Here is a 72089-nt window from a genome sequence, read left to right on the forward strand (position 1 = left end):
CTACGCTGGTTGTAAGTGGAGAAGAGACTAGAGCAAAGTGAAGCTACAGGTAGGAAGCCTGTGTCTGTCTGCTGCCTCAACCACCTCTGCCAACTGTGGGGAAGCTCATTCTAACAGGAGAGCTCAAATTGCAGAAGCCCAGGTATCCCAGGGAAGATTAACATTATAGGCCCAGTATGTGGGTGGAGCTAGAAAGCACTCCTCATCTAAGCACTCTGGCACAATGACACACCACCGAAAAATGATTTTGCTATAGTAGTTACTTAAATGTAATTCAAATATACCATCTGTATCTTGGCAGCCCAGGCCTGAGTGGCACTGAGGGAACTGAGGGAATGTTCATGACGGTGGCCCCCACAGAGCCTTAAGGAGCAGAGTGAGGATGAGCCAGGAGCACACGCACTGTAAGGGACAACAGGGTGGCCTGAGAGCAGAGGGTGGGTCTGTTTGCTCTTCAATATTTCATCACCTCCTAGAAAACTGAGGGATCCACAGCACACAGAATGGTTGTTTTGCAAATGCATAAGAAAAAACGCTTTTATCAGAAATAAAATGACTGTCCAGGAAAAGAAGAAAATGTCTTTATGCCATTACCCAGGATGGTAACTCTTCTCCTGTGCATACCTGAGAATGTCAGAAGTGCATTTCTACATTGGCATTTTAATAGATTGTATGACAAATGTTACAGGACAATTCTTGGAAAAGTCAAACAAACCACAAAATCTATAGTTTCTTCTTTTTTACCAAATTTTTACTTCCAAGAAAGTGGTAGGTTAGGAGGAGATTAGAAATCTGAATTCATATCAGATCCTAATGAAAACAAACCAATTTTAGCTAAGTTGACAAATAAGAGTTATTTATTATTTAATTAGCATGTAATTGGAAAGAGTTTATTAGCTTTACAAGAGGCACAATCCACACTTAGGTAAAGCACTTCATTGTTGCAAACTGTAGAATATTGGTCTGGCATGTTCTTGGCCTCCATGGCTGCTTTATTAAAACCTGAAAATCTTCCTTGCTTCTTCTAAAGATTTCTCATCCATGGGAGGCTTTCTCTGGCTGCCAGGCTGCAGAAACTTCTTCACCGTGGGCAGGTTGCTGATTCTGGTTTTCAGGGCCTGTAATCCACAAAGCACAGCCTCAGAGTGAAGCCAAGGCCTGCCACCATCATTAAGATGACCCAGGGAATCTGAGCCCCTCGTGCCAAAGACCAAGCGAGTCCCCTCCATGAGTACCAGCATGGAGGCAGAAACAGGCACCCAGTGCGAAATGAAGATAAGAGGAATAACATGTAGCTCACTTTATTTTCCCCAAAGATGTCTTGAAGTTTTAATCAGTTCAGTCATCCCTATCTTTCTCCTTACATATTAATCCTATAGATTTGTGGCTCTCGTATAAGACAAGAAAAATCAATGTGCCTGTGAGATATCAACACAGGTCAGTCTCTAAGCAGAAGTAAAACTATGGGGAAATGAGTTGGAAAGGAAAATGTTATAGAAAACATTAAACACAAACCATGGGACCACCTTTTCTCAGTGAGAGATACAGTGTGGGGGGCAGAGTGCTGGGAGAGCTGTGCAGAGAGGACCACAATGTTTGACAAAAGGAGCCGGAGCCCAGGGAGGAAACCAGATGGAAAGGGCTCTGCTCAGACCAACTCAATGTGGGAAGACAAGGGCACATGTGGGATAAAGGACATCACAGAGAACTCAGGAACAGAAACCACATTGAAATAGAGGGATGGAAAGAGCTGCTGGGCGCTGGGTCCTTTCCATGATAAAAGGCAAAATACTCTTCATGGGGTAGCATGCACCACAAATTTCCTTTCCAGAACAAAAGTGTTTTCATTCCTCAAAATTGGAGCCTGGAAGCTCATTTTGGAGACCTTGGGGGCACTGAAGGGCTGGAGAAGGGTGGGGTCAAAACATGGTCAGTCCCAGGGCCCAGATATGAGATCCCAATATAAGAGATGTGGGGCTGTCTCTCTGGGCTGTGAAATGGGTCACCTTCAGCAGAGGGAAGCTGGAGATAAGACTCGAGTCAAGCTCTTCCACGTAGTAGAGAAGTTCCACCAGGTGAATGTCAGCCCGGCTCAGCTTGTTGCCAACAAGGTAGTCTTGTCCCTGGCTCTTTAAGACCTGGAGAATGGGAGGAATCAGATCAGGAACACATGCTCACCCAGGCTGGGACCCCTGCTTCTTTCAGAGCCTCTCCACCCTGACTTTCCCCACCTCTGTTGCCTTATTGCATGGGTGCAGAAATCCCAAGCTTTCTCCACATTATCTGAATGAATGAGAGAGTAAGAACTGTAACTCTGCTCACTGCTTGGTTGGAGGCCAGGCTACCATTTTCTCTTCTCATCCACATCACTATGGTGTCTACACGACCCACCCAGCTTGCTTCTTCCACATGCGCCAAGGACTTAGCACGTGCCGCCACATGTTCTGTCTGCCCCAGGCCCTACAGCGTGGAGCCCTCACATTCAGGACATGGCTCTACATTCTGCTCCCTCCCTCTCCAATCTCCCTTGGGCAATGACTCCACCTTCATGACAACACTCTTCCCCCAGAAGGAGACTATTTCAGAGTCCTCATTTGTCCTTGTCTGCTCTCCTCATTCCCTGCTCTATCTCCCTGGGTTCTGAAGTAAACCTGGGTGAACCTGAATTCATCATGTTTCTTACAGCATCGACTCTGGTTCCTAACCGGCACTCTGTTATAATTTGCAAGCTGAAGTGTTTAGGGGTGGACTGCACTGATGTCTGCAACTTACTATAAAATGCATTTTAAAGAATCTTCCTCTGCATCCCACAGTCACTCTTCTTTTAAAAAATACTGATCCCTGAAACACTGCAATATTCTCTGGTTGGGCAATTGGTCTCCTGTCTTCCTACACAGGTTGCCAGAATATTTTCTGATGGATCACTTTCATCATGTTCTTCTTCCATCAAAGTCCGTGGGGTTCCATAGATTCAACAGCAACCTCCAGTGTGATCCAGAGCCTTCCACAGCCCACGTTCTACTTATGAATATGAAATTTTGTTGAACAGAGAATTTCATGTTGGGGTCTAGTAAATTAAAATTTTACTGGAAAATCATAGCTTGGGTATAAGTGGTACAATTGTTCCTCCAAGTCTATTTGCATAAGATGCCTTGAGAGTCAGAGTGCTGCCTTGGTGTTCATGAAGTCTCACTGAAAGTGAAGGTCAGTGGCCTCAGGAATGCCCAGCCACTATTTTTCTACTGGTGTCTAAACTCAGTTCCCCTAAACATTGAACAGCTTCACTTACTTTTTCAAAGGCAGGGAAGTAGCGATTTTTTATTTTCTCTTTGACCAAGGCAGTCTTGGCATCTCTTTCCTCTGGTTGACATACGAGCAGAAGAACGATCATTTCAGTCAAATCTACTATACCTTCTGTGTACATATCAATCCTGAAAGACAAAAACAACCAAACCATCACATGCCTTTTGCCTTAGATTTTATAGGTTTATAAAAACCTAAGAGAATAGAGGGTCAGATGGTGGCAAAGTAATTCACCTCCAGTTAGTGCCTTTTATAATCTAGTCATTATGCTCTGAGTTTTACAGGTATATAGTCATTAGGTTCTGATTTTTACAGGTATATTAACATTTATTTCCTAAAACAACCTATCAAGGTAGATAGATCTCAAAATTTTGTTACACACATGACCTAATACAGGAAAAAGAGCATCGGTGGTCACAGTCATGAGAGAAATTGGTGGAATCACTGCCAGTACCCACTGATGCTGTGCCAGGATTTATCATCTCCATTGTGGCTTGTTCTGTGCATGAACTTAGTGTGAGTCAAATGGCCAAAGACCTGCCCTCTAAGTAATCCTAAAAGAATCCCTGGCACAGCCATCTCAGCCATATTTCTTGTCCTCTCTCATCATTTTACAGCTCCCAGGGCTCCTGTGCCCCATATTAGCAGTTCTTCCAATTACACCCATGAAACACATTTCCACAGCCCTCTCCATGTGCTGTTGCCTAACTCTAGCCATGTGTGCCTTTCCTGAGACCCCACCTAAGAATCCCCTTCCCCGGTGAAATTCTCTATACAATTACAACCAGTGCAAACTTTTCTTCTTTTGTGTCAAACTAGAGTTTCACAATACTTTTTAAAACAAGACCTTTATTGACGTATGTTCACATACTGTAATTGCAACCTGTTAAATTACACTATTGAGTGGTTTTTGGTGGATTCACAGAATTCTGTAAAAATCATCACAGTCTAATTCCAGAATTATTCTTATCACCCTGATAAGGACATCTGTACCATTAGTGGTATTCTTCATTTATCTCCAAGCCCCACTCCTTTACCTCCAGGCAACCACTAATCTACTTGCCACCTCTATGGATTTGAATATCTGGACATTTCATACAAAAAGAATCCTATAATACTTGGCCTTCTGTGTCTTGTGTATTTTATGTAACATGTCTTTATTGTTTAACCATCTTGTAGCATGCATTGGTACTTCATTCCTTTTATGACCAAATATCTTTCCATTGCATGGCTAAGGCATTTTTTTCTCCTCCATTGATTGATTGATGGATATTTGGGTTGTTTCCACTTTTTGAATACTATGAATATTGTTATTTGCATTGTTCATTTATGTAAAAAATTTAGTGTGGATGTATTTTTGATTGTTTGGGGATATGCCTACTAGAGCAACTGCTGGGTCATTGGTAATACTATGTTGAAGTTTTTGTGGAGCTGCCAACAGTTCCATTCAGGATTTATTTGTAATTATGCAGTGTCATCACAACAGAGAGGAGACCCCTTGGCTTTGTTGGTATTGAATCAATCTGGCTGTTTCAGCCTTCTATCCACGTGTCAAGGTAACCCCAGCATCCTGGGCACCAGCCTCTACTAGCCCTGCTCAAGTGTTCTAGTCCATATAATTGGTTGGTAATTTAGGTTCCTGGTCATGATTCTTGGAATTACGGGGACCTGAGATTCAGCTTATTTGCAGCCTTCCCTCCCCAGGCCTTCATCTACAGACTCTCAGACATTCTATGCCTTGCCCTACGCTGTTGGCTGGAGTCTAGCCTCTGAAGTTCTGAGTACCCGAATCATGATTCCCCATCCTCCTCAGTTCATAGGGTTTATGAGTGTTTGGAAACCTCCGTCAGGTTGCAGGATCCATGGACTGCATCCTCCTCTAAAATCACCCTCGCCTGAACCCTCCCCATGTTCACTGTTCCCTCATCTCCATGGGACTCTGCAATACTGGACCTCAGTGTGCATCACCAAGACCCAGCCTGCTGCTGGTCATGATGCCCTGCCATGGTCCCACCCACTCAAAGAAGGACTTAAATCACTCTGTGTTCTCTGTGGATGGAAGAACAGAAAATATACCATACAGGGCTCTCTCCTTCATGTCTTTCCCATAAAGGTTGTATTTGCTGGCAATGTAGTTAAGAATGGCTCTGGTCTGCACCAGCTTCATCCCGTCAATCTCAACCATTGGTACTTGCTGGAACAGCAAACTCCCATCTTAGAAAGAAGAAAAAAAAAAGGAATATGAAGTGTCTATGAAACCCACCCTTTCGGGATGAAAAAAATGGTTATGGAAATGACTAAATTTGTGAAATGAAAAAGAAATTATTGCCTGGTAAGATTTCACTTGAAACAACTTTTTTCCTTGTTTTGTTTTTTGAGACAGAGTCTCACTCTGTCGCCCAGGCTGGAGTGCAGTGGGACGATCTCAGCTCACTGTAACCTCTGCCTCCTGGGTTCAAGCAATTCTCCTACCTCAGCCTCCTGAGTAGCTGGGATTACAGGCATGCGCCAACATACCCAGCTAATTTTTGTATTTTTAGTAGAGATGTGATCTCATCATGTTGGCCAAACTGGTCTCGAACTCCTGACCTCAAATGATCCACCCGCCTCAGCCTCTTAAAGAGCTGGGATTACAGGCGTGAGCCACCATACCCGGCCCAAACAACATTTTTAAAAAGTTTCCTGTAGTTCTTCTTTTTCTTAAGAAGCTTCCTTTTACTTTTTATCCTGTTACTTCATTTTTGTTTTTATTTCCCCTCCAGATACATAGTAGGACTCTTGTATTTTTTGTGTTGATTTATCTTCATGGATATTTTAGGAAGAGGTTGGGACAAATTACAGTAGGACTGGCAACAGGGTGCCATTTAAAATGGGAAGTTCGCAGGGTAAGTCTCATGGTGTTTGTGACATTTAAGGCAGGTTCTGAGAGGTTTTTAATGTAAGGGTCCCCTTTTCTGCTCTTCAAAGCCTGCAATAGTGCCACAGTGTTACTTTGTCATGCCCCCCCATGAAAGAAAAACCTCAAGGCAATGGCCACGTCGATTTCTCCTCCTTTCATCTAGCGCATGTTCTTGCGTGTGCTTGGATGGGGAGGGCTCTATGGGATCCTGTGCTGATAACCACAGCTCACTGACGGTCCCCCAAGCATGAAAACAGAAAAAGGGCTTTCCCCGGGGGCGGGATATCATTCCTCTAACAAATACTCTGAGAGGTCTGGTCCTTTTAGCTTGGAGAGAGTTGCCAGACCTGATCAAGGAGCCACATCCCTTCCATTTTAACCACTTTCTCCCTCTCCACCGTGACTAAATATCACCCCCCACACACATAGGCATTCCCGGCTGCTCAACGTTCCTCTGTACCTTCTACTAGAAACCCTCATCAGAGTTACTTAGAGATTGATCTTACCATTTCTTAACTTGTCCAAATCTTCTGCAGATTCTAGAAATTTCTCTTCAAACTGGAAGCAGAAACAGTAAATGTGTTCTTCTTAGTTAATTCTGTTATAGACTTGTGATGTTGAATGGCCCCTATCTCGTGTATGACTTGGAGAATATAAGATTTCTGAGTTTTGCAGGATACACAGAGGGGGCTGGTAATGGCCATTTGGGAATTTAGACCTAATTCATTGAGAAAAGTGCATGGGTCACAGCACGTAGCTGCTCAGTCTTTTAGTTCACAGCCACCCTGTTCTCATGAATGTCTATGATTAGGTCATGTTTTGAGAGGGGACATCACTGGAAAGAAGGCACTGAGCAGTTCTCCTAGTTATGGTGTTGTCATATCTTAGGAAAGCCTGTGTCTCCAGGTGAGATCAGACCACAACTTGTGTGTCCCCAGTGTAGGGTATGCCATGGGCTAATGGCCATCAAATATTCTGCCACCAAGGAGCCTCTGCTATAATTTATATCACCCCACTTTTCAGGAACGCTGCTAAGGGTGAAATAGGTTGCAGCTGTTGCACAGCTTTAACACTTGCAAATATAATTTTCTCTTCTGAAGTACATGGGACCCAATAGGGTAAAATTCTCAATTTAATAAAGGAATTAGAGTCCCACGCTAACATTATTTTTCATGAAAACCTCTGGTTTCTGATGTGGTTTTGTGGGTTCAATATCACCATTTTCATGTACTGGCTTCTTGACTTTGTACATGTTACTGAAACTCTCTGTGTCTGAGTATGCTAATCTATGAAATGGGTATACTTACGGCACCTATGGTATAGGCTGATATCAAGATTAAATTACAAGGTCATGCAAAGCACTTAGAAAAGTAGCAGGTGTATAGTAACTGCTCATTAAATATAAGTTATGTTTAGAATTTTGAAACTATACTTAGTTCTTGATCTACATCCAGTAACTTAAACGTTGGAGTAAATTCCACCTCGTCCTGAGACAAGTCACTTTGGTGGAAATGGCAGCCAGCAACAAGGCTGTCTCAATCTGACCAGAAGCTATGAGTGGTTGCAGGTATTTAATACAGATATGAAATTCAGTTATTACATAATGATGCAGTTGACTTAAATAGGCAGAATCTATCAAACCAAAAGTCTAAGCAAAAGTTATCAAGGTTTTCTGGATTTCAATGTTGTTATGATCTGGTTCCAATCTTGACTCTGCCTCAAAATAGCTGTGTGATCTAGGAATTATTGCTTAAAATCTTCAAGCCTTAGATTCTTAATCTGCAAAATGGGAATATAATATTTTCTTAAATGGAATTTTGTAATGTTTCAAAATGCATGATACAGGGCCTGACCCACATACATCAAGTAATAAATAGTAGCGGTGTTTCCAGTGGCTAATTATACTTTAATGGAGTTCTTTATGGTGAAAGATCAGGAATTTGGGGGTTTCTGGCTTGCTCCATGGAACAGAATTTGTTGTGGATCTATGATCACACAGGACCAGGATCTAGAGGTCATGGGGGTGTGTGCCAGCAATTAATAAGTCATCCAGTTCAGGACAAACCTAAGGAAAGGTGTGTGGTCCAGGAAGGAGGGTAGCCAAGGTGGGGTGGGGTTGGCAAGTGGGATGTGAGGACTGGGTTGTGATCATCAGCCTTAGGGCACTGAGACCCCAGAAGCCTGAGCAAGGTCTGCAGTCAACCCTGCCCCCGCCTTCAGTCAGGCTGGATGGAGACCTGGGAACCTGGGTTCCTCGCAGCCTTGCCCCTCCCTCCCTCCTGCTGAACTCTTCCTACCCGGGCTCTGAACACATCCCTGAGCAGCAGAGCTGATGTCTGGGTGACAGTGAAACAGGGTATTCATTTGTACAAAGGAAACAACCTAGAATGATAGTGTTTGGATTTCTTATGTGCTTATTTCTTCATAGAACTGAGAAAGGGTGAGGCTAAAGTCCCAAGCCTTCGTGAAGCAACGCACAAAGTACCGTTCCGAGGCTCAGGTCCACACGGCGCTGTGAGGCTGAAGGTGCGCGCTAGAAGTTCCCTTCACAGGACGCCACCTCACCTGAAACCCCCCTTTTCTGCTGCCACCCGAGGGACAAGATCTCCTAAGTTTGTCCATGACTCACTTCCCAGGAAAACCCTCAGGCAGTCGCTGAAGGACTCTGTTCTGGACTGGGAAGTGTTTTTCTCAGTGACACCTCTAGAGGGCAGCACTCAGCGGAGTCCCACAGACACCTCCCAGCATTTCCTCCTCAAACACTGGGAGGATGACCTGGTAACACTGGGGAATGCTTGGGTGTTCTAGAAGCCTCCACGCCTCATTTTAACCACGTGTTTACTTGTCTGCATCCTCATAGACATGTAGGCCGCCCCAGGGCAGGGACTGTGTCTGTCTTGTTCACTGTCTATCTCCATGACCTAGTACAGAACCTGGAATTAATAAGTGCTCAACAAATAATTGCTGTGAATGTAGTCAGTCTTTAATAGGTAGTTTGTTACAATCCACTCCCTTACACCTCTCATTTATAGTTTGCATTTTATCTCTAACTACTGACATTTTTTAATATTACGTATTTTTATTTTTTTGTTGTGGAAATTATGAACATGAATAAAAATAAACAGAAAAGCATAAAAATTCTCCTTATATTTCTACATAGAATCAATAATTATCAACCAAAACCAATATGAAGTTATATTTATGCCCACCTACTTCTCCTTTTGTAATAATTACAAAGAAATCCCAGATCCATATGATTAATCCTTAAATACTTCAATGTGTTTTCCTAAAACACATAAACTATTCTAAAGATAACCATAGTACATTATCACACATGAAATATTAACAATAATTATTTCATGTCATCAAATATTCAGTCAATATTCATGTTTCTAATGCCATAAATTATTTTTTACAGTTTGTTTAAATTCTAATCCACTTAAGTTCTACACTTTTTGATTAGTTTCTTAATTGTATTTTAACATGTATGCTCTTAGATGAGAAGAAATTTTAACAATTTTTAGGTCAAATCTATTCATCTTTTTCTTAATTACAGTCCATTTTTATTTAAGGCACAATGCTTCAGTAAGTAATCATTGCATAGTTTCTGTGGGAAAAGTATGTGCTAATGCAATTTTAAATCCAACTTAAGATGACCTAACTCAGAACCTACCTCTACTCCAGCTGCAGCCAGGAGCCACCGGATGGACTCCATTCTGCCCCGTGCATTGGAGTAGTGGAGCTTGGGCTTCTCTGCCATGATAGCAGTCTCCTGGAGGTTTCTCTAAGCCTGAATGAATGAATGAATAATTGAAATGATAGAATCAAAAATGTACTTTAGGATGTGTGGTTGAAAACCACAAACAATGCTTAAGAAGAACCTGCCTTCTTCATGACTGGGTTGAAGCAGTTCCCGGAATGTTTTCTTGGCTCAAATTGTTACCCAGCAGTGGCCAACCTCAAATCAGTCTCAAGTCTTCATTGTTTACCTGTGACTTTTCTTGGCAGCCTAAGAGGTGAGAGTATGTGGTAAAAATACATGTATAGGAGTTAATGGGAAGAGGAAGAATTCAAGAACTAATATTTATTGAAAACTTCCTAGTGATCCTTCCTCAATGCTAGTCCCTTTCAATATTTTATATCTTTAACCCTCCTTATAGTCCCATGAAATGGTTGTTTTCTCCATTTTTTAGTTAATGAAATCGAACATCAGAGAAATACAATGTTCACAGTCACACTCTGGTTGGTGATGGACATGAATATCTACACCAAGGACTAAAATGAAGTCACTCCTGGAAGCCAGCTGGGTGAAGGCCCTGGGAACCCATGAACTGGTTGTGAAACCAGAGGATGTCACTGACAGGGAGGACCGGCAGGGAGCTAAGTCACTCTTCAGCTCTCTGGCTGTGAGACTGCATTTGATCAAAACCAGAAATTAGACTTCAGACTTGTTTTACTGTAGCTAGAAGATCCAAAGTCTTTCAACAGAGACTGCTAATCCCTTGCTTCTTTTGGCATTCTATATTTTAACTCTGTGGGCAGCATTTTGTTTTATAACCTGGCAAAAGAGATGTTGCTGCATTAACTTTGCAGGATATGGAAGGAGCTAGCATTTGTTCAACGTCAGTCATACACTGGCCATTCTTCTAAACTTCTCTCATTTTGTCCTACAAAAATCACCTAAGGTGAAAGGCTGTTGCTATTCTCATTTTACAGTCGAGGATACTGAGGTTTTTAAAGTAACTTACCCAGATTAAGTGGTGGATCTGGGATGCAGACTCACTGCTATTAAAAGCTAAAGACTGAGTCTTATTTTCTATGTTAGTGTTTCTGAAATATGCATGGTAATCTTTCAGTAGATTGTGAAAGCCCACTACTTTTTAAAATGAAATAGAAAAGAATAGAAAATGTCAGTGAGCATGACATGTTGAAAGGTAAGTAATGTTTGATGAGTTGTTAGTTTCAGTTATTTGTATATTGTGTGTACGGATGTTTGCATGTGTGCATGCTCACTTGCTCATTGTAAATGGTTAGAGAGAAATTGACTGTGCTCATCAGTGAAGTTTGATAGCCCTTGCTCTATCCCAGGCTGTTTGGGAGGTGGAACATAGCAGAGTATCAGAGAATGAAAACCAGTGGCTGCAGGGACAGATGCAACTAATTGTATCATGAATGTGAATGGAAGGACACAGGACTCATTGAAAGCAGGAGTTCCAGTGCCAGGACTTAGGAACAGTTGCATTTTCTCTCCAAACCCCCAGCTCTGTTATTAAACATTAATTCTTCTTGCAAAGTTTTGTGATTGTTGAGTTTAGAAGAAAAATATACTTGCCTTTAACAACTAATGTATTTTTTTTTTTTTTACATGGAGTTATACTGTTTTTTTCCCAGGCTGGAGTGCTATGGCGCAATCTCAGCTCATGCAAACTCAGCCTCCCAGTTTCAAGTGATTCTCCTGCCTCAGCCTCCCAAGTAGCTTGGATTACCAGCACATGCCACCACACCTGGCTAATTTTGTATTTTTTGTAGAGACCGGGCTTCAGCATGTTGGCCAGGCTGGTCTCAAACACCTGACCTCAGGAGATCCACTTGCCTCAGCATTCCAAAGTGCTGGAATTACAGGCGTGAGCCACTGCACCTGCCGTCAACTAATGTACTTCTACAAAAGTATGTGTGACTTAAATTTAGACATCAAAATCTTTTTTTTATACTTTAAATTCTGGGGTACATGTGCAAAACATGCAGGTTTGTTACATAGGTATGCACATGCCATGCTGCTTTGCTGCACCCTTCAATCCGTCATCTACATTAGGTATTTCTCCTAATGCTATCCCTTCCCTAGGCCCCCACCCCACTATAGGTCCTGGTGTGTGATGTTACCCTCCCTGTGACTATGTGTTCTCCTTGGTCAACTCCCACTTATGAGTGAGAACATGTGGTGTTTTGTTTTCTGTTCTTGTGATAGCTTACTGAGAATGATGGTTTCCAGCATCATCCATGTCCCTGCAAAGGACATGAACTCATCCTTTTTTATGGCTGCATGGTATTCCATGGTGTATATGTGCCACATTTTCTTTATCCAGTCTATCATTGACGGGCATTTGGGTTGGTTCCAAGTCTTTGCTATTGTGAACAGGGCTGCAGTAAACATACATGTGCATGTGTCTTTGTGGTAGAATGATTTATAATCCTTTGGGTATATACCCAGTATATACCCAAATGGGATTGCTGGGTCAAATAGTATTTCTAGTTCTAGATCCTTGAGGAATTGCCACACTGTCTTCCACAATGGTTGAACTAATTTACACTCCCACCAACAGTGTAAAAGTGTTGCTATTTCTCCACATCCTCTCGAGCATCTGTTGTTTCCTGACTTTTTAATGATCGCCATTCTAACTGGCATGAGATGGTATCTCATTGTGATTTTGATTTGCATTTCTCTAATGACCAGTGATGATGAGCTTTTTTTATATGTTTGTTGGCTGCATAAATAGACATCAAAATCTTTTAAATGTCTACATTTTAAAATGTGGGAGTCAATAGTTTAGCCTTTGGAAAGTAAAGAATTCTTTGAAATGATACTGAATCAACTCACCTGTTCTGTGATTAGATATTTTGATGTTGCACTTTCCTAACTTGGGAAATGCAAATAGCATTATTCAGCAGAAAGAAAGGCAGAGTGAAGTTCACACAAAAGTGTGGGGTGCGGTTGTTTAATTGTTATGGACTAGAGTTCACAGTGTCATGATTCCACTCCCCACACTAAGCTCCCTTAGCCATTGATTGAGAATCATGTTTCAAAAGGAAATGAATTTTTATCTTACATAACATTTTATCACAACACTCCTGCTGATAACTAACATATCGCCTCTCAATATGAGGTTTCCAAGGGTCAGGCTAAGACTGGGGCAGAGGTTACCGTTGAGCTTTGTTCGGTCAACACAGAATGAGAACCTGAGAGCTCAAGGATTTGCCATGGGTCACACACACATGCTCCTCATTCATGGTCAATATCTAGGGAGTGTGTCTACCTTCTGCAACAACCCTGGGAAATGGCTCCTAATAGCTATTCAATGGGCACATTGAGTTTCAGAAAGCTAAAGCACCTATCTCATGCTGCACACTTGGTGAGCGTTGGGTCAGCCTGAACTCCTTCTGATTGCAGGTCCAGAGCTTTTCCACTCCACCTCATAATCTGGCTCTCTGCTCCTGTCTGATTATGTTGTTTTATATTTTTCTATTCAGGGTATATTAGCCAACTAAATGTTGGAAGGAGAGGGTGAGAGGGGAACATCTAATTCATGAGTTCTTACTCTTAGCAACTTTTCAGGGGCTTGCTTGGAAGAAAAAAGTAATGAAAGTGTGTCTTTCTCTACTTTGACAACCTAAAATCCAGAGTGAGTTGAAGACTAGTATAACTGTATTTACATCAATTAAAAATGGGCTTAATTTGAAAGGAATATAAGCTATGGTAATTCCAGGAGTAAATTAAAAGAGTTACATCTCTGAGGTGGTCCCAATGACACTGTTTCTTATCGGAGAGAAGGGAGAATGAGATAAACCATGACTCCTCCCATTACAAGGTTCATAAAAGCTGTAGGTTGTTTAGTCTCTGAGCTTCAATTTTCTCTTCTTAGAGTAGAGGTAGTTATTTCTACTTTTGAGGGTTGTTGAGAAAGTTAAATGAGATAATGTACAAAAAATTCATAGTAGGAACTCAGCAATGGGTGTTTGCTCTTGTCCCAGTGCTTGGAAGATGGGTGACTCTCTGGACACATTGAGTAGCCCATGGATCTTCTTTCTTTGATCTATCTATCCATTAATTATTTTACCTACCAACAATCTATGTATACGTATCTATTTATAATCCTTATCTGTCTACCCATCCATGTATGTATTATTTTATCTATCAATCGTTCTATGCATCTGTCTGTAATCTGTCTGTCTCTTCATCATCTATTATCTGTCTATCCATATCTCTAGATCTCTATATTTTGTCCATAGAACTCTAGAAGGAATAAGATTTTATATGAATCCAGACTTATATCAAATCTGTCATATGGTGGCTCTCTGTTTCTCTCTCTCTTTCCTTTTTAGCTCCTGTACAGAAGTTAATGATATTCACTAATCAGTCCACCTGGATTAACAGGAAGTTTTCAGTGAATGTCCAAGCAGTGGGGCACATCGGTAACATAGCCTTGCTTAGCCCCATGAAGTCATGTAGTCCCACGGTTCTCAACCAGGGGGATTTTGCTCCTCTGCTCCAGAGGACATTGAGCAAGGTCTAGAGACATTTTGGGTTGTCACATCTGCGGGGAGGGAGAGGGGGCTAGAAATCAGATAGGTAGAGGGCAGGGACACTTAGAAACCTCCTCGAGTGGGCAGGACAGATCTCCATTCAAAGAATTACACAGTTCAAAGGGCATCAACAGTCAGAGCCTCTTTCTTAGCTATCCTCTAGATTGGCCATGAGTTGGTAGTACTCCAGAGACAGAATATGACTTGTCGTCAAGCTAATTAGTGGCAGAGGCTCTACTAGAATCTAGTCCTCCTGACATTCAAACTAATTTATTCTAATTATAATAAACCTTAGTTTTGAATTTTCACAGCCAATATAGTATTACAGGATCACAACTTACAACAATTGTGTGTTGACTACTTACACAGAGAAATAAATTTTTGCATACATTGCCACTTCTTCCAGCACTGATTATTCTCAGATTGTTTAAAATGCTACCATTTCTTTTTTCTCCTCATGTCATTGTTTCCCATACCATTAAATTCTGAGGCCCTGGTTTTCTAAATTCTTCATTTTTACATTTCTGTAAAGATGTATCCAACAGAAAAGAAATAAACAATTCTTGAACTGTCACCCAAACACACCAAGATGGCACAATATGAGTAAAAACAGACTTTTCCTTGTGCTAAGGACACATATTAGCGTATTTTTCTAGGAGGCTAGAGAGGAGGGTGTGAGGCAATGTAGAGAGATTTATAAGATCAGTACTTACTTTGTTAAACGCTGTCACTGTCATGGCTGGACAACTGAATTCCAGGTCTTAATGTATTTATAAGCTCTTTGTTCCTTTCAATAGTTCCCTCCCATTGAAAGGAGAAAGGTCAAGTTAGGGAAAAGCCACTCCCACACATTTCATGGCCAAGGGGCCACCTACTGGATTCTAAGACATGAGGCAAGTGATCTGCTTATCAGAAGACACTGGTTAATATGTTCCTTTTCAAGGTTGGCAATTAGTTTAAACAATACCTTTCACCTAGATTTTGCTCTCTTTTCAAGTCAGCAGAAACTGGCTTTTTAAGGATGCTTTTTTTGTGTGAGTTGGATGCAAGGACTAGGGCAACTGAAAAATCTCTATTGTGAGCATAGCTGGGAAGGGATGTCTGTGAAGGGCAAGTTGATGGCACCCTTTTCTTACTGGGTTGCCAAATAAAATATAAGACATCCATGTAAATGTGAATTTCAGGCAAACAATCAATAATTTTTTAGTTATAGCTATGTTTCAAACACGGTATGAAACCAGATTATACTGAAATATTATTTACTGTTTATCTGAAATTCACATTTAGGTGGGTGTCCTGTATTTTATCTGACAAATCCGGGAACCCTATCTGCATATGCTTTCCTCTTTGCATCACTCAAATTGCCCATAATATAACAAATCTGAAAGCATCCATCACCTGGATTCATCAATTGCAAATAATCTTTCTTCATCTATAACATATAGGGGGTTATGTTGGCCCCCTAGAAAGATAGGTCCATATAGAAATCCCTAGACCCTGTGAATGTGATCTTATTTGGAAAAAGGCTCTTTGCAGATGTAATGAAGTAAAAGAATTTGAGATGAGATCATCTTGGTATATCTGGAAAGGCCCTGAATCCAATGACAATTGTCCTCACTGCAGAGAGAAGAGAAGACACAACATACAGAGGGTGAGGTGCAGGAAGGCAGAGGCAGAAATTAGAGTGATGTGGTCATGATCCATGAAAGTCCAGAAAGGCCAAGAGCCCCCAGAAGCTAGAAGACGCAGGGAAGGATTCCTGGAAATCACTTCTAATCTAAACACGCTGGCACAATGACACACCAGGGAAAAATAATTTTGCATATACTTACTTATATGTAATTCGCATATACCATCTGTATCTTGGCAGCCCGGGCCTGAGTGGCACTGAAGGAACTGAGGGAAGGCTCATGCCTGGGGCCTCACAGAGCCTTAAGGAGCAGAGTGAGGATGAGCCAGGAGCACACACACTGTAAGGGAAAACAGGGTGGCCTGAGAGCAGAGGATGGGTCTGTTTGCTCTTCAATATTTCCTCACCTCCTAGAAAACTGAGGAATCCACAGCAGAAAGAATGGTTGTCTTGTAAGTGGATAAGGAAGAATGCTTTCATCAGAAATAAAATGACGGTCCAAGAAAAGAAGAAAATGTCTTTATGTCATTACCCAGAATGGTAACTCTTCTCCTGTGCATACCTGAAAATATCAGAAGTATTTTTCTACATTGACATTTTAATAGATTGTATGACAAATTGAATGTTGCAGGGCAATCCTTGGAAAAGTCAAACAAACCACATAATCTACATTATTTTTTTACTAAACTTTTAATTCCAAGAAAGTGGTAGGTTAGGAGGAGATTGGAAATCTGAATTCATATCAGATCCTAAGGAAAAGAAATTAATTTTAACCAAGTCGACAAATAGGAGATTTATTATTTAATTAGTATGTAATTGGAAAGAGTTCATTAGCTTCACAACAGGCACAATCAACACTTAGGTAAAGTACTTTATTGTTGCAAAACTTTAGAATATTCGTCTTGCATGTTCTTGGCCTCCATGGCTGCTTTATTAAAACCTGAAAATCTTCCTTGCTTCTTCTAAAGATTTCTCATCCATGAGAGACTTCCTTGGGCTTCCAGGCTGTAGAAACTTCTTCACCATGGGCAGGTTGCTGATTCTGGTTTTCAGGGCCTGTAATTCACAATGCACAGCCTCAGAGTGAAGCCAAGGCCTGCCACCACCGTTTACACCACCCAGAAAATCTGAGACCCTTCTACACAAAGACCAAGCAAGTCTGCGCCATCAGCACCAGCATGGAGGCAGAAACAGACACTGAGCGAGAAATGAAGATGAGAGGAATAACATGTAGCTCACTTATATTTTCCCCAAAGATGTCTTTCAGATTTTAATCAGTTCAGCCATCCCTTTCTTCTTACATATTAATCCTATAGATTAGTGACTCTTGTAAAAGACAAGAAAAAATAATGTGCCTGTGAGATATCAACACAGATCAGTCTCTAAGCAGAAGTGAAAATATGGGGAAATGAGTTGGAAAGGAAAATGTTATAGAAAATATTAAACACAAATCATGGGACCACTTTTGTCAGTGAGAGATACAGTGTGGGGGGCCAGTGTGCTGGAGAGCTGTGCAGAGAGGAACACAATGTCAGACAGCAGGAGCCAGAGCCTAGGGAGGAAACCAGATGAAGAGAGCTCTGCTTAGACCGACTCAATGCAGGAAGACAAGGGCACATATGGGATAAAGGACATCACAGAGAACTCAGGAACAGAAACCACAGGGGAATAGAGGGATGGGGAGACATGCTGGGCCCTGGGTCCTTTCCATGATAAAAGGCAAAATACTCTTCATGGGGTAGCATGCACCACAAATTTCCTTTCCATAACAAAAGTGTTTTCATTCCTCAAAATTGGAGCCTGGAAGCTCATTTTGGAGATTTTGGGGCACTGAAGGCCTGGTGAAGGTTGGGGTCAAAACATGCTCAGTCCCAGGTCCCAGATACAAGATCCCAAGATGGGAGATATGGGTCTGCCTCTCTGAAGACTGTGAAATGGGTCACCTTCAGCAGAGGGAAGCTGAAGATAAGGCTAGAGTCAAGCTCTTCCATGTAGTAGAGAAGTTCCACCAAGTGAATGTCGGCCCAGCTCAGCTTGTTGCCAACAAGGTAGTCTTGTCCATTGCTCTTTAAGACGTGGAGAATTGGAGGAATCAAATCAGGATCACATGGGCAGTAAGGCTGGGACCCCTGCTTCTCCATCACATGTGCAGTAAGGCTGGGACCCCTGCTTCTCCCTGAGTCTCTCCAGTCTGACTCTCCCATTTCTGCTGCCTCACTGCATAGGTGCAGAGATCCAGACCTTTCTCCACATTCCCTGTTTCACTGAGGGAGTAAGAAGTGTAGCCCTGCTCACTCCTTGGTTGGAGCTCAAGCTCTCATTTTCTCTTCTCATCCACATCACTGTGGCATCTACACCACCCGCCCAGCTTGCTTCTTCCACATGGGCCAGGGGCTTAGCACCTGCTGCCACATGTTCTGTCTGCCCCAGGCCCTACAGCATGGAGCCTTCACATTTAGGACGTGGCTCTACATTCTGCTCTCTCCGTCTCCAATCTCCCTTGGGCAGCGACTCCACCTTCATGACAACACTCTTCCCCCAGGAGGAGACTATTTCAGAGTCCTCATTTCTCCTTCTCTGCTCTCCTCATTCCCTGCTCTATCTCCCTCGGATCTGAAGTAAACCTCGGTGAACCTGAATTCATCATCTTTCTTACAACATTGACTCTGACTCCTAACCAGCACTATGTTATAATTTGCAAGCTGAAGCATTTAGGGGTGAACTGCACTGATGTCTGCAACTTATTATAAAATACAAAATCTTCCTCTGCATCCCACAGTCACTCTCCTTTTAATAAATACCCATCCCTGAAACACTACAATATTCTCTGGTTGGGCAATTGGTCTTCTGTCTTCCTACACAGGGTGCCAGAATATTTTCTGATGGATCACTTTCATCATGTTCGTCTTCAATAAAAGTCCATGGGGTTCTGTAGACTCAACAGCAACCTCTAGTGTGGTCCAGAGCCTTCCACAGCCCACGTTCTACTTATGAACATGTAATTTTGTTCAACAGAGAATTTCATGTTGGGGTCTAGTAAATTAAAATTTTATTGGAAAATTATAGCTTGTGTATAAGTGTTACAATTGTTCCTCCAAGTCTATTTTCATAAAATGCCTTGAGAGTCAGAGTGCTGCATTGGTGTTCAGGAAGTCTCACTGAAAGTGAAGGTCAGTGCCCCAGGAATGCCCAGCCACTATTTTTCTACTGGTCTCTAAACTGAGTGATGCAAAACGCTGAACAGCTTCACTTATTTTTTCAAAGGCAGGGAAATAGTGATTTTTTGTTCTCTGTTGGATCAAGGCAAGCTTGGTGTCTTTTTCCTCAGGTTGTCATATGGGCAGAGGTAGGATCATTTCACCCAAATCTGCTATACCTTCTGTATACATATCAATCCTGAAAGACAAAAACAACCAAACCGTCAAATGTCTTTTGCCTTAGATTTTATAGGTTTATAAAAACCTAAGAGAATAGAGTGTCAGGTGGTGGCAAAGTAATTCACCTCCAGTGGGTGCCTTTTATATTCTAGTCATTATGCTCTGATTTTTACAGGTATATTAACATTTACTTCTTAAAACAACGTATCAAGGTAGATAGATCTCTAAATTTTGCTACACACATGACCAATACAGGTACCAAGAGCATCGGTGGTCACAGTCATGAGAGAAATTGGTGGAATCACTGCCAGTACCCAATGGTGCTGTGCCAAGACTGATCATCTCTATTGTGGTTTGCTCTGTGCATGAACTTAGTGTGAGTCAAATGGCCAAAGACCTACCTCCTACAATTTTAAGAGTCGCTGCTATAGCCATCTCAGCCATGTTCCTCATCCTCTCTCATCATTTTACAGCTCCCAGGGCTGCTTCTATGCCTCATATTAGCAGTTCCTCCAATTACATCAATGAAACACGTTTCCATAGCCCTCTCCATGTGCTGTTACCCAACTCTAGCCATGTGTGCCTTTCTTGAGACCCCACCTAAAAGATTGTCTTCCTTGGTGAAATTCTCTATATAGTTACAACCAACGCAAACTTTTCCTCTTTTGTGTCAAACTGGGGTTTCACAATCCTTTACTTTTTATTGTACTTTAAGTCCTAGGGTACATGTGCAGAAAGTGCACTTTTGTTACATAGGTATACACATGCCATGGTGGTTTGCTGCACCCATCAACCTGTCATCTACATTAGGTATTTCTCCTAATGCTATCCCTCCCCTAGCCCCCCACCACCTGACAGGCCCTGGTGTGCGATGTTCCCCTCCCTGTGTCCATGTGTTCTCCTTGTTCAACTCCCAGTTATGAATGAGAACACGTGGTGTTTGGTTTTCTGTTCTTGCATTAGTTTGCTGAGAATGATGGTTTCCGGCTTCATCCATGTCCCTGCAAAGGACATGAACTCATCCTTTTTATGGCTGCATAGTATTCCATGGTGTATATGTGCCACATTTTCTTTATCCAGTCTATCATTGATCAGCATTTGGGTTGGTTCCAAGTCTTTGCTATTGTGAACAGTGCCGCAATAAACATACATGTGCATGAGTCTTTATAGTAGAATAATTTATAATCCTTTGGGTATATACCCAGTAATGGGATTGCTGGGTCAAAAGATATTTCTAGTTCTAGATCCTTGAGGAATCACCACACTGCCTTCCACAATGGTTAAACTAATTTACACTCCCACCAACAGTGTATAAGCATTCCTATTTCTCCACATCCTCTCCAGCATCTATTGTTTCCTGACTTTTTAATGATCACCATTCTAACTGGCTTGAGATAGTATCTCAATGTGGTTTTGATTTGCATTTCTCTAATGGCCAGTGATGATAAGCTTTTTTTCATATGTTTTTTGGCTGTATAAATGTCTTCTTTTGAGAAGTGTCTGTTCATATCCTTCACCCACTTTTTGATGGTTTTTTTTTCTTGTAAATTTGTTTAAGTTCTTTGTAGATTCTGGATATTAGCCCTTTGTCAGCTGGATAGATTGCAAAAATTTTCTCCCATTCTGTAGGTTGCCTGTTCACTCTGATGACAGTTTCTTTTGCTGTTCAGAAGCTCTTTATTTTAATCAGATACCATTTGTCAATTTTAACTTCTGTTGCCATTGCTTTTGGTGTTTTAGTCATGAAGTCTTTGCCCATACCTATGTCCTGAATGGTATTGCCAAGGTTTCCTTCTAGGGTTTTTATGGCTTTAGGTCTTACATTTAAGTCTTTAATCCATCTTGAGTTAATTTTTGTAGAAAGTGTAAAGAAGGGATCCAGTTTCAGCTGTCTGCATATGGCTAGCCAGTTTTCCCAACACCATTTATTAAATAGGGAATCGTTTCCCCATTGCTTGTTTTTGTTGGGTTTATCAAAGATCAGATGGTGTAGATGTGTGGTGTTATTTCTGAGGCCTCTGTTCTGTTCCATTGGTCTTTATATCTGTTTTGGTACCAGTAACATGCTGTTTTGGTTTCTGTAGACTTGTAGTATATTTTGAAGTCAGGTAGCGTGATGCCTCCAGTTTTGTTCTTTTTGCTTAGGATTGTCTTGGCTATGCCGGCTCTTTATTGGTTCCATATAAAATGTAAAGTAGTTTTCTCCAATTCTGTGAAGAAAGTCACTGGTAGCTTGATGGGGATAGCATTGAATCTATAAATTACTTTGGGCAGTATGGCCATTTTTATGATATTGATTCTTCCTATCCATGAGCGTGGAATGTTTTTCCATTTGTTTGTGTCTTCTCTTATTTCCTTGAGCAGTGGTTTGTAGTTCTCCTTGAAGAGGTCTTTCACATCCCTTGTAAGTTGTATTCCTATTTATTTTATGCTCTTTGTAGCAATTGTGAATGGTAGCTCACTCATGATTTGGCTCTCTGTTTGTCTGTTACTGGTATATAGGAGTGCTTGTGATTTCTGCATATCAATTTTGTATCCTGAGGCTGCTGAAGCTGCTTATCAGCTTAAGGAGATTTGGGGCTGAAATGATGGGGTTTTCTAAATATACAACCATGTCATCTGCAAACAGAGACAATTTGACTTCCTCTTTTCCTAATTGAACATTCTTTATTTCTTTCTCTCGCCTTATTGCCCTGGCCAGAACCCCCAATACTATGGGAGTGGTGAGCGAGGGCATCCATGTCTTGTGCCGATTTTCCAAGGGAATGCTTCCAGTTTTGCCCATTCAGTATGATATTGGCTGTGAGTATGTCATAAATTGCTCTTATTATTTTGAGATAGGTCTCATCAATACCTAGTTTATTTTATTAAGAGTTTTTATCATGAACGGGTGTTGAATTTAGTCAAAGGCCTTTTCTGCCTCTATTGAGATAATCACGTGGTTTTTTCATTGGTTCTGTTTATGTGATGGATTACATTTATTGATTTGCATGGGTTGAACCAGCCTTGCATCTCAGGGATGAAACCCACTTGATTGTGGTGGATAAGGTTTTTGATGTGCTGCTGGATTTGGTTTGCTAGTATTTTATTGAGTATTTTTGCATCGATGTTCATCAGGGATATTGGTTTGAAATTTTCTTTTTTTGTTGTGTCTCTGCCAGACTTTAGTATCAGGATGATATCGGCCTCATAAAATGAGTTAGGGAGTATTCCCTCTTTTTCTATTGATTGGAATAGTTTCAGAAGGAATGGTACCAGCTCCTCTTTGTACCTCTGGTAGAATTTGGCTGTGAATCCATCTGGTCCTGGACTTTTTTTGGTTGGTAGGCTATTAATTATTGCCTCAATTTCAGAACTTGTTCTTAGTCTATTCGGGGATTCGACTTTTTCCTGGTTTAGTTTTGGAAGAGTGTGTGTGTCCAGGAATTTATCCATTTCTTCCAGATTTTCTAGTTTATTTGCGTAGAGATGTTTATAGTATTCTCTGATGGTAGATAGTATTTCTGTGGGATTGGTAGTGATATCTCCTTTATCATTTTTTATTGCATCTTTTTTATTCTTCTCTCTTTTCTTCTTTATTCGTCTGGCTAGTGGTCTATCCATTTTGTTGATCTTTCCAAAAAAACCAGCTCCTGGATCCACTGATTTTTTGAAGGGTTTTTCGTGTCTCTATCTCCTTCAGATCTGCTTTGATCTTAGTTATTTCTTGTCTTTAGTTCGCTTTTGAGTTTGTTTCCTCTTGCTTCTCTAGTTCTTTGAATTGTGATATCAACGTGTCGATTTTAGATCTTTCCTGCTTTCTCTTGTGGGCATTTAGTGCTATAAATTTCCCTCTACACACTGCTTTAAATGTGTTGTAGAGATTCTGGTACATTGTGTCTTTGTTCTTATTGATTTCAAAGAGCATCTTTATTTCTGCCTTCATTTCATTACTTACCCAGTAGTCATTCAGGAGCAGGTTGTCCAGTTTCCATGTAGTTGTGAAGTTTTTGAGTGAGTTTCTTAATCCTGAGTTCTAATTTGATTGCACTGTGGTCTAACAGACTGTTTCTTATGATTTCTGTTCTTTTGCATTTGCTGAGGAGTGTTTTACTTCCAATTATGTGGTCAATTTTAGAATGAATGTGGTGTGGTGCTGAGAAGAATGTATATTCTGTTGATTTGGGGTGGAGAGTTCTGTAAACGTCTATTAGGTCCACTTGGTACAGAGCTGAGTTCAAGTCCTGGATATCCTTGTTAATTTTCTGTCTTGTTGATCTGTCTAATATTGACAATGGGGTTTTAAAGTCTCCCACTATTATTGTATGGGAGTCTAAGTCTCTTTGTAGGTCTCTAAGAACTTGCTTTATGAATCTGGGTGCTCCTGTGTTGGGTGCATGTATATTTAGGGTAGTTAGGTCTTATTGCATTGATCTCTTTACCATTATGTAATGGCCTTCTTTGTCTCTTTTGATCTTTGTTGGTTTAAAGTCTGTTTTATCAGAAACTGGGATTGCAACCCCTGCTTTTTTTTGCTTTCCATTTTGCTTGGTAAATATTCCTCCATGCCTTTATTTTGAGCCTATGTGTGTCTTTGCATGTGAGGTGGGACTTCTGAATACAGCACAGCAATGGGTCTTGTCTCTTTATCCAATTTGCCAGTCTGTGTCTTTTAATTGGGGCATTTAGCCCATTTACATTTAAGGTTAATATTGTTATGTGTGAATTTGATCCTGTCATTATGATGCTAGCTGGTTATTTTGCCCATTAGTTGAGGCAGTTTCTTCATAGCATCGATGGTCTTTGCAATTTGGTATGTTTTTGCAGTGGCTGGTACCAGTCACTTTCAAATACACCAATCAAATGCAGATTTGGTCTTTTCATATAGTCCCATATGTCTTGGAGGCTTTATTCATTTCTTTTCACTCTTATTTCCCTAATCTTGTCTTCTCACTTTATTTCATTGAGTTGATCTTCAATCTCTGATATCCTTTATTCTGCTTGATTGATTCGGCTATTGTTACTTGTATATGCTTCGTGAAGTTCTCATTCTGTTTTTCAGCTCCATCAGGTCATTTATGTTCTTCTTTAAACTGGTTATTCTAGTTAGCAATTTGTCTAACCTTTTTTCAAGGTTCTTAGCTTCCTTGCATTGGGTTAGAACATGCTCCTTTAGCTCAGAGGAGTTTGTTATTACCCACCTTCTGAACCCTACTTCTGTCAATTTGTCAAACTCATTCTCTGTCCGGTTTTGTTTGCTTGCTGGTGAGGAGTTGTGATCCCTTGGAGGAGAGGAGGTGCTCTGGTTTTGGGAATTTTCAGCCTTTTTCACTGTGTTCTTTCCATCTTCGTGGATTTATCTATCTTTCGTCTTTGATGTTGGTGACCTTCAGATAGGGTCTCTGAGTGGACATCCTTTTCGTTGATGCTGATACTACTCCTTTCTGTTTGTTAGTTTTCCTTCTATCAATCAGGACCCTCTGCTGCAGGTCTGCTGGACTTTGCTGGAGGTCCACTCCAGAACCTCTTTGCCTGGGTATCACCAGTGGAGGCTGCAGAACAGCAAAGATTGCTGCCTGTTCCTTCCTCTGGAAGCTTCGTCCCAGAGGGACACCCAATGGATGCCAGCCAGAGCTCTCCTGTATAAGGTGTCTGTCGGCCCCTACTGGGAGGTGTCTCCCAGTCAGGATACATGGGGATCATGGACCCACTTGAGGAGGCAGTCTGTCCCTTATCAGAGCTTGAATGCTGTGCTGGGAGAACCACTGCTGTCTTCAGAGCTGTCAGGCTGGGACATTTAAGTCTGCTGAAGCTGTGCCCATAGCCACTCCTTCCCCCAGGTGCTCTGTCTCAGGAAGATGGGGGTTTTATCTATAAGTCCCTGACTGAGGCTGCTGCCTTTTTTTCAGAGATGCCCTGCCCAGAGAGGAGGAGTCTAGAAAGGCAGTCTGGCCACAGAGGCCTTGCTGAGCTGCAGTGGGCTCTGCCCAGTTCGAACTTCCTGGTGGCTTTGTTTACACTGTGAGGGGAAAACTGCCTACTCAAGCCTCAGCAATGGCAGATGCCCCTCCCCCCACCAAACCCAAGCATCCCAGGTCGAGCTCAGACTGCTGTGCTGGCAGCAAGAATTTCAAGCCAGTGGATCTTAGCTTGCTGGGCTCCATGGGGGTGGGACCTGCCAAGCCAGACTACTTGCCTTCTTGGCTTCAGGCCCCTTTCCAGGGGAGTGAACAATTCTGTCTCACTGGCATTCCAGGTGCCACTAGGGTATGAAAAAAAAAAAAAACTCCTGCAGCTAGTTCAGTGTCTGCCCAAATGGGTGCCAAGGTTTGTGCTTGAAACCCAGGGCCCTGGTGGGGTAGGCACCAGAGGGAATCTCCTGGTCTGCCGGTTGCGAAGACCATGGGAAAAGTGCAGTATCTGGGCCAGTGTGCACCGTTCCTCCCAATACAGTCTGTCATGGCTTCCCTTTGCTAGGGGAGATAATTCCCTGACCCCGTGTGCTTCCCGGGTGAGGTGACATCTCACCCTGCTTCGGCTCACCCTCCAAAGGCTGCACCCACTGTCCAACCAGTCCCAATGAGATGAACTGGGTACCTCTGTTGGAAATGCAGAAATCACCCACATTCTGTGTCAACCTCCCTGAGAGCTGCAGACTGGAGCTGTTCCTATTTGGCCATCTTGCAAGTCTCCCCACAATACTTTTTACAACAACAGCTTTATTGACATATAGTCACATACTATAATTGTGACTTGTTAAATTATACTATTGAGTGGTTTTTAGTGCATTCAAAGATTTCTGCAAAAATCATGGCAGTCTAATTGCAGAATATTTTTTATCACTCTGATAAGGACATCTGTACCATTAGTGGTATTCCTCATTTTTCCCCAAGCCCCACTCCTTTACCTCCAGGCAACCTCTAATCTACTCTCTGCCTCTATAGATTTGCATGTTCTGGACATTTCATATGAAAAGGATCCTATAATACGTGGCTTTCTGTGTCTTGTTTCTTTTATGTAACATGTCTTTATGGTTTAACCATCTTGTAGCATGCATCAGTACTTCATTCCTTTTCATGACCAAATATCATTCCATTGCATGGCTAAGGTGCATTTTTCTCCTCCATTTATTGACTGATGGATATTTGGGTTGCTTCCACTTTTTGAATACTATGAATATTGTTATTTGCATGGTTCATTTATGTAAAAGATTTAGTGTGGATATATTTTTGATAATTTGGGGATACAGCTATTAGAGGAACTGTGGGGTCATTGGTAATACTATATTAAACTTTTTGAGGAGTTGCCAACAGTTCCATTCAGGATTTATTTGGAATCGTGCAGTCTCATCACAACAGCAAGGAGACCCCTTGGCTTTGCTGGTATTGAATAAATCTGGCTGCTTCAGCCTTGTATCCATGTGTCAAGGTAACCCCAGCATCCTTGGCGCCAGCCTCTACAGGCACTGCTCAGGTGTTCCAGTCCATATAATTGGTTGGTAATTTAGGTTTCTGGTCATCATTCTTGGAATTACTGGGACCTGAGATTCAGCTTCTTTGCCACCTTCCCTCCCCAGTCCTTCATCTGCAGACTCTCAAACATTCTATGCCTGTCCTAAGCTATAGGCTGGAATCCAGTATCTGAAATCCTTAGCACCTGGAATCATGATTCGCCATCATCCTGAGTTCATGGTTCATCAGTGTTTGGAAACCTCTGTCAGGGTGCTGGATCCATGGACTGCATCGTCTTCTAGAATCACCCTCGCCTGAACCCTCCCCATGGTCACTGTTCCTTCATCTCCGTGGAATTCTGCAATACTGGACCTCAGCATACATGCCCAAGGCCCAGCCTGCTGCTGGTCATGATGCTCCTGCCATGGTCCCACCCACTCAAGGAAGGACCTAAATCACTCTGTGTTATCTGTTGATGGAAGAACAGAAAATATACCATACAGGACTCTCTCCTTTATGTCTTTCCGATAGAGATTGTATTTGCTGGCAATGTAGTTGAGAATGGCTCTGGTCTGAACCAGCTTCATCCCATCAATCTTAACCATTGGCATTTGTTGGAACATAAAACTCCCATCTTTAGAAAGAAGGAAAAAAGGAGAGTGAAATGTCTATGGAACCCACTCTTTCCATATGAAAAAATGGTATGGAAATTACTAAATTTGTGAAATGAAAAAGAAATTATGGCCTGGTAAGATTTCACTTGAAACAACTTTTTGTTTTGTTTTGTTTTGTTTTTGAGACAGAGTTGCACTTTGTCACCCAGGCTGAAGATCAGTGGCGTGATTTCGGCTCACTGTAACCTCCGCCTCCTGGGTTGAAGCGATTCTTCTACTTCAACCTCCTGAGTAGCTGGGATTACAGGTGTGCACCAACGTGCCTGGCTAATTTTTATATTTTTAGTAGAGATGGGGTCTCACCATGTTGCCCTAACTGGTCTCATACTCCTGATCTCAAATGATCCACCCACCTCAGCCTCCCAAAGTGCTGGGATTATAGGCGTAAGCAACTGCACCTGGCCCAAACAACATTTTTAAAAAGCTTCCCGTAGTTCTTCTTTTTCTTAAGAAGCTTCCTTTTACATTTTATCGATTTATTTCATTCATGTTTTTATTTCCCCTCCAGATACATAGTAGTATTTTTGTGTTGATTTATCTTCATGGATATTTTAGGAAGAGGTTGGGACAAGTTACAATAGGACTGGCAACAAGATGCCATTTAAAATGGGAGGTTCCCAAAGTAAGTCTCATGGTGTTTGTGACATTTAGGGCAATTTCTGAGAGGTTTTTATGTAAGGGTCCCTTTCTCTGCTCTTCAAAGCCTGCAATAGTGCTGCAGTGTTACCTTGTCATGCCCCTCCATGAAAGAAAAAAACTCAAGACTGTGGCCACATCGATTTCTCCTCCTTTAGTCTAATGCATGTTCTTGCGTGTCCTTGGATGGGGAGAGCTGTGTGGGATCCCGAGCTGATGACCGCAGCTCATTCACAGTGCCCCAATCATAAAAACAAAGAAAGGGCTTTCTCAGGGCATGGGAGATGATTCCTCTAGCAAATACTCTGAGAGGTCTGGTCCTTTTAGCCTGGAGAGAGTTGCCAGACTTGATCACGGAGCCACATCCCTTCCATTTTAACCACTTTCTCCCTCTGCACCATGTACAAATACCACGCCCCACACACATAGGCATTGCCGGCTGGTCAAACCTCCCCGTGTACCTTCTACTCGATACTATCATCAGAGGCACTTAGAGATTGATCTTACCTTTTTTTTTTTTTGAGACGGAGTCTTGCTCTGTCACCCAGGCTGGAGTGCAGTGGTGCGATCTCGGCTCACTGCAACATCCGCCTCTAGGGCTCAAGCGATTCTACCGCCTCAGCCTACTGAGTAGCTGGGATTACAGGCACACACCATCATGCCTGGCTAATTTTTTAATTTTTAGTAGAGACGGGGTTTCACCACATTGGTCAGGCTTGTCTCGAACTCCTGACCTCATGATCAGCCCGCCTTGGCCTCCCAAAGTGCTGGGATTACAGGCAGGAGCCACTGCACCTGGCCAATCTTACCATTTCTTAACTTTTCCAAATCTTCTGCAGATTCTAGAAATTTCTCTTCAAAATGCAAGCAGAAACAGTATATGGGTTCCTGTTAGTTCATTCTATTATAGACTTGTGATGTTGAATGGCCCCTATCTGGTGCATGATTTGGAGAATATAAGATTTCTGAGTTTGGCAGGCTACACAGAGGGGGCTGGTCATGGCCATTTGGAAATTTAGACCTAATTCATTGAGAAAAGTGCATGGGTCACAGCACATAGCTGCTCAATCTTCTAGTTCACTTCACCTCCAGCCTGATCTCATGAATGTCTATGATTAGGTCATATTTTGAGAGCAGACGTCACTGGAGAAAAGGCACTGAGCAGTTCTTCTACTTACGGTGTTGTCATATCTTAGGAAAGCCTGTGTCTCCAGGTGAGATCAGACCACAACCTTGTGTGTCCCCAGTGTGGGGTATGCCATGGGCTAATGGCCATCAAATATTCTGCCACCAAGGAGTCTCTGCTGTAATTTATATCACCCCACTTCTCAGGAACTCTGCTAAGGGTGAAATAGGTTGCAGCTGTTGCACAGCTTTCACACTTGCAACTGTAATTTTCTCTTCTGAAGTACATGGGACCCAATAGGGTAAAATTCTCAATGTAATAAAGGAATTAGAGTCCCACGCTAACATTATTTTTCATGAAAACCTCTGGTTTCTGATGTGGTTTTGTGGGTTCATTATCACCATTTTCATGTACTGGCTTCTTGACTTTGGACATGTTACTGAAACTCTCTGTGTCTGAGTATGCTAATCTATGAAATGGGTAAACTTATGGAACTTATGGTATAGGTTGATATCAAGATTTAATTACAAGGTCACACAAAGCACTTAGAAAAGTAGCAAGTGATAGTAACTGCTCATTAAATATAAATTTTGGGGGTGGAGCCAAGATGGCCAAATAGGAACAACTCCAGTCTAGAGCTCCCAGCGTGAGCGACGCAGAAGACAGGTGATTTCTGCATTTCCAGCTGAGGTACCGGGTTCATCTCACTGGGGAGTGTTGGATACTGGATGCAGGACAGTGGGTGCAGCACACCGAGTGTGAGCCAAAGCAGGGCGAGGCATCGCCTCACCTGGGAAGCACAAGGGGTCAGGTAATTCCCTTTCCTAGTCAAAGAAGGGGGTGACAGACGGCACCTGGAAAATTGGGTCACTCCCACCCTAATACTGTGCTTTTCCAACAGTCTTAGCAAACGGCACACCAGGAGATTATAACCCGGGCCTGGCTCAGAGGGTCCTACGCCCAAAGAGGCTCTCGCTCATTGCTAGCACAGCAGTCTGAGATCAAACTGCAAGGCGGCAGCGAGGCTGGGGGAGGGGCACCCACCATTGCCAAGGCTTGAGTAGGTAAACAAAGTGGCCGGGAAGCTCAAACAGGGTGGAGCCCACCGCAGCTCAAGGAGGCCTGCCTGCCTCTATAGACTCCACCTCTGGGGGCAGGGCATAACGGAACAAAAGGCAGCAGAAACCTCTGCAGACTTAAATGTCCCTGTCTGACAGCTTTAAAGAGAGTAGTGGTTCTCCCAGCATGCAGCTGGAGATCTGAGAACTGACAGACTGCCCCCTCAAGTGGGTCCCTGACCCCTGAGTAGCCTAACTGGGAGGCAGCCCGCCATAGGGGCAGTCTGACACCTCACACGGCTGGGTACTACTCTGAGACAAAACTTCCAGAGGAACAATCAGACAGCAACATTTGCTGTTCACCAGTATCCACTGTTCTGCAGCCTCCGCTGCTGATACTCAGGCAAACAGGGTCTGGAGTAGACCTCTAGCAAACTCCAACAGACCTGCAGCTGAGGGTCCTGACTGTTAGAAGGTAAACTAACAAACAGAAAGGACATCCACACCAAAACCCCATCTGTACGTCACCATCATCAAAGACCAAAGGTAGATAAAAACACAAAGATGGGGAAAAAACAGAGCAGAAAAACTAGAAACTCTAAAAATCAGAGCGCCTCTCCTCCTCCAAAGGAACGCAGCTCCGCACCAGCAACAAAGCTGGACAGAGAACGACTTTGACGAGTTGAGAGAAGAAGGCTTCAGATGATCAGACTACTCTGAGCTAAAGGAGGAAGTTCGAACCCATGGCAAAGAAGTTAAAAACCTTGAAAAAATATTAGACGAATGGCTAACTAGAATAACCATGCACAGAAGTCCTTAAAGGACCTGATGGAGCTGAAAACCACGGCACAAGAACTACATGACAAATGCACAAGCCTCAGTAGTTGATTCGATCAACTGGAAGAAAGGGTATCAGTGACGGAAGATGAAATGAATGAAATGAAGTGAGAAGAGAAGTTTAGAGAAAAAAGAATAAAAAGAAATGAACAAAGCCTCCAAGAAATATGGGACTATGTGAAAAGACCAAATCTACATCTGATTGGTGTGCCTGAAAGTGACGGGGAGAATGGAACCAAGTTGGAAAACACTCCGCAGGATATTATCCAGGAGAACTTCCCCAATCTAGCAAGGCAGGCCAACATTCAAATTCAGGAAATACAGAGAACGCCACAAAGATACTCCTTGAGAAGAGCAACTCCAAGACACATAATTGTCAGATTCACCAAAGTTGAAATGAAGGAAAAAATGTTAAGGGCAGCCAGAGAGAAAGGTTGGGTTATCCACAAAGGGAAGCCCATCAGACTAACAGCTGATCTCTCCGCAGAAACTCTACAAGCCAGAAGAGAGTGGGGGCCAATATTCAACATTCTTAAAGAAAAGAATTTTCAACCCAGAATTTCCTATCCAGCCAAACTAAGCTTCATAAGTGAAGGAGAAATAAAATCCTTCACAGACAAGCATATGCTGAGAGATTTTGTCACCACCAGGCCTGCCCTAAAAGAGCTCCTGAAGGAAGCACTAAACATGGAAAGGAACAACCGGTACCAGCCACTGCAAAATCATGCCAAATTGTAAAGATCATCGAGGCTAAGAAGAAAATGCATCAACTAATGAGCAAAATAACCAGCTAACATAATGACAGGATCAAATTCACACATAATAATATTAACCTTTAATGTAAATGGGCTAAATGCTCCAATTAAAGGACACGGACTGGCAAATTGGATAGAGTCAAGACCCATCAGTGTGCTGTATTCAGGAAACCCATCTCACGTGCAGAGACACACATAGGCTCAAAATAAAGGAATGGAGGAAGATCTACCAAGCAAATAGAAAACAAAAAAGGCAGGAGTTGCAATCCTAGTCTCTGATAAAACAGACTTTAAACCAACAAAGATCAAAAGAGACAAAGAAGGCCATTAAATAGTGGTAAAGGAATCAATTCAACAAGAAGAGCTAACTATCCTAAATAGATATGCACCCAATTCAGGAGCACCCAGATTCATAAAGCAAGTCCTTAGAGACATACAAAGAGACTTAGACTCCCATACAATAATAATGGGAGACTTTAACACCCCACTGTCAACATTAGACAGATCAACGAGACACAAAGTTAACAAGGATACCCAGGAATTTAACTCAGCTCTGCACCAAGCAGACCTAATAGAAATTTACAGAACTCTCCACCCCAAATCAACAGAATATACATTCTTTTCAGCACCACACCACACCTATTCCAAAATTGACCACATAGTTGGAAGTAAAGCACTCCTCAGCAAATGTAAAAGAACAGAAATTATAACAAACTGTCTCTCAGACCACAGTGCAATCAAACTAGAACTCAGGATTAAGAAACTCACTCAAAACCGCTTAACTACATGGAAACTGAACAACCTGCTCCTGAATGACTACTGGGTACATAATGAAATGAAGGCAGAAATAAAGATGTTCTTTGAAACCAATGAGAACAAAGACATAACATGCCAAAATCTCTGGGAAACAATCAAAGCAGTGTGTAGAGGGAAATTTATAGCACTCAATGCCCACAAGAGAAAGCAGGAAAGATCTAAAATTGACACCCTATTATCACAATTAAAAGAACTAGAGAAGCAAGAGTAAACACATTCAAAAGCTAGCAGAAGGCAAGAAATAACTAAGATCAGAGCAGAACTGAAGGAAATAGAGACACAAAAATCCCTTCAAAAAATCAATGACTCCAGGAGCTGGTTTTTTGAAAGATCAACAAAATTGATAGACCGCTAGCAAGACTAATAAGGAAGAAAAGAGAGAAGAATCAAATAGATGCAATAAAAAATGATAAAGGGGATATCACCACCGATCCCACAGAAATACAAACTACCATCAGAGAATACTATAAACACCTCTATGCAAATAAACTAGAAAATCTAGAAGAAATGGATATATTCCTTGACACATACACTCTCCCAAGACTAAACCAGGAAGAAGTTGAATCTCTGAATAGTCCAATAACAGGCTCTGAAATTGAGGCAATAATTAATAGTTTACCAACCAAAAAAAGTCCAGGACCAGATGAATTCACAGCCGAATTCTACCAGAGGTACAAGGAGGAACTGGTACCATTCCTTCTGAAACTATTCCAATCAATAGAAAAAGAGGGAATCCTCCTCAACTCATTTTATGAGGCCAGCATCATCCTGATACCAAAGCCAGGCAGAGACACAACCAAAAAAGAGAATTTTAGACCAATATCCTTGATGAACATCAATGCAAAAATCCTCGATAAAATACTGGCAAACCAAATCCAACAGCACATCAAAAAACTTATCCACGATGATCAAGTGGGCTTCATCCCATGCAAGGCTGGTTCAACATATGCAAATCAATAAACGTAATCCAGCATATAAACAGAACCAATGACAAAAACCACTTGATTTTCTCAATAGATGCAGAAAAGGCCTTTGACAAAATTCAACAATACTTCATGCTAAAAACTCTCAATAAATTAGGTATTGATGGGACATATCTCAAAATAATAAGAGCTATCTATGACAAACCCACAGCCAATATCATACAGAATGGGCAAATATTGGAAGTTCTGGCCAGGGCAATCAAGCAGGAGAAGGAAATAAAGGGTATTCAATTAGGAGAAGAGGAAGTCAAATTGTCCCTGTTTGCAGATGACATGATTGTATATCCAGAAAACCCCATCGTCTCAGCCCCAAATCTCCTTAAGCTGATAAGCAACTTCAGCAAAGTCTCAGGATACAAAATGAATGTGCAAAAATCACAAGCATTCTTATACACCAATAACAGACAAACAGAGAGCCATATCATGAGTGAATTCCCATTCACAATTGCTTCAAAGAGAATAAAAGACCTACGAATCCAACTTACAAGGGATGTGAAGGACCTCTTCAAGGAGAACTACAAATCGCTACTCAATGAAATAAAAGAGGATACAAACAAATGGAAGAACATTCCATGCTCATGGTTAGGAAGAATCAATATCGTGAAAATGGCCATACTGCCCAAGGTAATTTATAGATTCAATGCCATCTCCATCAAGCTACCAATGACTTTCTTCACAGAATTGGAAAAAAGTACCTTAAAGTTCATATGGAACCAAAAAAGAGCCCACATTGCCAAGTCAATCCTAAGCCAAAAGAACAGAGCTGGAGGCATCATGCTACCTGACTTCAAAATATACTACAAGGCTACAGTAACCAAAATAGTATGGTACTGGTACCAAAACAGAGATATAGACCAATGGAACAGAACAGAGCCCTCAGAAATAATGCCGCATATCTACAATTATCTGATCTTTGGCAAACCTGAAAAAAATAAGTAATGGGGAAAGGATTCCCTATTTAATAAATGGTGCTGGGAAAACTGGCTAGCCATATGTAGAAAGCTGAAACTGGATCCCTTCCTTACACTTTCTACAAAAATTAATTCAAGATGGATTAAAGACTTAAACGTTAGACCTAAAACCATAAAAACCCTAGAAGAAAACCTAGGCATTACCATTCAGGACATAGGCATGGGCAAGGACTTCATGTTTAAAACACCAAAAGCAATGGCAACAGAAGCCAAAATTGACAAATGGGATCTAATTAAACTAAAGAGCTTCTGCACAGCAAAAGAAACTACCATCAGAGTGAACAGGCAACCTACAAAATGGGAGAAAATTTTCGCAACCTACTCATCTGACAAAGGGCTAATATCCAGAATCTACAATGAACTCAAACAAATTTACAAGAAAAAAACAAACAACCCCATCAAAAAGTGGGCAAAGGATATGAACAGACACTTCTCAAAAGAAGACATTTATGCAGCCAAAAGACACATGAAAAAATGCTCATCATCACTGGCCATCGGAGAAATGCAAATCAAAACCACAATGAGATACCATCTCACACTGGTTAGAAAGGCAATCATTAAAAAGTCAGGAAACAACAGGTGCTGGAGAGGATGTGGAGAAATAGGAAGACTTTTACACTGTTGGTGGGACTGTAAACTAGTTCATCCATTGTGGAAGTCAGTGTGGCGATTCCTCAGGGATCTAGAAGTAGAAATACCATTTGACCCAGCCACCCCATTACTGGGTATATACCCAAAGGACTATAAATCATGCTGCTATAAAGACACATGCACACGTATGTTTATTGCGGCACTATTCACAATAGCAAAGACTTGGAACCAACCCAAATGTCCAACAATGATTGACTGGATTAAGAAAATGTGGCACATATACACCATGGAATACTATGCAGCCATAAAAAATGATGAGTTCATGTCCTTTGTAGTGACATGGATGAAATTGGAAATCATCATTCTCAGTAAACTATCGCAAGTACAAAAAACCAAACACCATATATTCTCACTCCTAGATGGGAATTGAACAACGAGAACACATGGACACAGGAAGGGGAACATCACACTCTGGGGACTGTTGTGGGGTGGGGGGAGGGGGGAAGGATAGCATTAGGAGATATACCTAATGCTAAATGATGAGTTAATGGGTGCAGCACACCAGCATGGCACATGTATACATATGTAACTAACCTGCACATTGTGCACATGTACCCTAAAACTTAAAGTATAATAATAATAAAAAAAAGAAAAAAAAAGAAAATGTGGCACATATACACAATGGAATGCTATGCCACCATAAAAAATGATGAGTTCATGTCCTTTGTAGGGACATGAATGAAGCTGGAAACCATCATTCTCAGCAAACTATCACAAGGACAAAAAACCAAACACCGCATGTTCTCACTCATAGGTGGGAATTGAACAATGAGAACACATGGACACAGGAAGGAGAACATCACACACCGGGGACTGTTGTGGGGTGGGGGGAGTGGGGAGGGATAGCATTAGGAGTTATACCCAATGCTAAATGACGAGTTAATGTGTGCAGCACACCAGCATGGCACATGTATACATATGTAACAAACTTGCATGTTGTGCACATGTACCCTAAAACTTAAAGTATAATTTTAAAAAATCAAATATATAGAAAAAAATACACACCAGATTTTGAATACTTAGTATGAAAAACAGAATAATTTTAATATATTGACTACATGTTAAAATAACATTTTAGATATACTGGGTTAAATATATTATTAAAGTTAAATTCATCTGTTTCTTTTTACTTTTTAAAATGTGGCTACTTAGAAACTTTAAAATTACATACAGGGTTGTGGCCCCCAGCACATCTCTATCAGGTACCCTAGGCTATTAAGCTCCAAATTACCTAACTGCCTTTGTTCTAATTCAGTGCTTACCAAGGAACCTTCTGATTACTTATCTAAGCTTATAAGTATACCTCAGTAACAAAAAAAGGAGTATCATACATAAGAGACTTATGTATTCTGGACCCTTTAAGATATCTCCTCTCCCAAATGTAAAATAATAAATACCATTCTGGTTTCCATTAAAAAAAAAAGATATCCAACCAAATGATTTTTATTAAATATGCATTAAAACTCAAAATAAATAAATAAATATAAATTATCTTTAGAATTTTGAGATATAGCTGGCTATTTCATCATATCATCCTTTAAAAAATTTAAATCAATCTAAAATTGATGAAACTATACTTTGATCTTGATCTACATCCAGTAATTTAAATCTTGGAGTAAATTACACCTTGTCCTGAGACAAGTCACTTTGGTGGAAGTGGCAGCCAGCAACAAGGCTGTCTCAGTCTGATCAGAAGCTATGAGTGGTTGCAGGTATTTAATACAGATATGAAATTCAGTTATTACGTAATGATGAAGTTGACTTACGTAGGCAGAATCTGTCAAACCAAAAGTCTAAGCAAAAGTTATCAAGATTCTCTGGATTTCACTGTTGATATGATCTGGTTCCAATCTTGACTCTGCCTCATAATAGCTGTGTGATCTGGGAATCATCACTTAACATCTTCAAGCCTTAGTTTCCTCATCTGCAAATTGGGGAAATAATATTTCCTTAATCAGAATTTTGTAATGTTTCAAAATGCATGATACAGGGCCTGACCCACATACATCAAGTAATAAATGGTAGTTGTGTTTCCAGTGGCTAATTACACTTTAATGGAGTTCTTTATGGTGAAAATTCAGGAATTTGGGGATTTCTAGCTTGCTCCGTGGAACAGAGTTTGTTGTGGATCTATGATCACACAGGACCAGGATCTAGAGGTCACGGGGGGTGTGTGCCAGCAATTAATATAGCATCCAGTTCAGGACAAACCTAAGGAACGATGTGTGGTCCTGGCAGGAGGGTGACCGAGATGGGGTGGGATTGGCAAGTGGGATGTGCTTGTGAGGCTGAGGACTGGGTTGTGATCATCAGCCTTAGGGCACTGAGACCCCAGAAGCCTGAGCAAGGTCTGCAGTCAGCCCTGCCCCCGCCTTCAGTCAGGCTGGATGGAGACCAGGGAGCCTGGGTTCCTCCCAGCCTTGCCCCTCCCTCCCTCCCTCCTGCTGAACTCTTCCTACCCGGGCTCTGAACACATCCCTGAGCTGTAGAGCTGATGTCTGGGTGACAGGGTATTCATTTGTACAAAGAAAACAACCTGGAATGGCAGTGTTTGGATTTCTTATGTGCTTGTTTCCTCGTAGGATTGAGAAAGGATGAGGCTAAGGTCCCAAGCCCTCGTGAAGCAATGCGCAAAGTACCGTTCCGAGGTTCAGGTCCACACGGCGCTGTGAGGCTGAAGGGGCGCGCTAGAAGTTCCCTTCACAGGACGCCATCTCACCTGAAATCCTCCTTTTCTGCTGACACCCGAGGGACAAGATCTCCTAAGTTTGTCCGTGACTCACTTCCCAGGAAAACCCTCAGGCAGTCGCTGAAGGACTCTGTTCTGGACTGGGAAGTGTTTTTCTCAGTGACACCTCTAGAGGGCAGCACTTAGCGGAGTCCCACAGGCACCTCCCAGCATTTCCTACTCAAACACCAGGAGGATGGCCCGGTAACACTGGGGAATGCTTGGGTGTGCTAGAAGCCTCCACGCCTCATTTTAACCACGTGTTTACTTGTCTGCATCCTCATAGACATGTAGGCTGCCCCAGGGCAGGGACTCTTGTCTTGTTCATTGTCTATCTCCACGACCTAGCACAGAACCTGGAGTTAGTAAGTGTCCAACCAAATAATTGCTGTGAACGTAGTCAATCTTTAATAGGTAGTTTGTTACAATCCACTCCCTTCCACCTCTCATTTATAGTTTGCATTGTACCTCGAATTATATACATTTTCTAATATTATGCATTTTTATTGCTTTATCATGGAAATTACTAACTTGTATGGAAATAAATTAAAAGACATAATGATTCTGCTTATACTTCTCACCTAGAATCAATAATTATCAACCAAAACCAGTGTGGTTTCATCGATATGTCCACCTACTTGTAATAATTCCAAGGAAATGCCAGATCCATATGATTAATCCTTAAATACTTCAATGTGTTTTCCTAAAACATACTATTCTAAAGATAGACCTAAATATTAACAATAATTCTTTCATGTCATCAAATATTCAGTCAATATTCATGTTTCTAATTGTATAAATACCATAATAATTATTATTATCATTTAATTTTTATTTTTTGAGACAGAGTTTCACTCTTGTTGCCCAGGCTGGAGTGCAATGGCATGATCTCGGCTCACTGCAACCTCCGCCTCCCAGGTTTGAGCGATTCTCCTGCCTCAGCCTCCTGAGTAGGTGGGATCACAGGCATGCACCATCACACCTGGCTAATTTTGTATTTCTAATAGAGACGGGGTTTCCCCATGTTGGTTAGGCTGGTGTCGAACTCCTGATCTCAGGTGATCCGCCCGCCTCGACCCCCCAAAGTGCTGGGATTACAGGCGTGAGCCACTGCACCTGGTCAATGCCATAATTATTGTTTACAGTTTGTTTAAATTCTAATTCACTTAAGTTCTACACTTTGTGATTAGTTTTTTAAATATATTTTAATATTGAGGCTCTTAGATGATAAGAAATTTTAACAATTATTAGGTCAAATCTGTTCATCTTTTTCTTAATTATAGTCCATTTTTATTTAAGGCACAATGCTTCAGTTAGTAATCATCTCATAGTTTCTGTGGGAAAAGTATGTGATAACACAATTTTAAATCCAACTTAAGATGACCTAACTCAGAACCTACCTCTACTCCGGCTGCAGCCAGGAGCCACCAGGTGGACTCCGTTCTGCCCTGTGCATTGGAGTAGTGGAGCTTGGGCTTCTCTGCCATGGTAGCAGTCTCCTGGAGGTTTCTCTAAGCCTGAATGAGTGAATGAAAGAATGAATGAATGAATGAATAATTTAAGCCATAGAAACAAAAATGTACTTTAGGATGTATGGTTGAAAACCACAAACAATGCTGAAGAAGAACCTGCATTCTTCATGACTGTGTTGGAGGAGTTCCCGGAATGTTTTCTTGGCCCAAATTGTTACCCATCAGTGGGCACCCTCAGATTCCAGCAAACCAGTCTCAAGTCTTCATTGGCTAACTGTGACTTTTCTTGGCAGCCTAAGAAGTGAGAGTATGTGGTAATAATACATGTATAGGAGTTAATGGGAAGAGGAAGAATTCAAGAACTAATATTTGTTGAAAACTTCCTAATGATCCTTCTTCAGTCTAGTCCCTTTCAATATTTTATATCTTTAACCCTCCTTATAGTCCCATGAAATGGTTTTTTTCTCCATTTTTTAGTTAATGAAATGGAACATCAGAAAAATGCAGTGTTCACAGTCACACCCTGGTTGGTGACAGACATGAATATCTACACCAAGGACTAAAATGAAGTCATGCCTGGAAGCCACCCAGTGAAGGCCCTGGGAACCCATGAACTGGCCATGAAACCAGAGGATGTCACTGACAGGGAGGACCGGCAGGGAGCTAAGTCACTCTTCAAAACAAAAAGCAAAAATTAGGCCTCAGAGTTGTATAACTGTAGTTAGAAGACCAAATTCTTTCAAAGACAGAGAATGCTAATCCCTTGCTTCTTTCGGCATTCTATATTCTAACTCTATGGGGTGCATTTTGTTGCATAACCTGGAAAAAAAGATGTTGTTGCATTAACTTTGCAAGATATGGAAGGAGCTAGCATTTGTTCAATGTCAGTTACACAACTGGTTATTTTTCTAAACTTCTCCTCATTTTATCCTACAAAAATCACCTAAGGTGACTGAGGTTGTTATTCTTATTTTTTACAGTTGGGGATACGAGGTTTTTTTAAAATAACTTGCCCAGATTAAGTGGTGGATCTGGGATTCAGACTCACTGCTATTAAAAACTAAAGAACGAGTCTTATTTTCTATGTTAGTGTTTCTCAAATATGCATGGTAAGAAGAGTTCAGCAGATTGTGAAACCTCACTACTTTTTAAAATAAAATAGAAAAGAATAGAAAATATCAGCAAGATTGTGAAACCTCACTACTTTTTAAAATAAAATAGAAAAGAAGAGAAAATATCAGTGAGCATGACATGTTGAAGGGTAAGTAATGTTTGATGAGTTGTTAGTTTCAGTTATTTGTATATTGTGTGTACGGATGTTTGCATGTGTGTACGCTCACTTGCTCATTGTAAATGGTTAGAGATAAATTGACTGGGCTCATCAGTGAGGTTTGATAGCCCTTGCTCTATCCCAGGCTGTTTGGGAGATGGAACATAGCAGAGTATCAGAGAATGAAAACCAATGGCTGCAGGGACAGATGCAACTAATCGTATCATGAATGTGAATGGAAGGACACAGGACTCATTGAAAGCAGGAGTTCCAGTGCCAGGACTTAGGAACAGTTGCATTTTCTCTCCAAACGCTCAGCTCTGTCATTAAACATTAAGATTCTTCTTGCAAAGATTTGTGGTTGTTGAGTTTGGAACAAAAATGTACTTGTCTTTGCCAACTAATGTATTTCTTAAAAAGTTTGTATGCTTGAATTTAGACATCAAAATCTTTTAAATGTCTACGTTTTAAAATGTGGGAGTCAAGAGTTTAACCTTTGGAAAGTAAAGAATTTTTAGAAACCATACTGAATCAACTCACCTGTTTTGTAATTAGAAATTTTGACACTGCACTTTTCTGTCTTGGGAAATGGAAATAGCATTATTCAGCAGAAAGAAAGGGAGAGTGAAGTTCACACGAAAGTGTGGGGTGTGGTTGTTTAATTGCTATGGATTAGAGTTCACAGTGTCGTAATTCTAATCCCCACACTAAGCTCCCTTAGGCATTGATTGAGGATCATGTTTCAACAGGAAAGAAATGTTTATCTTACATAACGTTTTATCACAACACTACTGCTGGTAACTAACATGTCACCTTCTCAATATGAGGTTTCCTAAGGTCCAGCTAAGACTGGGACGAAGGTTACCGTTGAGCTTTGTTGGGTCAACAGAAAATGAGAACCAGAGAGCTCAAGGATTTGCCATGGGTCGCACACATATGCTCCTCATTCATGATCAATATCTAGGGAGTGTGTCTACCTTCTGCAACAACGGTGGGAAATGGCTCCTAATATCCTAATTATAGATGGGCACACTGAGGTTCAGAGAGCTAAAGTGACTGGTCCACGCTGCACACTTGGTGAGTGTTGGGTCAGCCTGAACTCCTTCTGACTGGAGGTCCAGAGCTGTCCAGAGCTTTTCCACTCCACCCTGTAACCTGGCTCTCAGCTCCTGTCTGAGAAGTTGTTTTATATTTTCCTATTCAGAGTCCATTAGCCAACTAAATGGTGGAAGGCAAGGGCAAGAGGGGAGCATCTAATCCTTGAGTTCTTTCTGTTAGCAACTTTTTAGGGGACTTTCAGAAAGTGTGCCTTTCTCTACTTTGACAAACTAAAAACCAGAGTGAGTTGAGGACTAGTATAACTGTATTTATATCAATTAAAAAAATGGTCTTAACATCACAAAAGCCACAATTAACATTTAGGTAAAGCACTTCATTGTGTAAAACGTTAGAATATTGGTCTTGCATGTTCTTGGCCTCCATGGCTGCTTTATCAAATCTTCAAAATCTCTCTTGCTTCTTCTAAAAGTTTTGCCTTTGTGGGAGGCTTCCTCTGGCTGCCAGGCTGCAGAAACTTCTTCACCGTGGGCGGTTTGCTGATTCTGGTTTTCAGGACCTGCAATGCACAAAGCACAGCCTCAGAGTGAAGCCAAGGACTGACACCACCATTAATACCACCCAGGGAATCTGAGCCTCTCCTACACAAAGACCAAATGAGGCCCCTCCATCAGCACCAGTATGAAGGCTGGGAAACAGACTCTGAGCGAGAAATAAGAGATAGGAGGAATATGAGAGAAAGAAGAGAAACAAGATAAGAGAAAGAATATAAGAGGGAGAACAAGAAGCTCACTAGCATTTTCCCAAAGATGTATTTTAGATTTTATTTAGTTCAGTCTCGCTACTCTCTTCTTTATACATCAATCCTGAGGATTCGTGGCTTTTGTGTAAGTCAAGAAAAAATAATGTGCCTGTGAGATATCAACACAGATCAGCCTCTAGGCAGAAGTGAAAATATGGGAAAATTGAGTTAGAAATGAAAATAGAAAATGTTAAAGACAAACCATGGGGCCACTCCCACTGAGGTATACAGGGCTGGGGGCAGTGTACTCAGAGAGCTGTGCAGAGAGAAACGCAATCAATGTCTGACAGCAGGAGCCAGAGCCCAGGGAAGGAAACCAGGCAGTAAGGGCCCTGCTCAGACAGACTTGGTGTGGGAAGACAAGGGCACATATGGGATAAAGGACATCACAGAGAATTCAGGAACAGAAACCACGTTGAAATAGAGGGATGGGGAGAGATGCTGGGCCCTGGGTCCTTTCCATGATAAAAGGCAAATGCTCTTCATGAGGTAGCCACACATTTCACTGACATAACAAGAATCTTTCCCTGATTGTGAGGAATCAGGGCCTGGAAGCCCACTTTGGAGACCTGAGGGCACTGAAGGCCTGGAGAAGGCTGGTGTCAGAACATGGCTAGTCCCAGGACCCAGATACGAGATCCCAGGATGGGAGATGTGGGGCTGCCTCTCCGGGCTACGAAATGGGTCACCTTCAGCAGAGGGAAGCTGGAGATAAGGCTGGAGTCAAGCTCTTCCACATAGCAGAGAATTTCCACCAGGTGAATGTCAGCCCGGCTCAGCTTGTTGCCAACAAGGTAATCTTGTCCGCGGCTCTTTCACACCTGGATAATTGGAGGAATCAGACCAGGAACACATGCGCAATCAGGCTGGGGCCTCTGCTTCTTCCTGAGTTTCTCCAGCCTGACATTCCCACCTCTGCTGCCTCACTGCATGGGTGCAGAGACCCGGATCTTTCTCCATGTTCCCTGACTCATTGAGAGAGTAAGAAGTGTGGCTCTTCTAATTCCTTGGTTGGAGCCCAGGCTCTCATTTTCTCTTCTCATTCCACCTCACTGCGGTGTCCACACCACCCACTCGGCTTGCATCTTCCACATGGGCCAGGGGCTTAGCACCTGCTACAACATGTTCTGTCTTCCCCAGACCCTACAGCGTGCAGCCCTGATGTTCAGGGCATGATTCTACACTCTGCTATCTCTCTCCAATCTCTCTTGGGAAGTGACTCCACCTTCATGACAGCACTCTTCCCCCAGGAGGAGACTATATCAGAGTCCTCATTTCTCCTTGTATGCACTCCTTATTTCCTGCTCTAGGATCTGAAGTAAACCTGGGTGAACTTGAATTCATCCCCTTTCTTGCAACATTGGCGCTTACTGATTTCACTGTGTTATAATCTGCATGCCACAGTATCCAGGGTGAGCTGCACTGATGTCTGCAACTTACTTTGAAATGCAAAAAAAAAAAAAAAAATGCGTTTGACTGAGGGAGACAGGAGTGGAGTGACTGACACGTGTGGTAAAGCCCAGATGAGGAGATGTTAATTTTGCTGTCTAGGTGGTTGGTGTATATATGTTCATAAAATATTTCTTTCAAACTATTGTGAATGTATAAAATGTTTCATAACAAAATTTTTAGTGATATGTGGTATTTATTAAAATATTTTAGCACATTCACACCATAAATAATAAAATGAGAAAACATACAGCATCACTGATTTAAGGTAATATTTTGGCAAATACCCTTTCAGACTGTGTGTACATATGTAAGTGTAAATAATTACTTGGTACATAAAGAAAATGCAACATTAAATGCTATATTGTAGCATACATAGTTCAAATTCATGTATCATGGGACTCTTTGGTAGAACTGGTGAAATTCTTCCTCACAGTCTCTTTTTATACCATGCCTTGAGAGTCAAGAGCTCAATTAACATCAAGGAAGGCTTTTTGGACCTGAAGGTCAATGCCCCAAAAATGCACAGGCACTATTTTTCTGTTGCCTTATGTTATGGATTGAATGTTTAAGTTTCCCCAAAATTCATATGTTGGGATCCTGACCCCCATGTGATGCTGTTAGTAGGTGGGGCTTCCAGGAGACGATCAAGTCATGGGGGTGGAGCTCTCATGAATGACATTAGTCCCCTTATAAAAGGGACCTTAGAGAACTCCCTTGGCATGTTTGCCATGTGAGGAAACAGCCAGAGATTGGCTGTCTATGAATCAAGGAACAAGAGCTCCCCAGATATGAAATCTGCTGGCACATTGATCTTGTACTTCCCAGCCTACAGAGCTGTGAGATAGAAACATCTGTTCTTTAAGCTACCCAGTCTATGGTATTTTTGTTATAGCAGCCAAACTACAAAGAAACCCTCTAAACTCTTAGTGCCCTTATAGACTAAACAGCTTCTATCATGACCTTTACAACAGTGAAATATGCCAGCATTTGGTCAATAACTGCCAGCTTTCCTAATTTTTGCCTCCACTTTCAGTTTATGACCAAACACAGAAAGTAAAATATCGATCTCTGAACAATCACATAGAAATTCACACTTCCAGCTAGCCAGCTTACAGCATCTTCATGCCAACAACGTGCAATCAGGGCATAAGTTTTTCCACCATAAATCTCTCAGACTTTCCCGCCTGCCCCTGAATCTCTGGCAAACGCAAGTGATGGTGCCTGACTTCCTTACTATAGCAAGCTTGAAATAAACACCTTTTGCTTATTCTCATTTGGGTTGTCTTCATTCACTTTCACAGTTTTTCCGGAGGTTGCAACAAGACATGGTCTATGTTGCCCATTGCCATGGACCCCAGCCGTCAGCCAGGTGCAGTATCCACAAAGGTTCCTTGTGCCTTGTGGCAAGTCCGCACCTGGGCTGAACTCTTTTCTCTTTGCTTTGAGCTCTTTCACTTTTTATTCTCAGTTTGGACCTTGGTTTTGTATTGGTTCCCATCTGCTTACCATCCTTAATAGAACCAGGCCTTTTTTGCCTGTTTGTTTCTTTTCAGTCTTTTGTGGTACTGCTTTGTGTCATGCTATCGAGAAGTGTTGTTTGTCATTAAAAAAAAAAAAAAAAAAAAGAGGCAGCATATAGGCATAGGCCCAAAAGCCTGTTTTTCAAGACAGCCTCACAGTACACTGAGTTTGAGGTTATCATGGGATCTCTGTCCGTGTATACAAACTTTGCTGTGGGTCATCCCTGAAACTAAATGAAATTCTTCACTCTTGGTTTTTGTTCTTGTTGTTCTTTAAACTTGGCAGTGATCCAGGCAGATTACAACTTCCACCTGGGGCACAGTAGTGACTGTGACTTTAGGTTTTCTTTATCCCGTTAGGTGGTAATCCATATAGTTGGGTGAAAAAAATCTCTTTTGTAGTTTGGAGGCTCAAATCATGTAGCCACTGAAAAGATAAAGACATGCCTAGGGCAAGATATGGGGAAGGGGCATGGCGCTTCCATGCCTTCCCTGGACGTGCCGCCCTCCAAGAAGCTCCATGCATGTGTTCAGGTATACAGAAGCTCCCAGGTACAGTTTCAAAGACAGGAAAATAATGGCTTCTTGTTCCCCCTTTGATCAGGGCAAGCTTTGCATCTTTTTCCTTAGGTGGAGGTAATGCATAATGAAGAATCTTTTCACTCAAAACTGCCCTACCTTCTACATATATCCTTCTACATTCATCCTGAAAGACAAAAAGAACCAAACTGTCAAAATGCCTTCTGCCTTAGATTTTATGGTTTAAACACCTGAGACAGTAGAGCCTCAGATGGTGACAAAGTAATTCAGCTCCAGTGGGTGACTTTTATATGCCAGTCATGCTGTTAGTTATACATAGACATTACATTTATTTCTCAGAACATGCTACAGGGGTAGATATATGTCCAAAATGTTTGTCCTACACGTGACCAAATACAGGTACAGAGAATATCAACATCAGTGACCTGTCTAGAGTCACAGTCATGAGAGGAATCAGTGGAATCACTGCAAGTAACCACTGATGCTACAAATAGGGTTTGCTATCTCCGCTGTGGTTTGCTTTATGCATGAGCTTAGCATGATTCATATAGCCAAAGACCTACCATTTAAGTAATCCCAAGGCAGAGTCCCTGGAACAGCCATCTCGAACATTTCTGTCTCCTTTTCTCACCATACTACATATCTCAGGCTCATTTTTATGCTCAATGTTCAAAGTTCTAAAAAAATTAAAAATAACAATAAATAAATAGGAAATAAAGCATATCTCTAAAAGCTATCTCTAAAGATATATACTTTCAAGCAAGCTAGTAATTTTCAACAACAACAAAAAAAGAAGCTCTCCCAATTATTTTCTAATCACCTGGGAAAGCAGTAGCACTTTGGCAGCCACTCCCCTTAGCCCCCTCCATCCAGCCCCTTGCAACAACTGATTTACTTTCTAGATTCGAATGGTCTGGATAGTTCATACAAAAGAAATCATGTAACATGTGGCCTTTGGTGTCTGGTTTCTTTTATGGAACATGTTTTCAAGGCTCACCCATGTTGTAGCATGCATCAGTACTTTGTCCCTTTTCATAGTCCAAGAATATTCCATTGTCTGCTACAGCATGTCTTGTTCCTCCATTCATCCATGGGTGGACATTTGGGTAGTTTCCACTTTTTGCATTTCATGAATAGTTCTCCTATGAACATTTCTGTGCATGGATTAGTGAGGCTGTGTTTTCCTTTCTCCTGGTTGTAGACCTGGTAGTGGAATTGTTAGGTCATTGGTAACTCTATATTGGACTTTTCAAGGAACTGCCAACAGTGGAGGAGACCCCTCCTCCCAGCTTTGCTGGTGCAAAATCAGTGTGGCTGCTTAGGTCTGTATCAAATGCTTCACTTTAGGTAATCCTGGTATCTTGGGCACCAGCCTCTGCTAACCTGAGTCAAGTTGACCAGTTCATATAATTAGTTGGTAACATAGGTTCCTGGTCATCATTCTTGGAATTATTGGAACCTGAGATTCAGTTTCTTTAGAGCCTTCTCTCCCCAGGCCTTCATCTACCGACTCTCAAACATTCTATGACTTGTCCTAAGCTGTTGTTGGTGCCCAGTCTCTGAAGACCTGAGCACCTGGAATCATGATTCCCCATCCTCCTGAGTTCATGGTTCATCCGTGTTTGGAAACCTCTGTCAGGGTGCTCAATCCATGGACTGCATCCTTTTCTAGAATCACCCTCACCTGAACCCACCCCATGTTCACTGTTTCCTCATCTCCATGGGACTCTGCAATACTGCAACTCAGCGTACACACCCAAGGCCCAGCCTGTTGCTGACGATAATGCCCCTGCCACGGTCCCGCCCACTCAAGGAAGGACCTAAATCACTCTGCATTCTCTGTTAATGGAAGAACAGAAAATATACCATACAGGACTCTCTCCTTTATGTCTTTCTCACAGAGACTGTATTTGCTGGCAATGTAGTTGAGAACGGCTCTGGTCTGCACCAGCTTCATCCCATCAATCTCAACTATTGGCACTTGCTGGAACATCAAACTCCCATCTTTAGAAAGAATGAAAAAAAGGAGAGTGAGATGTCTATGAATCCCAGTCTTTCAGCATGAAAAAATGTTGCTGAAATGACTAAATTTATAAAATAGAAAAGAAATTATTGCCTGGTGTAACCTCTCAAAGGAAATAGAAATTTGTTTTTAGCTTCCTTAGTCCTTCTTTTTCTTATCAAGCTTCCTCTTACCTTGTAGCCTCTTATTTCATTTATGTTTTTGTTCCTCATCCAGATACATAATAGGTCCCTTGTATTTTTTGTGTTGATATATCTTCATGGATATTTTAGGAAGAAGTTGGGAGAGGCTGCTGCTGGCCCACTAGCCACATGCCATTTAACATGGGAATATCTCAAAGTAAATCTCATGGTGTGAAGACATTAAAGACAGTTCTGAGAAAAGTTTCTATGTAGGTCCTTTGTATAGTCTTCAATACCCCCACTGGACAGTGTGTGCAGGGTGGGTGCTGTGTTGCTCACTCTACTGCTGCTACCCTGGCTCATGTCCCTCCTCACCCTCTGACCTGGACTTCCAACCAATTCAACACTATCTCATTATCTAAGCCTACAATGTTGCAAGAATTTCACCTTGTCAAATTCATAAGAGAAATGAATTCAAGATGGACCTATTTCAACTCCTTCCCTCTGATGAATGTCTGCGTGTGTCCTTGGATGGGGAGGGCTGTATGGGATCCCGAACCAACCACAGCTTATTCACAGTGTTGAAAGAATGAAAGCAAGGAAAGGCCATTCTCAGGGTGCTGGGGATGGCTCCTCTAGCAAATACTCTAAGAGGTCTGGCCCTTTTAGCCTGGAGAGAGTTGACAGAACTGCTCAAGGAGCCCCACCCTTTCTACTTTAACCACTTTTTTCCCTCTCCACCACCCCAACTACCACCCTTCGCACACATAGACACGGCCTGGTGTTAAAACCTGCAAGTGTACTTTCTACTAGATACCTTCCTCAGAGACACGTAGAGACTTGATCTTACCATTTCTTAACTTCCAGATCTTCTGCAGATTCTAGAAATTTCTCTTCAAACCGAAAGCAGAATCAGTGAATGGGCTCCTGATAGGTCATTCCATAGCATTATAGACTTTTAACCTTGAATGGCTACTGTCTGATACATAATTTGGAGAATATAAGATTTCTGAGTTTGGCAGTGCACACAGAGGGGTCTGGTCATGGCCATTTGGAAATTTAGACTAGATTCATCAAGAAAAAAGCATGGATCACAGCACATAGCACTCAATCTTTTAGTTCACTTCATCCACACCCTGATCTCTCCCATGTCCATGATTAGGTCATGATTTGGGAGGGGATGTCACTGGCGTTAAGGTATCAAGCAGTTCTTCTAGTTATGGTGTTGTCGTATCATAGGAAAGCATGTGTCTCCAGGTGAGATCAGACCACAGCCTTTGTGTCCCTAGTGTGGGGTATGCAATGGGCTAATGACCAAAAAAGATTCTTCCACCAAGGAACCTCTGCTGTAATTTATATCACCCCACTTGTTAGGAGCCCTACTGTGCATGAGATAGGTCCTGCTATTGCACAGCTTTAACCCTTGCAACGATAATTTCCCCTCCTGGAGTAAATGGAACATGACAGAGTAGAATTCTCAATTTGAGGAAGGAATTAGGGTCCCCAGACTAATGTTATTTTTAATGAAAATCTGTGGTTTATGATATGGCTGTGTGGGTTTAATATCACTATTTTCATGTCCTGGCTTCTTGATTTTGGACACATTGTTGAATCTCTCTGTGTCTCAGTATCCTAACCTGTGAAATGGATATACTCATGAAGCTTTTTTTAAAGATTGGTATGAAAGGTCGGGCGCAGTGGCTCACGCCTGTAATCCCAGCACTTTGGTAGGCCGAGGCGGGCGGATCCCCTAAGGTCGGGAGTTCAAGACCAGCCTGTCCAACATGGAGAAACCTCATCTCTACTAAAAATACAAAAATTAGCCAGGTGTGGTGGCGCATGCCTGTAATCTCAGCTACTCAGGAAGCTGAGACAGGAGAATGGCTTGAACCTGGGAGGTGGAGGTTGCGGTGAGCCAAGATTGCACCACTACACTCCAGCCTGGGAGACAGGGTGAGACTCTGCCTCAACAACAACAACAAAAAAAAAAAAAAAAGATTGGTATGAAAATTAAATTTCAAAGTCATGCAAAGCACTTGGAAAAGTAGCAGGTATATAATAAATGCTCGTTAAATATATGTTTTGGGACTCTGAGAGATGGCTGCTATTTCATAGCATCCTTTTCAAAAAACTTAAATCAATCTAAAATCACTGAATGTATACTCTCTTGTTGACCTATATCCAGTAATTTAAACTTTGAAATAAATTACACCTTGTCCTGAGAGTAGTTGGAATGGCAGCCAGCAAGGTTGTCTAAATCCGATCAGAAACTCTGAGTAGATGCAGGTATTTAATATAAATATGAAAATCAGTTATTACATAATGATGCAGTTGACTTAATAGGCAGAATCTATAAAAATAAAAGTTAAAGCAGACTCTTACAAAGATTTTCAGGATTTCACTGTTAATATGATCTGGTTCCAATCTTGGCTCTGCCTCATAATAGCTGTGTGATCTGGGAATCATCACTTAACATCTTTAAGCATTAGTTCCCTCATCTTTCAAAATGGGCATAGAACATTTTCTTAACAGAATGTTTTAATGTTTTCAAAATGCATCATACAGGGCCTGACCCACATACATCAAGTAATAAATAGTAGCGGTGTTTGCAGTGGCTAAGTATACTTTAATAGAGTTCTTTATGGTGAAATGTCAGGGATTTGGGGGTTTCTAGCTTGCTCCATGGAACAGAGTTTGTTGTGGATCTATGATCACACAGGACCAGGATCTAGAGATCATGGTTGGGGGGTGGGGGAGGCGGGGGCAGGAAGGGTGTGCCAGCAATTAATACTGTGTCCAGTTCAGGACAAACCTAAGGAACGGTGTGTGGTCCTGGCAGGAGGGTGACCGAGGTGGTGGGACTGGCAAGTGGGATGTGCTTGTGAGGCTGAGGACTGGGTTGTGATCATCAGCCTTAGGGCACTGAGACCCCAGAAGCCTGAGCAAGATCTGCAGTCAGCCCTGCCCCCGCCTTCAGTCAGGCTGGATGGAGGCCAGGGAGCCTGGGTTCCTCCCAGCCTTGCCCCTCCCTCCCTCCTGCTGAACTCTTCCTACCCAGGCTCTGAACACATCCCTGAGCTGCAGAGCTGACGTCTGGGTGACAGTGAAACAGGGTATTCATTTGTACCAAAACAAACAAACAAACAAACAAAACCTGGAATGACGGTGTGTGGATTTCTTGTGTGCTTATGCGTAGGATTGAGAAAGGGTGAGGCTAAGGTCCCAAGCCTTCGTGAAGCAATGGAGAAAGTGCCGTCCCAAGGCTCAGTTCCACACAGCGCTGTGAGGCTGAAGGGGCTCACTGGAAGTTCCCCTCACAGGACGCCACCTCACCTGAAACCCTCTTTTTCTGCTACCATCCAAGGGACAAGATCTCCTGAGTTTGTCCAAGACTCACTCCGGAAGAAAACCCTCTCAGGCAGTTACTGAGGGACTGTGGTCTGGACTAGAACGTGTTTTTCTCAGTGACACCTCTAGAGGGCAGCACTCAACGGAGTCCCACAGACACCTCCCTGCATTTCCTCCTCAGACACTGGGTGGATGATATGGTAACACTGGGGAATGCTTGGGTGTTCTCCTGGAAGCTCCTTATTTTAATCACCTGTTTACTTGTCTCCATTCTTATAGATATGTAGGCTACCCGAGGGCAGAGACTGAGTCTGTCTTGTTCACTGTCTACCTCCAGAACCTCACACAGAATCTGGCACTTAGTAGGTGCACAGCAAAATTATCATTGAATTAGTATACTGAGTCTTTAACAGGTGAGTACGCAGTTTCACTTTACATTCACTTTCTAATATTATGCCTTTTTATCCTCTTATTGTATAAATTTCTAACATGTATAAAAATAACACAAAAGTATAATGACCTTTCTTGTATTCCTCATATAGAATCAATAATTACCAATATTAGGGAAAAGAGTGAAACGCTGTAAAATATTTGAAGAGATTCTGAGCCAAATGTGAGTGACCAATGGCCCGTGATACAGCCCTCAGGAGATTCTGGGAACGTGTGCTTAAGGTGGTTGGGATATAGTTTAATTTTAGGGAGACATGAGACATCAATCAAATATATAGAGATGTACATTTGCTCAGTCCAGAAAGGCAGGACAACTGGAAGTGTGGACTTCCAGATTTTGTGTAGATTATAAAATTTTCCAATTGACAGTTGATTGAAAGAGTTATGATCTAAAGACCTGGGTGTAGGGAAAAGAAAGAGAGATCAGACTGTCACTGTGTCTCTGTAGAAAGGGAAGACATAAGAGACTCCATTTTGAAAAAGACCTGTACTTTAAACAATTGCTTGCTGAGATGTTGTTAATTTGTAGCTTTGCCCCAGCCACTTTGACCCAGCCTGGAGCTCACAAAAACATGTGTTGTATGAAATCAAGGTTTAAGGGATCCAGGGCTGTGCAGGACATGCCTTGTTAACAAAATGTTTACAAGCAGTATACTTGGTAAAAGTCATCGCCATTCTCTAGTCTCAATAAACCAGAGGCACAACGCACTGCGGAAAGCCGCAGGGACCTCTGCCCTTGAAAGCGGGGTGTTGTCCAAGGTTTCTCCCCATGTGATAGTCTGAAATATGGCCTTGTGGGATGAGAAAGACCTGACCATCCCCCAGCCCGACACCCGTAAAGGGTCTGTGCTGAGGTGGATTAGTAAAAGAGGAAAGCATCTTGCAGCTGAGATAGAGGAAGGCCACTGTCTCCTGCCTGCCCCTGGGAACTGAATGTCTCCGTATAAAACCCGATTGTACATTTGTTCAATTCTGAGATAGGAGAAAAACCGCCCTATGGTGGGAGGCAAGACATGTTTGCAGTAATGCTGCTTTGTTATTCTTTACTCCACTGAGATGTTTGGGTGGAGAGAAACATAAATCTGGCTTACGAGCACGTCCAGTCATAGTACCTTCCCTTGAACTTAATTATGACGTAGATTCTTTTGCTCACATATTTTTTGCTGACCTTCTCCTTATTATCACCCTGCTCTCCTACTACATTCCTTTTTGCTGAAATAATGAAAATAATAATCAACAAAAACTGAGGGAACTCAGAGGCCGGTGCCGGTGCAGGTCCTTGGTGTGCTGAGTGCCGGTCCCCTGGGCCCACTGTTGTTTCTCTATACTTTGTCTCTGTGTCTTATTTCTTTTCTCAGTCTCTCGTCCCACCCAACTAGAAATACCCACAGGTGTGGAGGAGCAGGCCACCCCTTCACCTGGGATCAATAGAGAGGAATATCTGGGTGAGGGTAATAAGGGGGTGTGGAGACCAAAGTTTTATCATGCAGATGAAGCATCCAGGTAGCAGGCTTCAGAGAAAATAAATTGTATTAGGTTGGTACAAAAGTAACTGTGGTTTTTGCCATTGAAAGTAATGTTTCTTATCAGACTTAGAGTCTGTTCTATCAGTAATTCTAAAAGAGAGGAGGGCATGTCCAACTTCCCACTTCCCATCATGGCCTAAATTGGTTTTTCAGGTTAGCTTAGTAATGTCCTTGCTGAGAAGAGGGTCCATTCAGATGGTTGGGGCTGGGGAAGAGGCTTAGAATTTTATATTTGGTTTATACCAGCTAAAGCCAATGTGTTTTCATCTACATGCCCACCCACTTTCTTCTTGTAATAATGTGAGGAAATCCCAGATATCATATATTTTATTCTTAGATACCTTAATGTGTTTCCCTAAAACAGAAGAACGATTTTAAATATAGCCATAGTACATTATCACACATGAAACATTAACAATAATTTTTTCATGACATCAAATATTCAATCAATATGTATGCTTCTAACTGTTATACAAATGCCATAAATTATTTTTTGGAGTTTGTTTAAATCCAAGTTCAGTTAAAGTCCACACATTCTGATTAGTTTCTTAAATGTATCTTAATGTTTATGCCCTTAGATGAGAAGATATTTTAACAATTTATTAGATCAAATTCATCATCTCTTTCTTAATAACTGCCAATTTTCTTTAAGGTACAACACTTGACAAGTCATTTAGTAAGAAACATCTCATAGTTTCTGAGGGAAAAGTATCTGGTAAGGTCAATTTTAGATCCAACTTAAGATGACCTCTCAGGACCTACCTGTACTCCAGATGCAGCTAGGAGCCACTGGATGGACTCCATTCTGCCCTGTCCGTTGTGGTAGTAGAGCTTGGGTTTCCCACCATGATAGCAGACTCCTGGAGTTTTCTCTAAGCATGAATGAAAGAATGAAAGAATGAATGAACGAATAATTGAAGCCATAGAATCAAAAATGTTCATTAGGATGTATTGTTGAAAACCACCAACAATACTGAAGAAGAATCTGCCTTCTTCATGAATGGGTTGGAGGAGTTCCTGGAATGTTTTCTTGGCCCAAATTGTTATCCATCGGTGGCCACCCTCAGATTCTAGCAAACCAGTCTCATGTGCCCATTGGTTAAATGTAACCATTCTTGCCATGTTAAGAAGTGAGAGTTTGTGGTAATAATGCACATATGGAAGGTAGTGGGAAGAGGAAGAATTCAAGAACTAATATTTATTAAAAACATCCTGGTGATACTTCCCCAATGCTAGTCCCTTTTAATATGTTATATCTTTAATCCTCCAAAGTCCCATGAAATGCCTATTATTATTATTATTTTATTTTTATTTATTTTTTTGAGATGGAGTCTCGCCCTGTCACCCAGGCTGTGGTGGCACAATCTCAGCTCACTGCAAGCTCTGCCTCCTGGGTTCAAGCCATTCTCCTGCCTCACCCTCCCAAGTAGCTGGGACTATAGGCACCCGCCACCACGCCCAGCTAATTTTTTTTATTTTTAGTAGAGATGGGGTTTCACCATGTTAGCCAGGATGGTCTCGATCTCATGACCTACAGATTCGCCCGCCTCAGCCTCCCAAAGTGCTGGGATTACAGGCATGAGCCACTGTGCTCGGCTGAAATGCCTATTATTATCTCCATTTTTTGGTTAATGAAATGGAACATCGGAGAAGTGAAATGCAATGTCCACAATCACACTAGGTGGTGATGAACATGAAAATCCACACCCAAGACTAAAATGAAGGCAGGCCTGGAACCCACCTAGGTGAAGGCCCTGGGAATCCAGTAAGTGACCAAGAAACCAGAGGATGTCATGACAGGGAGGACCAGGAAGGAGCAAAGCCACTCTTCAGCTCTTAGGCTATCAGGCTACTGATACAGTTTGGCTCTTTGTCCCCACCTAAATCTCATCTCAAATTGTAATCCCCATAATCCCCACATGTTGAGGGATGGACCTGGTGGGAGATGATTGGATCATGGAGGTGGCTTCCCCCATGCTGTTCTCCTGACAGTGAGTTCTCACAAGATCTGATGGTTTTATAAAGGACAGTTCCCCCTTCTCTCTCTCTCCCTCTGCTGCTGCCTTGTGAAGAAGATGCCTGCTTCCCCTTCACCTTCCACCATGACTGTAAGTTTCCTGAAACCTCCCCAGCCATATGGAACTGTGAGTCAGTTAAAATTCTTTCCTTTATAAATTATTCAGGCTCAGGGAAGTTCTTTATAGCAGTGTGAAAATGAACTAATACAACTACGTTTGATCAAAGGGAGAAATAGGGCCTCAGACTTGTTTAACTGTAGCTACGAGATCCAAATTCTTTAAACAGATAGAGAATCATAATTTCTGGATTCTCTTGGAATTCTATTTTCTACCTCTATAGGGTGCATTTTGTTTTATAACCTGGAAAAAGAGTTGCTGCATTAATTTTGCAGGGAATGGAAAGAGCTATCATTTGTTCAATGTCAGTCACACACTGATCATTCCTCCAAATTTATCTTCATTTTATTCTACAAAAATCACCTAAGTGAGTGCTGTTGTTAATCTCATTTTACAGTTGAGAATACTGAGATTTTTTGAGTAACTTGCCCAAAGTAAGTGGTGGATCTGGGATTCAAACCCACTGCTATTCAAAACAAAGACTGGCCGGGTGCAGTGGCTCACACCTGTAATCCCAACACTTTGGGAGGCCAAGGCGGGTGGATCACCTGAAGTCAGGAGTTCAAGACCAGCCTAGCCACATTGGTGAAACCTCATCTCTACTAAAAATACCAAAAAATTATCCAGGCTTGGTGGTGCACGCCTGTAATCCCAGCTACTAGGGAGGCTGAGGCAGAAGAACTGCTTGAACCCAGGAGGTAGTGGTTGCAGTGAGTCAAGATCGCACTGCTGTAGTCCAGCCTGGGCAACAGAGTGAGACTCTCTCAAAAACAAAAACAAAAACAAAAAACAAAGACTAGGCTTTATGTTTTATGTTAATGTTTCTGAAATACGCATGGTAATCTTTCAGCAGATTGTGAAACCCAGTACTTTAAAAATAAGATATAAAAGAATAAAAAATACCAGAGAGCATGACATGCTGGAGAGTAAGTAATGTTTCATGAGTTTTTAGTTTCAGTTATATGTATGTTATGTGTATGGATGTTTGCATGCGTACACGCTCATTTGGCCATTGCAAATTGTTAGAGATAAATTGATTGGGGCTCATCAAGGAAATATGATAGCCTTTGCTCTATCCCAGCCTGCTTGGGAGGTGGAACATAGCAGAGTATCAGAGAATGAAAACCAAGTCTACCAGGACAAACCATAAATAATTGTATCATGAGTTTGAATGGAAACACACAAGACTCATTGAAAGCAGGCATTCCAGTGCCAGGATCTAGGAACAGTGGCATTTTCTCTCCAAACCCCCAGCTCTGTTATAAAATATTAAGATTCTTCCTGCAAAATTTTGTAGTCATCGAGGTTGGTATATTGGTACAAAAATATACTTGTCTTTACCAACAGATGTATTTCTAGAAAAGTATGTATGACTTGAATTTAGAAATCAAAATCTCTTAAATATCTACATTTTAAAATGTGGAACTCAATAGTCTAACTTTTAGAAAGTAAAGAATTTGAACATACCTAATCAACTCATCTGTCTTGTAATTAGAGACTTTGCACATTGCACTTTCCTCTCATTGGAAATGGAAATAGCATGATTCAGAAGGAAAGGGAGAGTGAACTTCACAGACAGTGGGTGTGCTTGTTTAATTGTTATCAACTAGAGTTCACAGAGTGATTCAAATCACACATTTGCACCCTTAGCCATTACTGAGGATCATGTTTCAAAGGGAAACGAATTGTTATCTTACATAGCATTTTATCATAATGCTCTCGCTTATAAGTAACATATCACCTTCACAATATGAGGTTTCCAAAGGCCAGACCAAGACTGGGACAAAGTTTACCATAGAGCTTTGCTGGGTTAAGAGAATTTGAGAACCAGAGAGCTCAAAGATTTGCCATGAGTCACACACACATGCTCGTCATTCATGGTCAATATCTAGGGAGTGTGTCTACCTTCTGCAACAACACTGGGAAATGGCTCCTAATAGCCTAATTAAAGATGGGCACACCGAGGTTCAGAGAGCTAAAGCGACTGGCCCACGCTGCATACTTGGTGAATGTTGGGTCAGCCTGAACTCCTTCTGATTGCGGGTCCAGAGCTTTTCCACTCCACCCTATAAGATGCCTCTGCTTCTGTCTGAGAAATCGTTTCATATTTTCCCATTCAGACTCCATTAGCCAGCTAAAGGTTTAAAGATGAGGGCAAGAGGCGAACATCTGAATCTTGAGTTCCTTTCTGTTAGCAGCTTTTCAGGAGCTTGATTAGAAGAAAAAATTAATAAAAGTTTGCCTTTCTCTTATTTGATAACCTAAAAACCTGAGTGAGTTGAGGACTAGTATATTTACCTCAATTAGAAAATGAGCTTGTATTGAAAGGAATATAACCTATGATAATCCCAGTAGTAAATTAAAAGAGTTAGGTCTCTGAGTGGTCCTAATTACACTGTTTCTTATCAGAGAGAAGGGAGACTGAGATAAATCACAACTCCTTCCATTATGAGGTTCATAAACTCAGGCTCTCTAAATTCTGAGCTCAATTTTCTCTTTTCAAAATAGGGATTGTTGGCCAGGTGTGGTGGCTCATGCCTGTAATCCCAGCACTTTGGGAGGCCGAGATGGGCAGATCATTTGAGATCAGGAGTTCGAGACCAGCCCAGCCAACATGGCAAAACCACGTCTCTACTAAAAATAAAAAAATCATCCAGATGTGGTGGTGGGCGCCCGTAGTCCCAGCTACTAGGGAGGCCGAGGCAGGTGAATTTCTTGAACCCAGGAGATGGAGGTTACAGTGAGCTGAGATCACACCACTGCACTCCAGCCTGGATGACACAGAGAGATTCTGTCTAAAATAAACAAACCAAAAATAGGGATTTCCATACCTACTTTTGAGGGCTGTTGAGAAAGTTAAATGAAATAATTGATCTGGTTAGGCTCTGTGTCCCCACCCAAATCTCATCTCAAATTATAATCTCTATAATCCCCTCATGTTGAGGAGGAGACCTGGTGGAGGTGGTTGGATCATGGGGGCAGCTTCCCCCAAGCTGATCTCATGATAGTGAGTGAGTTCTCATGAGATCTGGTGGTTTCATAAGTGGTAGTTTCTCCTGCTCTCTCCTTTTCCTGCTGCTTTGTGAAGAAGGTACTTCCTACTCCTTCACTTTCTACCATGATTGTTAAGTTTCCTTAGGCCTCCCCAGCCATGCAGAAAAGTGGTGCAGAATTAAACCACTTTTCTTTATAAATTACCCAGTCTCGGGTATTTTTTTATAGCAGTGTGAAAACAGACTAATAAAATAATGTATATAAAATTCATAATAGGAACTGAGTAATGAGAGTGTCCTCCGACCCCCACTTCTTGGGATGTGGATGAGTCTCTCTGAACACATTGGGTAGTACATGGGTCTCCTCTCTCTCTCTCTCTCTCTTAACCCATCAAGCTCTGGTAAAAATAAGATTTTATATATATCCAGATTTTTTTTCAAAGAAGTCATACAGTGGGTCTTTTCTATAAAGCTCCTGTGCAGAGGTTAATGATATTCACTAATCCAGTCAACTTGGGTGATATGGTTTGGCTATATCTCCATCCAAATTTCATCTTGAATTGTAGCTCTTATAATTCCCACGTGTCACAGGAGGGACCCAGGGAGAGGTAATTGAATCATGAGGGTGGGTCTTTCCATGCTGTTCTTCTGATAGTGAGTAAGCCTCACGAGATCTGTAGGTTTTATAAAGGGGAGTTCCCCTGTACACACTCTCTTGCCTGCCGCCATGTAAGAGGTCCCTTTGCTCTTCTGTCATCTTCTGCCATGATTGTGAGGCCTCCCCAGCCATGTGAAACTATGAGTCCATTAAACCTTTTTTACATTATGAGTTACTCAGTCTCAGGTATGTCTTTATTAGCAGCATGAGAACAGACTAATACACTGGATTAACAGGAAGTTTTCAGTGAAGGTTCAGGGAGGCCTGATCCATCGTTAACACAGTCTTGCTTAACTCCTAGACTGCAGCAGATCCCTGGTTCCCAGGTTGTTTTATAACCTCGAAAAAGAGATGATTTATATCCCAGAAAAAGGCTCCCATACACTGCATCTTGTGGGCCTTTCTCCTGAGACCAGACCCAGCTACCACTCACCCCCTGCTCAGGGCAGTCTGAGCCTTTCCTATTGCCAGGCCCCCTTTGCATGTACTCCAGCCATGCATGTGGGAGCCCCACTGCCTCTCTCCAGCCATTCATAGCTCTTGGGCAGGGTCTCACTCTTAACACTTGATGAAAACAGTCACTTCTCTACACCATCCTGTTACCTGAAAATGCAGACATTTTGCTGATCCTTCCTCAATTCCTTGTTTCTGGAGTGTTCGCCTCTTAAAAACAGTTTTGGTGTCTCAAGCAATGATGATGGCTTGTGGCAAAAAATATTTGGTATGTTTTGGTCCTTGCTCTAAAGGGTTTAAATCTAGTCAGAAAAATAGCCTTGTGGGGCCGGGTGTGGTGGCTCATGCCTCTAATCCCAGCACTTTCAGAGGCCGAGACAGGTGATCACTTGAGCCCAGGAGATCGAGACCAGCCTGGGCAACATGGTGAAACCTCATCTCTACCAAAAATGCCAAAAAAAAAAAAAAATTTACCTGGCATGGTGGCATGTGCCTGTAGTCCCAGCTACTAGGGACGGTGAAGTGGGAGAATCACTTGAATCCAGGAGGTGGAGATTAAAGTGAGCCTAGATCATGCCACTGTACCCCACCCTGGGTGACAGAGCAAGACTCTGTCACCAAAAAAAAAAAAAAAAAAAAAAAAGAAAGAAAGAAAGAAAAGAAAAGAAAAAAAAGAGAAAAGAAAAAGGAAAAACAGGCTTGTGGACAACTAACAGAGCAGAATGTGCTCAGCAGTGACTTCACTTTAATGGGTTCTTGGAAATTCCAACCCAAGAATCATAATTCTCTTAGCCAAGCAAATCAGAGCAAGGGGAGAAGGCTGCCAGACTCAGAAAAAGCTGAGGACCCTGTCTCTTCTGCCCAGGTGGGCTCCTTTTTTCCACAGTAGCATCTCAATCTGCAGGTTCAGTGGATTTTGTACTCCCAAATGTGTGCTTTCCTACCTTTCAAAGCAGGATCGCTCATCTGTATTTAAACATTGCTCTCTGTAATCTCTTGCAACTCTCATTTCAGTATCTTCTCACATGGCTGCTATATTTCTTTCCTGTGAATTCTTTTATAGCTTGCATAGCTCTCAGATCTGGATCCAAAAAGAGGATCTCACTGAAACTCCTGGTCTTCCTTTTATAACATCTCCCGCCCCTCAATATTAAACATTTATTCCAGGCCATCGTCGACTCTTATACTCTAATGGCATCATACATTCTAGTCAGATGCTTCTTAAAAACTAGTTGTATGCTCGAATGACTGTGTAGTTCTCCTATCAGGACTTTTGACTTTTAACACTTTGAGAAGTCATGTAGTCAAGTGATTCTCAACCAGGAGAGATTTTACTCCCCTAACCCATTCAGCAATGTCTGCAGACATTTTTGGTTTTCACAGCTTAGGGGTACGTAGTGCTACAAGATCAGGTAGGTAGAGGCCAGTGATGCCTTGAAATGCCCTCTCATGAACAAGGCAGCCCCTGCACACAAATAATTCCCCAACCCAAGGGGTGCTAAGGGCGAGACACTTTTTCTTAGCTATTTTCTAGGTTTGTCATGAGTTGGTTGAATCCCAGAGAGAGAATGTGACTTGTCATCCAGCTAATTAGTAGCAAAGTCTAAATTAGATTCTAGTTTTCCTGACATTCAGAGACTAATTTATTCTAATAGGAATAGTGCTGCTATACGTTTTAGTGGTCACAGAGATTTCTCCAATTTCCACTTTTGAGCTTGCTTGGTGTGAAAATTAAATAATATAGAAAAAAATTAAATAATAGAATCACAACAATGGGTCAACCAATCCTGATTATCAGACTCAATTTTCTGCAGTTTAAGCAGAATTAATAAAGAAATGAGACTGTTCCACTAAGTAGAAAAGAAGGAGTAAGGAAGGAGGAATTTGGAAAGAGCAGGGTTTTCAGACCAATGTTCAACTGGGCAAAGGACAAGGATTAACAAATAATCATTGAATCAGGAATGTAAAAATTTACAAGAAGGGCATTCTTGTTCTTAATTTTTTCATCATAAATCTAGGTCATCTTGCTTTATAAAACTAAAAGTTCTACAGACTTAGATTAACCTGCAAGTTCTACACAGTGGCTCACAAAAGATTTTGCCTGCCCTTTGGAGCATAACAACCTTAAAGTAATATTGAAAAGTCAGTGGCATCAACACTTGGCAACAAATCACAAAGCACTTCCTGAAGGAAGCACGAATGTGTGTGATACCTACCATGAAGTTGTAAATTAGAATTGTGTTTGCTAGCTATTGGTGGCTCTTTCCTCAGCAGGAGATGGAGGTTTGGAGAAACAACTGCAGACATGGAACTGTGCAGATATACGTCCCTTTCATTGGTCATCGGGAATCCCAAGTCTGTGATCTTGCCAAATTTTCATTCACAACAATTGTATATTGACTACTTGTCTAGAGAAAACAACTTTGGCACAAACACCTATGTTTCCTCTGGCACTGCTCGTATTCTCAGATTATCTAAAATGGCACCATCACTTTTTTTTTTACCTTAGATCATTAACTTTTTTCCTATTATTATATATCATGCCCTAGTTTTATAAATTCTTCCTTTTTACATTTCTGTAATGATTGTGAATGTTATCAGAAAAAAAATGAAGTTACTAATGTTGAGAAAACCTTGACAAACAGAGCTGGAAAACCATGAAGAGAAGGTTTTCATTCTTTTATGTCGGATAAGAAAAAAAGTTACAAAAAACATAAACTTGCACAAAGGTTATCACAACATTATACAAAAAACTTCTGCAAGGACATCTGACCAGCAACTGCCAGTTCATACTTGGCCTGACGTCACCCTTGTTATTGATGTTTGTAGTGAGTTATAAGTATTTTAAAAATTTATTTAATGCTTTTCATTTTTTTCTTAAAAAACCTTTGTCTTCCTTTATCTGCCTAAGCACATACGTGGTTTACTATGGTACACGCATACCCATTACAAAACTTTATTCCCAAATAAATATCTTTTATTTTAGAGTCTCTTTCTGTTTATTGAGTTGACACGATGTATCCAAAAGCAGCTTAATGCACAACTCAAACTGTCATCCAAGCACACAAAGAAGGCATTGATGTGAGTATTAAACAGATTTGTTTTTATTGTGTTAAGGATACATTTAAAAGTATTTTTCTAGTGACCTAGATGAGAGGGTATGAGGCAGTATGAGAAGATTTACAAGATCAGTGCTTAGTTTGTTAAAGACTGTCATGCTTGTGGTTCAACAACTTAATTTAAGGTCCTAATGTGTTTATAAGCTACATGGTCCTTTCCATAGCTCCTTCCCATTGAAAGAGGTACAGTCAATTTAGCAAAAAGCCACCCCCACATGTTTCAGGGCCACAAGACTGCCTACTAGATTCTAAGAAAAATGGCAAGTCATCCTCTTATCACAGGGTAACTGGATAATATGTTCCTTTTCAAGGTTTGCAATAAAAGTTTAACAAAATATTTCAGCAGATTTTGCTCTCTTTACAAGTCAGTAGAAACTGGCTTTTTGAAGACACTCACTTTTCATGACTTGGATGTAAGGACTAAAGCAGATGAGAAATCTCTGCTGGGAGCATAGCTGGGAGGGGATGTCTGTGAAGGGCAGGGTGATGGCACTATGGAAGGCTTCTCTTACTGGGTTGCCACATAAAATGCAGGGAACCCAGGAAAATGTGCAATTCAGGCAAAGAATCAATATCTTTTTAGTATAAGTATGTCCCAAGCACTGTAGGTAACATGATTATACAAAAAAAGTATTGATTGTTCATCTGAATTTCGTATTTACTTGGGTGTCTTGTATTTTATCTGCCAAATCTAGCCACTGTATTTGCATACTTTTTCCTCTCTGCGTCACTCAGGTTACCCTTCCTGACCTCTGGGCCTTTGCACATGGTAATTGTCCTGACTGGAATGCACTACTTTCACCTACTATGGTATTTTCTCTACTGTGTCTTCTTTCCTTACACTGTTTTGACATGATGTATTCAATATCAGCTTCCCCACTAGACCCTGAGCTCCTGAGGGGAAAGCCTTCTTCTTGTTTGATTCCAGTCCTCATTGTCTGGCACAAAACCTGGTCATTGTAGGAGCTCCTAAAATAAGATAGTTTTTAAATTTACATGGAAGAATTCTAGCAAATACAAAAGTAGACAGAATAATATAACAAAGTTGAAAGTACCCATGACCTGGATTCACCGATTGACAAAAGCCTTTCTTCATCTACACCATGCAGTGGGTTATGTTGGCCCCCACAGAAGATAGGTCCATATCCAAACCCCTGGATCCTGTAAATGTGACCTTATTTGGAAAAAAGCTCTTTGCAGATGAAGTTAAGGAACTTGAGATGAGACCATCCTGGTATATTTAAATAGGCCCTAAATCCAATGAGAAGTGTACCCACAACAGAGAAGACACAGACACAAAGAGGGTGAGGTGCTGGAAGCCCCATGCAGAAAGTAGAGTGATGTAGCCAAGATCCAAGGAAGTCCAGAAATGCCAAGAGCCCCTAGAAGCTGTAGGATGCAGGGAAGGATTGTTCCCTAGAGCTTCCAGGGGAATGTGGGCCTCACAACTTGACTTCAGACTTCTGGCCTTCAGAATTTCTATTGTTTCAAGCCACCATGTTTGTAGGAATCTGTGACAGAAGCCACAAGAAAACAGTACAAACTTCTACTCCCCCCACTACCAAGGGATTTTTTTGAAACAAATTCCAGACAGCATATCATTTCTTCTGTACACACTACTGTTTATCTCTAGAAAGGAAGAACTACCTGTTGAAACATAATCACACTATTCTCTTATCATATTAAAATTCTATAATTCCTTAGTTTCATCAAAGCTTCAGCATTCTAGTTCATGTAAGTGTCCCATACCCGTAATCACAGCACAGGGGAGCAGACACAGTGGCCCTCAGGTGTTATTAGAGGCTCAGTGGGGCTCTGAGGAGGGCACAGAGGACAGCCCAGTGCTCCTGAGAAGCAATAGGGTAGACTTAATTGTGACCACTGGGAAGGAGCTTGCCAGGCAGGGCTAGCAAATGCACCCAGGCAGGAAGGCAAGAGGCTCCACCATGCTCAGAGGGTGGATTGGGCTGGAGATCAAGGAGTGAGGACAGGTGTGAGGATACCTTCTATATGCAGTCAGGACTCACTGCAGAATTCTGTGATTTTTTTTTTTTCCAATTTGTATTTTAGAAAAGCTACGCTGGTTGTAAGTGGAGAAGAGACTAGAGCAAAGTGAAGCTACAGGTAGGAAGCCTGTGTCTGTCTGCTCCCTCAACCACCTCTGCCAATTGTGGGGAAGCTCATTCTAACAGGACAGCTCAAATTGCAGAAGCCCGGGTATCCCAGGGGAGATTAACATTATAGGCCCAGTATGTGGGTGGAGCTAGAAAGCACTCCTCATCTAAGCACTCTGGCACAATGACACACCACTGAAAAATGATTTTGCATATAGTAGTTACTTATATGTAATTCAAATATACCATCTGTACCTTGGCAGCCCAGGCCTGAGTGGCACTGAGGGAACTGAGGGAATGTTCATGACGGTGGCCCCCACAGAGCCTTAAGGAGCAGAGTGAGGATGAGCCAGGAGTACATGCATTGTAAGGGACAACAGGGTGGCCTGAGAGCAGAGGGTGGGTCTGTTTGCTCTTCAATATTTCCTCACCTCCTAGAAAACTGAGGAATCCACAGCAGACAGAATCGTTGTTTTGAAAATGTATGAGAAAGAACGCTTTTATCTGAAACAAAATGACTGTCCAGGAAAAGAAGAAAATGTCTTTATGCCATTACCCAGAAAGGTAACTCTTCTCCTGTGCATACCTGAAAATGTCAGGAGCGCATTTCTACATTGACATTTTAATAGATTGTATGACAAATGTTACAGGATAATTCTTGGTAAAAGTCTAACCATATAACCTACATTTCCCATTTTTACTAAATTTTTAACTTCAAGAAAGAGACAGATTAGGAGATTAGAAATATGAATTCATATCAGATCCTAATGAAAAGGCTTAAAGTTTAACTAAGTTGGCAAATAGGAGTTTTTATTAATTAATTAGCATATAATTGGAAAGGGTTCATTAGCTTTACAACAGGCACAATCAACACTTAAGTAAAGCACTTCATTGTTGCAAAACTTTAGAATATTGGTCTTGCATGTTCTTAGCCTCCATGGCTGCTTTATTAAAACCTGAAAATCTTTCTGGCTTCTTCTAAAGCTTTTTCATCTGCGGGAGGTTTCCTTGGGCTGCCAGGCTGTAGAAACTTCTTCACTGTGGGCAGGTTGCTGATTCTGGTTTTCAGGGCCTGTAATTCACAAAGCACAGCCTCAGAGTGAAGCCAAGGTCTGCCACCACCATTAATACCACCCAGGGAATCTGACCCCTCCTGCCAAAGACCAAGTGAGTCCCCTCCATCAGCACCAGCATGGAGGCAGAAACAGACACCCAGTGATAAATGAAGATAAGAGGAAGAACATGTAGCTCATTTTATTTTCCGCAAAGATGTCTTAAAGATTTAATCAGTTCAGTCATCCCTATCTTTCTCCTTACATATCAATCCTGTAGATTAGTGACTCTTGTATAAGACAAGAAAAAATAATGTGCCTGTGAGATATCAACACAGGTCAGTCTCTAAGCAGAAGTGAAAATATGGAGAAATGAGTTGGAAAGGAAAATGTTATAGAAAATATTAAAGTCAAACCATGGGACCACCTTTTCTCAGTGAGAGATACAGGGTTGGGGGCAGTGTGTTGGGTGTGCTGTGCACAGAGGAACACAACTATCTGACAGCTCCTGCTGCCCACCCTGGCCAGAGCCTAAGGAAGGAACCAGACGGAAAGGGCCCTGCTCAGACCAATTCAGTGTGGGAACACAAGGACAGTCTTGGGATAAAGGGAATCACAGAACTCAGGAACAGACCACAGAGGAATGGGGGAGGAAGGAAGATGCTGGGCCCTGGGTCCTTTCCATGATAAAAGGCAAAATACTTTTCATGGGGTAGCATGACCACAAATTTCCTTTCCAGAACAAGAGTCTTTTCATGCCTCAAAATTGGGGTCTGGAAGCTCATTTTGGAGACCTGGGGGTAGTGAAGGCCTGAAAAAGGCTGGGGTCAGAACATGGCCAGTCCAAGGGCCCAGATACTAGATCCCAAGATGGGACATGTGGGGCTGTCTGTCTGAGGGCTGTGAAATGGGTCACCTTCAGCAGAGGGAAGCTGGAGATAAGGCTGGAGTCAAGCTCTTCCACATAGTAGAGAAGTTCCACCAGGCTAATGTCAGCCCGGCTCAGCTTGTTGCCAACAAGGTAGTCTTGTCCATGGCTCTGTAACACCTGGAGAATTTGAGGAATCAGATCAGGAACACATGCACACCCAGGCTGGGATCCCTGCTTCTCCCTGAGTCTTTCCAGCCTGACATTCCCACCTGTGTTGCCTAACTGGATGGTGTGAAGGTCCAGGCCTTTGTTTATGTTCCCTGATTGAGTGAGGGAGCAAGAATGTGGCTCTGCTCACTCCTCAGTTGGAGCTCAGGCTCCCATTTTCTCTTCTCATTCCACATCACTGTGGCATCCACACCATCCACCTGCTTGCATTTTCCACATGGGCCAGGGGTTTAGCACCTGCTACTGCATGTTCTGTCTGCCCCAGGCCCTACAGCGTGTAGCCTTGACATTCAGGATGTGGCTCTACAATCTGTTCTCTCCCTCTCCAATCTCCCTTGGGCAGTGACTCCACCTTCATGACAGCACTCTTCCTCCAGGAGTAGACTATTTCAGAGTCTTCATTTCTCCATATGTTCCATAGACTCAACAGCAACCTCTAGTGTGATTCAGAGCCTTCCACAGCCCACGTTCTACTTAAAAACATAAAATTTTGTTGAATAGAGAATTCTATATTGGGGTCTAGTAAATTGAAATTTTGCTGGAAAATTATAACTTGGGTATAAGTGGTATCATTGTTCCTCCAAGTCTATCTTCATAAAATGCCTTGTCTGCTTTCCTCATTTCCTGCTCTATCTCCCTGGGATCTGAAGTAAACCTGGGTTGTTATACATAAAGTTTCAGTGACGCAAAAAGAATAGCAGTTGAATATAAAATTTTCTTTTTAATTCTCAGCAAGGCAAGGTACTTCTGTATAGAAGGGTGCGCCCTCACAGATGGAACAATGGTGAGCGCACACTTGGACAAAGGAGGGGAAGGGTTTCTTATCCCTGACGAATGTGGCCCCTGCTGCTGTGTCGTTCCCCTATTGGCTAGGGTTAGACCGCACTGGCTAAACTAATTCTGATTGGCTAATTTAAAGAGAATGAGGGGGTGAGTGCTTTGGTGGGAGTCAGGGCAGAGCAGGTAGCCAGTAATCGGAATGAGTTAGGAGGAGCAGGTAATCGGAATGAGTTTGGGTAGAGCAGGTAATCGGAATGAGTTAGGGTAGAGCAGGTAATCGGAATGGGTCAGGGTGGAGCAGGTGATCGGAATGAGTTAGGGTGGAGCAGGTGATCGGAATGAGTCAGGGTGGCGTAGGTAATCGAAAAAGATTGCTTTACGAGGTAGTTAAGTTTAAAAGTAGAAGGCAAAAAATTGAATATACTGACATGTTAATTCTTTGAAAAGAAATTTAGAACTCCTATCTAACAGGGTGAACTTGAATTCATCATCTTTCTTGCAATATCGGCTCTGACTCCTAACCTGCACTGTTATAATCTGCAAGCTGAAGTGTCTAGGAGTGAACTGCACTGACGTCTGCAACTTACTTTAAAATGAGTTTTAAAAAATCTTCCTCTCCACCCCACCGTCACTATCCTTTTAAGAAATATCCATCTCTGAAACACTGCAATATTCTCTGGTTGGGAAATTGGTCTCCTGTCTTCCTACACATGGTGCCAGAATAGTTTCTAATGGATCGCTTTCATCATGTTCATCTTCAGACAAAGCCTGTGTTCCTCAGACTCAACAGCAACCTCTAGTGTGGTTCAGAGCCTTCCACAGCCCATGTTCTACTTATGAACATAAAATTGTTGAATAGAGAATTCTATACTGGGGTCTAGTAAATTGAAATTTTGCTGGAAAATTATAACTTGGGGATAAGTGGTATCACTGTTCCTCTAAGTCAATTTTCATAAAATGCCTTGAGAGTCAGAGAGCTGAATTGGTGTTCAGGAAGTCTCACTGAAAGTGAAGGTCAGTGACCCAGGAATGCCCAGCCACTATTTTTCTACTGGCCTCTAAACTCAGTGCCCCAAAATGCTGAACAGCTTCACCTACTTTTTCGAAGGCAGGGAAATAGCGACTTTTTGTTTTCTCTTTGATCAAGGCAATCTTGGCATCTTTTTCCTCAGGTCGACATAAGGGCAGAAGAAGGATCATTTCATTCAAATCTGCCATACCTTCTGTATACATATCAATTCTGAAAGACAAAAACAGCCAAAGCATCAAATGCCTCTTGCCTTAGATTTTGTAGATTTATAAAAACCTAAGAGAATAGAGGGTCAGATGGTGGCAAGGTAATTCATCTCCAGTGGGTGCCTTTTATATTCTAGCCATTATGCTCTGATTTTTGCATGTATGTTGACGTTTCCTTCTTTCTTTCTTTTTCTTTTTCTTTTTTTTTGAGATGGAGTTTCCCTCATTCTCCCAAGCCAGAGTGAAGTTACACAATCTTGGCTCACTGCAACCTTTGCCTCCAGGGTTCAAGTGATTCTCCTGCCTCAGCCTCCAGAGTAGCTGGGATTACAGACGCCTGCCAATATGCCCAGATAATTTTTGTATTTTTAGTAGAGATAGGGTTTCTCCATGTTGGCCAGGCTGGTCTCAAACCCCTGACCTCACGTGATCCACCCGCCTTGGCCTCCCAAAGTGCTAGGATATAGGGGTGAGCCACCATGCCTGGCTGCCTTTTATTTCTTAAAACAACTTATCGAGGTAGATATATCTCTAAAATCTTTGTTATGCACATGACCAAATACAGGTACAAAGAGCATCGGTGACCTGTCTACAGTCACAGTCATGAGAGAAATTGGTGGAATCACTGCCAGTACCCACCGATGCTGTGCCAGGATTTATCATCTCCATTGTGGTTTGTTCTGTGCATAAACTTCGTGTGAGTCAAATGGCCAAAGACTTGCCTCCTAAGTAATCCCAAGAGAGTCCCTGTCACAGCCATCTCAGTCATGTTCCTTGTCCTGTCTCATCATTTTACATCTCCCAGGCCCACTTCTATGCCCAATATTAGCAGTTTTTCCAATTACTCCCATGAAACATAGTTCTACAGCCCTATCCATGTGCTATTGCCCGACTCTAGCCATGTGTGCCTTACTTGAGACCCCACCTAAAAGATCCCCTTCCTTGGTGAAATTCTATACACAGCTACAACCAGGACATATTTTAGGAGACCTTTTTTTCTTTTGTGTTTAACTAGGTTTTCCACAGTACTTTTTAAAACAACAGTTTCATTGATGTATAGTCACATATTATCGTTGTCACCCATTAAATTATAGTATTCAGTCACTTTTAGTACATTTACAGAATTCTGCAAATATGATCACACTCTAATTCTAGAATATTTTTATCACCCTGATAAGGACATCTGTACCCATTGAGTATTCATTTTCCCCAAACCCCAAACCCTTTAGCTTCAGGCAACCACTAGTCTATTTGCTGCCTCTATGGGTTTGAATATTCTAGACATTTCATACACACAATCCTACAATATGTGGACTTCTGTGTCCAATTTCTTTTATGTAACATGTCTTTAAGGTTCAACTTTCTTGTAGCATGCATCAGTACTTCATTTCTTTTCATGAGTAAATATTGTTCCATTGCATGGCTAAGGCACACTTTGTTCCTCCATTTATTGGTTGATGGATATTTGGGTTATTTCTACGTTTTGAATACCATGAAAATTGCTGTTATTTGCACTGTACGTTTATGTACAAGATTTGGTGTGGAAGTATTTTGATTCTTTTGGTATATACCTAGTAGAGGAATTGCTGGGTCATTGGTAACTCTACACTAAACTTTTTGAAGAACTGCCAACAGTTTCACATAGGATGTTATTTAGAATCAGGCAGCCCTATTGCAACAGTGAGGAGACCCCATGGTTTTGCTGGTATTCGATAAATCTAGCTGCTTCAGCCTTGAATCAATGTTTCCAGGTAACCCCAGAGTTCTGGGTGCCAGCCTCTACTAGCCCTGCTCAAGTTAACCAGTCCATATAATTGGCTGGTAACTTGGGCTCCTGGGCATCATTCTTGGAATTACTGGGACCTGAGATTCAGCTTCTTTGCAGTCTTCCCTCCCCAGGCCTTCATCTACAGACTCTCAAACATTCTATGCCTGTCCTAAGCTGTTGGCTGGAGTCCAGCCTCTGAAGGCCTGAGCACCTGGAATCATTATTCCCCATCCTCCTGAGTTCATGGTTCATCAGTGTTTGGAAACCTCTGTCAGGGTGCTGGATCCATGGAATGCATCCTCTTCTAGAATCACACTCACCTGAACCCTCCTCATGTTCACTGTTCCCTCATCCCCATGGGACTCTGCAATACTGGACCTCAGTATACACGCCCAAGGCCCAGCCTGCTCCTGGTCATGATGCCCTGCCATGGTCTCACCCACTCAAGGAAGGACCTAAATCACTCTGTGTTCTCTGTGGATGGAAGAACACAAAATATACCGTACAGGGCTCTCTCCTTTATGTCTTTCCCGTAGAGGTTGTATTTGCTGGCAATGTAGTTGAGAATGGCTCTGGTCTGTACCAACTTCATCCCATCAATCTCAACCATTGGTACTTGCTGGAACATCAAACTCCCATCTTTAGAAAGAAGGAAAAAAAAGGAACATGACATTTCTATGAATCCCACTATTTCAGGAAGAAAAATGATGGTTGAAATGACTGAGGTTATAAAATGAAAAAGAAATTATTGCCTGCTAACCTCAAAAACGAAATAGTATTTTGATTTTAGCTGCCTGTAGTTCTTTTTCTGACCTGATTCCTTTCACCTTTTAGCCTGTTATTTCATTTATGTTTTTATTCCCCATCCAGGTACATAGTAGGTCCCTTGTATTTTTCTTGCGTTGATTTATCGTCATGATATTTTAGGA

At 41.8% G+C, this 72089-nt stretch overlaps 2 protein-coding genes and 2 pseudogenes across 2 annotated transcripts in view; all 4 read right to left on the reverse strand.

The window, feature by feature from the left end:
- Positions 1-743: 743 nt before the first annotated feature.
- Positions 744-15249, reverse strand: LOC100975656 (glutathione S-transferase A5). The gene is made up of 7 exons (XM_055113675.2): positions 15214-15249; positions 9876-9992; positions 6709-6760; positions 5385-5517; positions 3290-3431; positions 2007-2138; positions 744-1118 (listed from the first exon to the last, which is right to left on the reverse strand). The coding sequence occupies exons 2-7, from the start codon at positions 9960-9962 to the stop codon at positions 996-998; spliced, it is 669 nt and encodes a 222-aa protein (XP_054969650.1). The 5' UTR covers positions 9963-9992; positions 15214-15249; the 3' UTR covers positions 744-995.
- A 1814-nt stretch (positions 15250-17063) lies between these two features.
- On the reverse strand, positions 17064-39668 carry LOC100992995 (glutathione S-transferase A2-like; annotated as a pseudogene).
- A 2738-nt stretch (positions 39669-42406) lies between these two features.
- Positions 42407-48288, reverse strand: LOC100975747 (glutathione S-transferase A1-like; annotated as a pseudogene).
- Positions 48289-66014: 17726 nt separating this feature from the next.
- LOC100969609 (glutathione S-transferase A3) overlaps positions 66015-72089 on the reverse strand; it is a 13003-nt gene continuing 6928 nt past the window's right edge. Inside the window, exons 4-7 of the mRNA XM_008954389.4 lie at positions 71667-71799; positions 69255-69396; positions 67194-67325; positions 66015-66297 (exon numbers count right to left, since the gene is read on the reverse strand). Coding sequence (XP_008952637.2) covers positions 66175-66297; positions 67194-67325; positions 69255-69396; positions 71667-71799 — 530 coding nt within the window. The 3' untranslated portion in view covers positions 66015-66174. The remainder of the gene's footprint in view (positions 66298-67193; positions 67326-69254; positions 69397-71666; positions 71800-72089) is intronic.

This window comes from Pan paniscus, chromosome 5, assembly GCF_029289425.2.
Source record: "Pan paniscus chromosome 5, NHGRI_mPanPan1-v2.0_pri, whole genome shotgun sequence".
NCBI classification, from domain to species: Eukaryota; Metazoa; Chordata; class Mammalia; order Primates; family Hominidae; genus Pan; species Pan paniscus.

Excerpts from the sequence above, each read along its gene's own strand:
- LOC100975656 (XM_055113675.2), bottom strand. The coding sequence starts at position 9,962 with ATGGCAGAGAAGCCCAAGCTCCACTACTCCAATGCACGGGGCAGAATG. Across the intron at positions 3,432-5,384 it reads GACATGAAGGAGAGAGCCCT|GATTGATATGTACACAGAAG; the intron begins GTATGGTATATT and ends TTTGTCTTTCAG. Across the intron at positions 1,119-2,006 it reads CCAGCTTCCCTCTGCTGAAG|GCCCTGAAAACCAGAATCAG; the intron begins GTGACCCATTTC and ends TGTGGATTACAG.